Source organism: Gigantopelta aegis, chromosome 5 (assembly GCF_016097555.1).
Source record: "Gigantopelta aegis isolate Gae_Host chromosome 5, Gae_host_genome, whole genome shotgun sequence".
Taxonomy (NCBI): Eukaryota; Metazoa; Mollusca; class Gastropoda; order Neomphalida; family Peltospiridae; genus Gigantopelta; species Gigantopelta aegis.
This window is the reverse complement of record NC_054703.1, coordinates 18,554,435-18,626,523: the sequence shown is the minus strand read 5'-3', so window position 1 is coordinate 18,626,523 and position 72,089 is coordinate 18,554,435.

Sequence of the window (72,089 nt, the reverse complement as noted above, 5' to 3'; positions counted from 1 at the left end):
TAAGCAACCAACCAGGATAGGACACCACTAAATATCACCTATTTTTTACAGCACACCTCAGTGATCCAATCCAGCCAATCACGGATCAAGAACCACACCTAACTGTAAATAACTGCACGAATTGTCTTTGCATTCGCACCATGTTGTTTATTACTGATGAATGAAATCTTAGCTGACTAAGGTAAGTCAACTAGGGCCAGAGGAAAACAAGCAGGAAAACCAGATAGCCGAAGACAATAGTATGTATGAATAGTAGTATGCATTTACATGGGTGTCAGCGGGGGGTTGGTTCGTGTCGCTGGAATATGTGAACTGTGACACTGTACTTGACAGAATTATTCATTTCATTTCATTCATTAGTAATAAAATTAAGTATGCCAAGCACTAGGTTTTTTAAACCAATACCTACACTATACGGGTAACACCCTTCAAATTAGATAGCTAGGCTAGTTTAACTTCCCCTCCGTCATTGTAGTCAATGCTATACAAAGACGGAGAGGGATGGGTGGTCATGATGACCGTTGAATTCACTAGAATAAGAACTTGAGACAATAGATACAACCTTAACACAAAACTAGGATTTACATACAGACCACACGCTCACTGCATCAGTACACAGGGTGCATTGACTAATGATAACAATGCACCCGTCCCCCATGTAATGGCCCTGCACGTGCTCTAATAAGGAACCGGACAAAAGAATACCGGTTCCGAGTACACAATTGCAATGCACCCAGGGGAACCGAACAAAAGAATATCGGCCTCCCCCACCCAATCCCCCAATACTTGCTGCTGGTGTAAACTTGTACTTGGTGACACGAAAGGAGGACACGGAGGACTACGGCAATATCATCACGTCGACCACCCCGAAACAAAACGCCTTGCCTACCAGTGCGAACTACACAATTGCACGAGTCTCCCCTGGGTTGTCATGCCACGACCAGAAGGGGTCAGGTCCTTATCAGGACTCTACGGGCAACCTAGGAGGACAACCAGCATCATAGAGGTCTATAACTAACGAGCTACTCTCGATTAAAAAACCTATACTAGCTCGGCCATTTACCTTTCGACCGACCGCTCAAAATTGCATCAAATTTCCTCAATCAAAACTGCGCACCCTTTGTCTTTGGCATTAACGGCTCCATTGAAAATTCCATAGCACCACCACCACCCAGACGACTGCTACCGATTCTATCGGACTGCTGGTGCTCCCTTGCACCTGCCAATGCAGGCGGTCCCTCCTCTCCCCTTCCCCCACCTTTTCTGCAAAGGCCGGCTCTTGTGCCCACCACAGGCGTGCGCTACAACAGCTTGTTCTGAATGTGCACGTAAAACCCTATGATCGACCTGGTACCAGTTATTATCAAATTTATGTTCCTCGTGAAATAATTTTCACTTGTCACTCGCTAAAGCTCGGGACATACATTTCGTAATAACTGGTAACTCGTTTGTCATGTCCTATTTGGTATATAAGGCTATTTTGGTTTGCTAATTTAAAAACATAATGGATCCAAGAAGTCTGACAGGCTGGTTAGCCACCATCGTGAATTTAAAGATGGCCGCTACGATGACAAAACATTAATTGCTCATATCGGCTTCTGAACCAAGTAGAAGGTGGATTCTGACAGCTGGCCATACATTTCCAGGGACAAGGAATCTAAATATATGTGGGGGCCATCTTGAACATCAAAATGGCCTTCATGTCTATAATATAACCGATGAGAAGAGGATTGTCGTTTCATTTTAATTTATTTTGGTGCTTATATCCAACTAAGGTTGAAGCCCGCTGTCCTGGGCATACACCTCAGCTATCTGGGCTGTTTGTCCAGGACACTGAGTTAATTGTTAGTTGGTTAGTGGTTAGTGAGAGAGAAGAGGGTGTAGTGGCCTTACCACCTACCCAAGAGGATTATCTAACAAAAACACAATATCAAGAAAATGAGTGTCAAGTTTAAATTGAAAATTACCACGTTAAGAATGCGTTTTCCTATTACCAATATATGATAGTATATTACAATGCTGAAATTGACAATGTGATTAAAAGATGCTCTCTGTGGTACACCCAACTCTGCATGTGGGATGGCCCACTTTACTTCTCAGCGACTCATCTTCTTATCACTGACCATGTTGATCAAGTTGATCACGAAAACATTGTCCTAGACAAAAACATAGTTGCGTTCATTGTAGACTTGCTGTAAAACATTTACACCTTCGTACACATCGCTTTTGCCACTTGTAATCGATCAACTCACGACACCCTTTAGATGCCTCTGGTATGACTGACAAAAATGGACACCAGTCACCTCCATAATCTTTAACCTATCCCCAGTCTGCAGGTGACGGAAGTTCAGGGTTAGCCATTTGGGTCTGACACCAGATGTGATCGGCTTGATAGATGACTCTCTTCACAGGTTGGGGCACTGCCTCCTTAGTTGGCCAACTGTTTTCCATCTTGTGGTTTCCACGCTGTTTGCGTGCTTCATTATTTACTTCTTACGGAAGAGATGTTCTATTATATAGGACAACAGCAAACATCTGCATGCCATCCATGTCATCATTAGCACATGCGAGAGACTGTTAAAAACTTGTCACACGTTTGGCAGGGATATCCATGCATCCCAGGCAGTCTTTTTTCCCATTCCACACAAGACAGCGGCGGTATCACATCCTGAGACAGCATGTAGAAACACAAGCCTCATGAACGGTTAGCACCAAGGCGACCAGCAATGGCGTGAGCAACAATGCATCTAAACTTCGTTGCATGCCCACAGGCTAACAATACTTACATACATCCATGACACTTGCCACTGCATCTACGTATAACTTCAACTTAAAAACAATAAAGAACTTGTTCAGGAACTTATTTTCATGATCAACGTGATTAAGGGCTTAGAAAACAAGCGAAACTGAGTAAGGTTTACCACAGTACATTGAGGGCCTATGCATTTTTAAATCATATTGTAATTTTCAGTATTGTACTATACTGCCATATATTGGTAATAGAAAAAAACAAAAATAAAATTTTGAACATATTGCTGGAACTGTGGTTTTGTGGGATAGTCCATTTCTCAGAGGCTATATTACAGGCATGTTGAACTTGAAGATGGTCCCCAAATTTATTTTGAGTATCCGAATTAGATTCTTTGTCTCCTGAAATGTATGATTAGCTGCCAATATGTACCTCCTATGTATGAGCAACTGATATTTTGTCGTAACAGTGACCATCTTTACATTCAAGGTGGCGGTTAAAGCGGCATTATCCGGACTATTTTTTAATTATTTAAGCATATAGAACAGAAAATCCAATTACGTTTGGTGCATATATGACGCCGCACTCTGCATTGGTTTCACTACGCTGGCTTATCCAGGTCAAAAACAAAGCCAGTATTTCGAAAGTGGGACACTTTTGACGAGCTCCTACCGATCTCAGTTTTCATTGGCTTATCACAAGTGTGGAAATCCCCAACAAGAGATCACGTGAGATTTCGCAATTTTTAAACAAATTTAACTGTCTTGATTGAGGGCTCGTCTCATATCTCCAAAACATATTTATATCCATAGAGGTATAGTACAACGCCTTTCCAGGGGTCGGTGGGTAGGGGATGTACCTTGAAATTTTGACAGTGGTCAGGTGTTGGCATACGCGTTACATGTAAGGGGGTGTTACTAATTACGTAACGTTCTAGGGGTAGAGGAAGAGGGTACTGTGTTCGATTTACGTAACATTTTTCAAGACTATATGTTATTTGTATTCATTACTTAGACCTAAAAAGGTGTTTTAAAAAAAAAAAAATGCCAGGTCAATCTAGGATCGATCCCCTTTTAAAAACCAAAAATGCCAGGTCAATCTAGGATCGAGGCGCGTGTGCCATCGGCGGGGTATATAAATAGACCATGGTATGTGATATCCTATATGTGGCCTGGTACATATAAACGATCCTTTGCTTAAAAAAAATGTAGGGGGTTTGACCTCCAATAGGCGCGTGTGCAGGGATTTCCCCGGGTTGGGGTTATATGTCAAAATTTACCAAATGTTAGAGTGAAGTTTATATGGGGCTCATGCTCCCCCAGAAAATACATTTCAAAAGAATTTAAGCTTGGGCATGTAAAATTTGGGGACCTCCAATACCCAACCCCTGCACATGCACCCGATTCCCCGCTAAGATTATATGTCAAAATTACCAAATGTTAGACATCCAACAGCAGATGGAAGGAAGGATAGGATATGTTTTATTTAACGACGCTCTCAACACATTTTATTTACGGTTGTATGGTGTCGGATGATTATTAAATTAATATGCTCTAACTTTGATGTCGTTAACCCCCCCCCCCCCCCCCCCCCCCCGTAACTTTAACCTTTCCAAACGAAAGAATATTTATTTGAATTTATCGATTTTAACACGTAAAATTAAGAAATGAAAACGTTTATTGCCTGCTTTAGTATATTTTTTTAACAAAAACATATACATGATTAATGTGTTACTAGTATACAAACTAAACTTTGAAAGTTCTACTAACACTTTATAAAATATTAATTCTGAAATAGGAAGGTACGATTGTCGATAATAAATTGTCAAGATCAAACCGGTTTTAACGAAAGACTAGTACCGTATCCTCAACCGAACGTTCTTCGTACAGCGCAAGATTTCTCTTTTAATTTTTTTTAGACGAACCCTACAATTTGAAATCGGCAAACGCAAGTGTTAACTGAAACTGACAACAGGCTGTCGTTTGTGCTTTGCCGAACTATGGCGGCACAGGCTACGAATCAAGCGTATACTTTTGACGATCTCCGTTCATAGCGAACACACACGCGTTTTTAAAAACTGCATATGAGCTTGTATTTCATATTTGTACATGATGTTATAATATGGTAACCAGAGAATGTAACTTTAATGAGCCAGTCAGACTTTTTGTATTCATTATGTTTTGAAATAAGGAATACAAAATGCACCTATATACCAAATTCCAATTCCCTATGTCGTTCACAAGCCGAATTGTGAACAATTTATATTTTGTCGTGGTGACCATATTTAAATTCAAGATGGCGGCTAATCGGCCTGTCAGACTTCTTGGATCTTTCAATTTGTTAAATTACACTACAAAAATATCCCTATATATCAAATTCCAATCTCGTATGTTGGTCAGAAGTCAAATTATGAGCAATTGTGTCATAACGGTGGTCATCTTTAAATTCAAGATTGCGGCTAATGAGCCAGCCAGACGTTTTGTATCCATCAAGTTTTGAAATAAGCAAACCACAATACCTCTATATACCAAATTCCAATCCCCTTTGTAGTACAGAAGTCGAATTATAACAATTGATATTTTGTCATGGTGGCCATCTTTGAATTTAAGATGGCGGCTAATGAACCTGTCAGACTTCTTGGATCTATCAATGTTTTTAAATTGACGAACCAAAATACCCCTATATACCAAATTTCAATCTCCTATGAGCAATTAATATTTTGTCATGGTGGCCATCTTTAAATTCAATATGGCGTATGTCAAGACTTCTTGGATCCATCAATTATGGAAATTAGCAAACCAAAGAACCCCTATGTACCAAATTTCAATCTTCTATGTTGTCCAAAACCCAAAATATGAGGAATTGATATTTTGTCATCGTGACGTCTTTAAAATCAAGATGGCGGCTAACCAGCTTGTCAGACTTCTCGGATGTATAAAGTGTTTAAATTAGCAATAACAATTACTCCTATGCGATTCAGAAGCCGAAATATGAGCAATTGATATTTTGTCATGGTGGCCATCTTTAAATTCGAGATGGCGGCTTACCAGTCTGTCAGACTTTATGGATCCATCAATTTTTTGAAAGTAGTAGACCAAAATACCCCTTTATCCGAAATTTCACACTTTTTGCCAGATGTGATCATCTAGGTAATTTTTTGTTACTATACATATCTACCCCACTATTATGTGACATAGAAATTTGAACCCACGATAATCAACAGAAAATCCATCACACAACGAGGAAAAGCTGCCAAAAACATACCTTTTTCTCGTGTCTTGCTGGCAGCTCGTGCATATTGCAGAGTATAACAAACGGACATATATATTAATTTGCCGGAATAGTATTTCTGTCACTGCTGTAAAAATAATTTAAGTCCGGTTGGGAAAACACCCCAAAAAACACACCCAAAACAACAACAACAACAACAACAACAACAAAACAAAACAAAAACCGCCTTAAAAATAAAATAGGTATGAAAGTCCGGGTGGGACTATGGTTCCTAAGAAATGAAGGTTCGATAGGACATCTCTTCCTAGGATCCAAGGTCCTACGCGCCGTTTATACCGGCAAATATGTTTGCTCAGGTATTTAAAAAATTATCAAGTAACGCAATGTTTTAAACTAAATTATTTCAGAAAAAATAAGTCAAAAGGGAAAATGATATTAAAATTTCATTGGTCTCTGAATGTAGAACTTGACTACAACAACCCATTTAAGTTCCAGGAACTAACCAATGCCTTTTATAATCGTAAAAAGTTTGTTTTGTTTAACGACACCACTAGAGCACATTGATTTATTGATCATCGGCTACTGGATGTCAAACATTTGGTAATTTTGACACAATGTCATCAGATGAAACCCGTTAAATGTTTCACAATGCAGCAAGGGATCGTTTATTAGCACTTTCCCAAAGGCAGTAAATCACATAGCATCTATCTATGTATGTATATATATATATATATATATATATATATATATATATATATATATATATATATATATATATATATATATATATATATATATATATATCTATGTATATATATATATATATATATCTATCTATGTATATGTATATATATATATATATATATATATATATATATATATATGTTACAGTCAATGTGTAAAACCAGGCAATCTATAGAATGCATGAAAATTTCAGGCAATCTGTAAAGTAACTGATTCACTCAGGCAATCTGTATATTGCCTAAATAGTTCAGGCAATATACACATTGCCTGACTTTTGAAGGTAATTTCTAAACGCAATGCCTGAAATTTTCAGGCATTCTACAGATTGTGACCGGCCTCGGTGGCGTCGTGGTCTACAGGCTGGTAGTACTGGGTTCGGATCCCAGTCGAGGCATGGAATTTTTAATCCAGATACCGACTCTAAACCCTGAGTGAGTGCTACGCAAGGCTCAGTGGGTAGGTGTAAACCACTCACACCGACCAGTGATCCATAACTGGTTCAACAAAGGCCATGGTTGGGTGCTATCCTGCCTGTGGGAAGCGCAAATAAAAGATCCCTTGCTGCTAATCGGAAGAGTAGCCCATGTAGTGCCGACAGCTGGTTTCCTCTCAAAATCTGTGTGGTCCTTAACCATATTTCTGACGCCATATATTCGTAAATAAAATGTGTTGAGTGCGTCGTTAAATAAAACATTTCTTTCTTTTTTTCTTTCTACAGATTGCCTGGTTTTACACATTGACTGTAATATATATATATATATATATATATATATATATATATATATATATATATATATATATATATTATATATAATATATGCCAATAGTTTTGGAAAATATGCCAATAGTTCATGAAGTTTTTAAATTTAATTTGGAAATAAGGGTATATTACATTAGACTGAAAACATCCCAGGGTTTTAGCCTTACTAAAACAAGAATATACCTTGCTAATCCAGCTAATTACCGTCATATTTCTCTAACCTATAATGTGGGCAAGACCACGGAGAATATGGTTAATTCTAGATTCAAACAAACTGGTCACTGATCGGAAACATCGTTCCAGTGGCGACCATCTTTCTCGGCTCCAGACTAAAATGAATATGGCCTTCAGGGAGGGACAGGAAGTGTTCACGATATTTGTGGACATAGAAAGAAGCCTACATCTTGGTCCGGAGACACGGACTATTACTTGGAGGTTTATATCTAATCGAACTTTTGATGTGACTGTAAATGGTTTCTTTTCTATTAAAATGGAGTTCGATAATGGTATTCCCTCAGGGATTTGGTATATATCCCACTTTATTTAGCATGCTTATAAACGATTATGGCCAAAACACATAAACCAGAAAAGTCTAAATTGAGCATAGTATATTTGCCGACGACACAGAGCCTTTTGGAGAATCATTAAAATACTAGAGGATGTTAAAACGATATTCAAAAAGACATAAAACTTTGGGGGCTTACCATCTCTCAAAATAAAATAATTGGTATTACGTTTTGAAATATTCCAGGTCCCAATAAAGGTATGTAAGCTGTCTCTGTCTCTCTCGCTCCATCGAAAGTGTTGAAATACCCATACACTAAACATTAAATGCACGCTTTTAAAAATGTGCCGAGGTGTTCTTAAACGAAAATTCATTTCCTTCGGTGACTCATCTAAATACTAATAAAAACACTCCACCGCGCTCTATAGATTTTAGAGTACCCGGCGTATGCCACTGAACGCATCCGGTAACCGCCTTGATCTCAGATGTGTTCTAAATTGAATATTCTTGAAAGCAATGGAATTACCGGTTGGGTTATGAGCTGTCATCAGAAAGTGTCACCGCGATTTGTTTTCCGTTCACTCTAATCGTGTGAGGAGGGTCGTTCCGACGTGCGATCAACACCGTCACGTCTGTTTTCACTTTCTGCGGAGGAATACAAGCGCGCCTCGTGTGCTGGGGAATATGTTTTTTCTTCTTAAAGCAGAGGAAATAATTAAACCTCATATTTCCATTGGTTTTTCATTGATTTCCAGACGTCTTGTGCATGCTTAGAATACATTATTCATGTTTTTCTATTACGAACAGGAAGCTTTACGATATGTATAAAAACGAATGGCAATCTGTTCAAGGTTGTGTATGAATTAAATCCGTATTTTGTAGCTCAGCAACTTAAAACATGTTAAAAAAAAAGAACCCAAGAGCAATACGTCGGCTACTACTACCACCACCACTACCACCGCTACCAACGCCACCACCATCACCACTACCACCACTACCAACGCCACCACCATCACCACTACCAACGCTACCAACGCCACCACCATCACCATCACCACAACCACAACTACCAGTACCACCACCACTACCACCACCACTACCACCACCACAACACACCACCACCACTACCACCACGACTACTACTACTACTACTACGACCATTTTTCGGGAACCAAAGTTTGATGATGTATTTCAAGTCTTTGGGACCTTTAGAATTTTTTTTTTTGCCCCAGGTACCTCGCAAAAGTTCCGGCTAACTCCACCAGAGGGCCAAATCAATAATGGCCGCCGGCGGCCATACTGGTAATAACAAATCGCCATATCTCACTTAATATATATGTTAAATTCATGTCTATTCCCATTACAAATATGATGCCTAATCTTCTGGTGGGGTTAATTTTGTAATTTGAAGGCATCCCGACATTGAAATACAAGATGGATCTTGTTCACCACATTGATAATTAGAAAACGTCAGATCTCTTGGAATATTTGGGTTAGATTATAAGTGAATAGTGTTTTCATACTGAACAGTGGACGCACGATCTATTGGCGATATTAATTTTGATAATGTGAGATCAGCTTGATCTACAAATACAAAATAACAGCTGGGGTAATTATTTCGTTACAAAGTGACCTCCATATGTTTGGACCTTTCCTCTAGAAAGAGGGCATACCGAAATGAGCTGTCTGATCATGCATTGATGAGGCATTGATTGCATTGATTGCAGTGACGAGGCATCCTCTACTGCCAGACAATTTGTACGCCAGGAGCCAATAGTGAATACGATGTGTAGTCCATTATCCAGGACAAGTTTAATGAGTGATACCTTCAACAGCTGCTAAAATATCAGTTTGCTAGTAAACAATCATACAATAGTTTGAACGCCTTGGCCAAGTTAGTTTTCTTTAATGACATCAGTAGAGTACATCGAATTGTTAATCAGCGGCTATTGGATGCCCCACTTTGGATCATCACATTCTATCTCGACTAAATTAATTAATGCCCTTAAAACATTTCTGTATGGTGACATGATGGACTCAAATCTTACAGAAGCCCTGTCTAAAATGTGGTATCAACAGAAGAGCAAAAGAACAACGAAGTTCCCATGAGATAGCGTCTTTCTCGGATAACACTGCCAGTTACTTCACCTTCTTTCAGCTCTGATATTCCTTTGTTACACAACCGTTTTTGTTGATTTTGACTGGAACTTGGTTAGTAGAAAATGCCCATTATTCTCATAAACCCAAACTTTGGAGTATTCAGTACATAAATGTTTACAACACAGAATCGGATATGTCCGATTTTAGTTATAACGAATTACGTTGGAATATATGAAACAGACTTGGTCTCAGTTATGACCAATCATGCATTATGGACTTTTGTTCACTTAATGTACACTTCTAGCGTACATAAAACTATTTTGAAATACATAGAGCGGTTTAATGTTTCAATACAGTTGCCAAGCCGTCCATGTCAGATTTTGCAGGTCAAAATTACCTTAAATTAGAAAAGTACAACACAAAGACGATTATGACTTTCGTGTTTGGTGTAAATAGATAATTCGTTTTTTATTATAACCCACGTTCAAGTTCAACTTCTTTATCGAGTTGACCTTTACAGCGCAATGACATAAAAACTGTATTGAACATATAAATTAATATATACATGTATGTATGTGCAGTGCAATCGGGGATAGTGACTTAAACATGTACACAGAAATTGTTAAGCTATAATTAAAATCGCATATAGTATAGTATAGCAACATGGTAATGTAATATAATGTAATATAAAGGTACAGTATTGTTAACTACTATTGATAATAAATGGGCATATGGGTATTTATAATAATATATAAATAACTATGCATAAGTAGTTACAGTGTTTATAAGAACTGGTCTCTATTTCGATTCGCCTGTAATAAATATTTTCGAAGATTATTTATCTCCTTATTATTTTCAGTAGTTAAAAGCTGTATTAATTTGAAGACACTATGGGGTTTAAAATGGTATTGTTTAATTAACTCATGCCTTATAGTTTCATATTGTGGGCACTGTACAACGAAGTGAAATTCATCTTCTATTTCATCAGAATTGCATACCTTACATATTCTTTGAGATCTCTCTATGTTAATATACCTGCCAGTTTATTCAACCGATGACTTATCACAATTTTCATCACTCCCATATATCACCTCCCGTGAATTGCCTAGCACTGCATATACGCTCTCATTTGTCGCCATTGTTTATTACATGACCTTAACTTGCAAACATAACCCCACCAGAAGAATAGACACTCTCTATTTAATGGAAATAGACACCTTATTCGTGATTCTAACTTTCATATTAAGAGAGTTATGGCGATTTTTTATTTCCAGTATGGCTGCCGGCAGATTTGGACCCCTGGTGGAGTTAGCCCGAATTTTCGCGAGGTAAATGGGCTATTTGTTTTTTCTAAAATTCCTACTGACTTGAAATCAACCTTCAAACTTTGGTTCCCCCAAAATGGTCACGGGACAGTAATATTTGGCCCCACTATATTATTATTATTATTATTATTTTTACAGGTTTTTTTAGTTTTACATTCTACAAAATACCCTCTCTTTATAAATGCGAATAAAACGACACAATTTAATATTCGTTTGAGAGAATAATGTGTCAGATTATTTTATTACACCGCATTATCCAACAAATGTAGGTGACCGATTCGAAGACACCATGCGAACAGTTCCGTACAGCCGAAAGTTAAACAAATAAATATACCAAACGATGACAGTTTTGCTTAAACTAACACTTAAATTAGATGTTTTGTTTTTTCTTTTTAATGCAGAGAAATGCAATACAATATAATACAATACGATATTGTTCTACGTGCAACATCTACTTATTTGTTAATACCAAATGTAAATCTACTATTCAAACAGTTTGTTTTATATATATAAAATGTTAAAAAACACAATAACGTTTTATCCTATATCACTATATATAGTGGCAACAATGTTGAGTAGATAAATGTATATATGTTCGGTCACTGACCATCCCCAAACAAAACAATTAGCTTTTCGGAGACGGAATTATGGTATATTGTTAAATGTTACTTATTTTATTTCCAGTTGATGATTTTGATTTTACAAATAAGAAATACATTGTTGTTATTTAAGAACTATTTTGTTTGGGTGTATAGATACCCTAAGACAGTAACCAGTTTTTCTATATTTATAAGATTCACGTTCAAGATAAGAGTATAAGACGTTCAGTACTCACTTCAAAATCATATTCCCAAATTACTTTCCCAGAATACGTGTATAAAAGCTTCTGTGCTACAACAAAAAACTATATGCCACGCTTGTCACTGTTCAACTTGTAAACGGGCGTTCTCATTACGCGATTAGTCGTACCAATTTGTTGCACGCGATGGAATCGTACCGTGAGAACAGTTAAATCTTTAGTCTTATACGAAAAGGCGTGTCGGAATCCTACCGATTAGAATTTGTTCCATTTCTCATGACAAATCGTAAGCTTCGTAGGATTTTTAAGGTATTCTCAAGGGATTTGGGAGATACATCTAGAATAAAAGTTGGGTCGTCTGCATGGTTTATTCCCGATTCTGGCATTCTCGAATCTGGCAGTGAGATTATAACACCTCTTAATTGGACACGCCAGTTGTTCCATTTCTGGCAGTTTATTGCTCAACCTTACTAATTGGTGTTCCGTCACCTTAATTGATGGCCCATCACCTTAACTGATGGCCCATCACCTTAGCTGATGTTCCCGGTACCATTGACGATTAATCGTACCATTGACGGTTGACTATTGATCGGTGATCAAAGCAATAACAAAGGCAATATTTATTATGTACTTTTGTTAAACAGTATTTTGTCCACAATTTGAAAGCACATCCAGTCACACTTTACACACGAAATGTCCCAGAAAGCACTCCACCGCAAGCTGACAAGTAGGAAGCCGTGTCCCGGGTACACGTGACGTACTCCAATCCCAGCTGGAAGAGCTTGTGCTTGTCTTCTTCGGTGCGGTGGGACTTCCTTGGTTTCTGTCCACCTTCCAGCTGATCTCGTGAACCCCACACGTCTAAATTGGTAGTATTTCCTGTCTCCAAATTTTACTGAGATAAAACAAACATTAATTTTCTTGCAATCTCTATTCCGGCTCACCTCTGCTCTTCACTGCTCATTAAAGTTAATCTCGTTAATCGCCCCCTCTGTTTTTCACACATCTCGTTATCCCCATGCGTCTAAATTGGCCTTAATTGCTCACGCCAGTTTTCCCATTTCTGGAAGCGGATTAGAACACCTCACCGCTTACCTAATCTGGAGACTGCCAATTTTGGGAACATACCGTCTGGGATAAGAGGAATCCCTCTCCACTAATTTTTAAATCATTTATATTTCCAAAATTTCTTATTAATATTGCGAGGATTTCTGCACAAACAATAAAAATATATGGTGAGAGAGGATCACCTTGTCTACATCGACGTTCTAAGCTGAAGCTTTCTGATAAAAATCCGTTTTGAAGTACTCTTGAAGTTGATTGTTATGTAGGGTTTGTATCCAATTTTAAATAGATATTTTAAAATTAAACAATTCCAACGCTTTTTCGATAAATTTCCAGGAAAGAGAGTCAAATGCCTTTTCGAAATTAATGAAAATAACATACTAGGTATATTTTGTTCTTCTGTGTACTGCAATATATCGTATATTAATCTTATGTTTTCCCCAATACATCTACCTTTTATGAAACCAGTTTTATCACTTGCAATAAGTTTGTCTAATATATTTTTATTCAATTTCCAGGTTTAATGAATTAGAGGCTAGACGATCGGTATTGTCCGTTTCTTCAATCGAGATTTGATGTTTTGGTCTAGAAGAAGGTTAATTAGTGTATATTGGCTTTTCACCACTTATTATCCACATGGTTCAACATAACCGAGTTAATAATAATCACACGAAGCACAGTGTAATGGCAAGTGTGATGACGTAATTTTGGGAAACGACGTCATAACATGAGGTTGCTTTCTCCAGTCCCAGTTCAGACTTTGCATGTGAAATATGACATCATTTTGTCATCTCCTATTTGTGGAGGGCGGGCCGTAGCCCAGTGGTAAAGCGTTCGCTTGATGCGCGGTCGGTCTGGGATCGATCCCGTCGGTGGATCCATTGGGCAATTTCTCGCTCTAGCCAGTGTCCCACGACTGGTATATTGAAGGCCGTGGTATGTACTACCCTGTCTGTGGGATGGTGCATATAAAAGATTCCTTGCTGTTAAGCGAAAAGAGTAGCTCATGAAGTGGCGACAGCGGGTTTCCTCTCTCAATATCTGTGTGATCCGTAACCATATGTCCGACGCCATATAACCGTAAATAAAAAATGTGTTGAGTGCGTCGTTAAATAAAACATTTCCCATCTTTCCTTTCCTAGTTGTGGTTGAAACATTTTAAGATTGTCTTGTTATTCATATAAAAATATCAATAAAAATATGGATAATAAAGAAACTATTACACTCGCTCGGGCAATACAAAAATCCCGAAACTAAAACCAATACAACACACAAGCTGGTATTATAATATCTATTTATATCACCACCTGCCTGCTCGGAGAGTAAAGTTGATGTAAATTGTTTGTCTGTTGTTAGTTAGTATAGCATTATTCAGACAGATGCAGGAAGGAGGCTAATGTATGCAACCATACACCAAATGACAGCGTTCTTCGAAAATTGAGTATTTAACGTCTGCATGTAATACATATATTATACTTTTAACGTCCTTTATTAATGTAAACATAACAGTTTAATAAACACAAAACCTCACCTCACCATATTATTAATATAACGTCATTTATTAATGTAACCCAACAGCAGTTTTTAATAAACAGATAATCTCGCCTCGCCATTTTATAAATATGACGTCATTTACTAATGTAACACAACAGTTTTATAAACACACAATCTCCCCTCACTATTTAATAAATATAACGTCGTTTATAAATGTAACAGTTTAATAAATAAACAATTTCACCACATCATAATATAACGTCGTTATTTAATATAAACAAAAATATTTTTAATACACTCACAATATCGTCTCATCATATTATAACGCGATTCATCAATGCACATGAAAAGACAGCTACAATTTCTGTAACCTCAAAATTTCACCTCACCATAATATAACGGCAGTTATTAATGTAAATACAAACACAACTATAGTTTTAATAATCACAGTCTCTCATCAAAATATTATAACGTACTATTTTGTCGCATTTTTTTTTACATAACCATACTCTATAGATAGTTTTTTGTTTTTGTTTTTTTTAACACCCATTCTGAATACATCAGGACAGGATGTTTACATTTTCAAAAATAAGATACACATGATGTGTAATGGCTTAATGAGAAGAGACAAAACACCAACAAAAACAAACACAAAAACCCACCAACAAAAACAATTCTTAATACACTCACAATCTCGCCTGTGCATATTATAACATCAGTTATTAATACAAAATAAAAAGACAAGTACAGTTTTAACACAATTCTAAATTTCAACTCGCGATATTATAACGTCAATTATTAATACAAAATAACAGGACGAGTACAGTTTTAACACAATTCGACTCGCCATATTACACGTATGTTGGTCTGCTAGTCTACAGGAAAGGTTGACATTCTTATTGGACTCCGACTACCAGTATCCGCGGAGTCACCCATTTCCGAAGACTTATTAAGACTTGACAAGCCTTGAGGAGATTCTAATCTAATCGTAGATTAGCTAAACATTCGTGGATGCAGCCCCTACTGTCGCCGAGTGATATTGTAATTTTAATGTAAAATATGATGGCACTGGTCTGACCATACTCCAGTAATACTAAAGCGTTGCAAATACCAATTACATTGCTGAACTCTAGTTCTTCCAATCCCCAGGCGCTGTGTCGTTTGATGGAATATGTGTGGAAACCGACCAAACGGAAACATGACACAGACAATCATTGAAATACGCGTAAGTCAAAGGTTTGCTTTGCTGACAAAAAAGGTGTTTTTTTCATATTCCATAATGTTTTAAAGCAGCATATTTATGTTTGTAATATATCGTTTAGTATTAATAAGCTAGACAGACAGACAGACAGCTGTTACACTTGACTACTTTTTGACTACAGTTCTTTTGTGTCAAAAAGGAACCGATGAATTGGCATGGAACTCCATAACGGATACAGTTAAAATTCATATAAAAACATATTATTTTAGTTTTAAACCCATATCCACTCCAATAGCCTTTTTGAAAAACAAATCAGTGAACATTAAAAAGAAGAAGATTTCTTTACAAATTACCATCAGTTGTTCAGGTTAAATCGTGTTTGTTTTGTTTTTGATAAAGGTATGAAGAAAACTGATGGAAATATTATCTTAGCGAAACAATTAATCGGAAAATTCTAAAAATAGACATGTATCTCTGTTGTGAGGAAAACATAACATGGGACCACAGCACTTGTGATATTCTGCAAATCTGTCTATCTATCTATCTATATATAGAGAGGTTATTACCAGAGTGTTTTTCGGTATCGTCAATATCATATACCCGGTATTAGGAATAAAAACTGTATTATGCGAGCCTCGGGCGAGCATAATACATTATTTTTATTCCTAATATATCATATTGACGATGCCGAAATACACGAGGGTAATAATCTTTTATCATATAAGCTCAAGCTTTTTACGTGTTTTTTGTAAACTGTACACACAACTTTAATTCCAGTTCGCCATTACTAGATATTCAAATGACGTAAGAATATGTGGCGCGGTGTATTTTTGAATGGAAATGACGTCAAACTCGAATGACGTCATTTTGGATGTCCTTACATCAAAATAAAGTTATGCCTAACGTTTTTTCTTTTCTGAACGCTGGACAGCTTTCAGTGTCAAATTGCCATTGGAATGTTTTTATTTGATGACTATGAATGCATACGTCAATCATGGAATGTCACCCAAGTACGTTTGCTTAAATGTCAATAAACCTAGTGCCGAGACCTCCACTAATTTACATCTAATTTGCAAAGTTATCAAATTCTTAAAGTATGTGATCTGAAAAATATCACATACTTTGATTGCACTGAAAATGTAATATATATATATATATATATATATATATATATATATATATATATATATATATATATATATATATATATATATATATATATATATATATATATATGTATATATGTATATGTATCTGTATCTGTATCTCTCTCTCTCTCTGTGTGTGTGTGTGTGTGTGTGTGTGTGTGTGTGTATGTATATGTATGTATATATACATGTGTATGTATACATGTATATATATATATATATATATATATATATATATATATATATATATATATATATATATATATATATATATATATATATATATATATTTATATAAATGTATATAAATATATATAAAAATAAATATATGTATGTATATGTATGTATATGTATGTATGTATGTATATTTATTTTTTCATTCTGCTCAACTCGGTCCAAACAGCTCGCCGATGATTTTTTTTTAAAGTAATTATATGTACCTGTAGTCGTAGCTGTTGGGTTGCAGATCACTGGTAATATGTCCATTTCAGGCGTGTCGTTCAGTCCAACTCCCTTCGACGGACCAGTAGGTTTTGGCGTCCTAGCAGATGCCCCACGACTGTTAAAGTTTTTGTTTTTGTTTAACGACACCACTAGATCATATTTATTTATTAACCATCGGCTATTAGATGCCAAACATTTGGTCATTTTGACATATAGTCTTAGAGAGAAAACCCGCTACATTTTTCCATTAGTAGCTTGGGATTTTTTATATGCACCATCCCACAGATAGGTTAACACATACCACGGCCTTTGATATATTAGTCTTGGTGCACTGGCAAATATATATCTTAATATTTTGAGTTGATGTTTTTTTGTTCTGGTGGTTTCTGATACATTTTAGTTTTAGGTCATTCTGTTTTTGGTGTCTTTCTTAATGTGTTATTTCTAATTCAGTAATACTAGATGAGAAGTCAAAATGTATAGTTAGATAAGCTACCATGCAGTCACTCCTACATTATGATTTAACTTTTTGGAGCAGTGGGGAGGGGAGGGTATTCAAAGTTCATTACCAATTCAAAATTATTGTTAAGAAAATTGTTTATTTGAGTCGGTTGTTATTTAGCTAGTATTTGAATATTCAAATATTCGCTGGTCATTTCCATCGAATATTCGAATACCATTTTCAGACCGAATAAAGAACACTATTAAATAGACAAAAAAGACCAACCCCCAAAAACCACCACCAACTTACAACTCCAAAAAACAACAAAAACCCTGATGTATATACATTTTGACCGTAATAGTAATTGCAACTGTCCATTGGACAAAAACAGTCGCTTTTTTTTCCGGTGTCGAACTATTAAACTACCTCTAAGGAGCCCCATGCATGGATCCTGTAAATGGGGTTATGCATGATCTATGAGTTGTTCAGACTAAGACGTATGATATCCATGAAAGATCGACTGTGTATGTAACAGCTGCTGTAACTCTAGGGTATGCGACTTTAATTAAACAAAGTGCTGTATTCTGATGGAAGCATAGTCAAGCTGCCACAGTTGTCAAGTAGTTCATTCATAGGGTCAAAGTTCCAGTTCAAACCTATTTATCGAAACCAACAGTCTGTATGTGTGTGTGTGCGTGTATGAGTACGTGTGTGTGTGTGTGTGTCTGTGTGTGTGAGCGCGTGTATAAGTACGTGTGTGTTTGTGTATGTGTTGGGTGCTAAAAAAAAGTTCCACTTTTTAAAGCTGAATATCGGGGAGAGTCTGCAAGGCAGAATAGTGAGACTTTGCACAAAAACCGTTTAATTGTGCATTGATTGTATAATTTTCATTTTGATATATGTCTTGCGTTTAGAAGGCTCATGAAACAGAAAATGCGATCGCAATGAAAACCCATTCAACATCTAATGTATGTACTAATGTTCGATGGCGTAACCGTTTACTTTTCTTACAGCGGATTGTCCTTCGTTTCAGGATAAAATGCACTTCTTTATGTATTAGAGCGTATTTTGGCTCCCCAACATGTCGAGATTTTCTTGTAAAGCACTTCTACAATGAAGTTGCCTGCAGGCCCGGTGTCAACATTCAAAGAGAGAGAGACAATCCCATAGGGAGTAGTCCACTGGATTGCAGTCTGGCGACATAAAAAGAAATTTGAAAACGTTGGGAACACAAATGACACTCGAAGGAATAAACTGTATTTGTTTTGTTTTTATCCACGATGAGTGGTGATCTACCATCGTTGGCAGTACGTACGGTAGACGATGAGTGGTGATCTGCCATCGTTGGCAGTACGTGCGGTAGACGATGAGTGGTGATCTGCCATCGTTGGCAGTACGTGCGGTAGACGATGAGTGGTGATCTGCCATCGTTGGCAGTACGTGCGGTAGACGATGAGTGGTGATCTGCCACCATAGTTGGTAGACGATGAGTGGCGATCTGCCATCGTTGGCAGTACGTGCGGTAGACGATGAGTGGCGATCTGCCATCGTTGGCAGTACGTGCGGTAGACGATGAGTGGCGATCTGCCATCGTTGGCAGTACGTGCGGTAGACGATGAGTGGTGATCTACCATAGTTGGTAGTACGTGCGGTAGACGGTAAGTGACGATCTACCATCGTTGGTAGTACGTACGGTAGACGGTGAGTGGCGATCTATCATCGTTGGTAGTACGTACAGTAGACAGTGAGTGGCGATCGACCATCGTTGATAATACGTACGGTAGACGGTGAGTGGTGAAAAGAAAGACATGTTTTATTTAACGACGCACTCGTCACATTTTATTTACGGTTATATGGCGTCAGACATATGGTTAAAGACCACACAACGGGTTTCCTCTCTCAATATATGTGTGGTCTTTAACCATATGTCTGATGCCATATAACCGTAAATAAAATGTGTTGAGTGCGTCGTTAAATAAAACATTTCTTTTTGCAAGAATAATCAAGTGTCAAGACTGGTTCAGTTATTTGTGAGGTAAGATCCGTTCGTTTTCTTAATTATTACACCACAGAGATTTGCACCCGTGTTGCCAGCCTTCCGAAGGTTTGGGACGTCCACTTCCCCAAAGGTAATACACACGCGTGACGTAAATTGTGTCTCACCTGACTGACTTCAGCTAGAATCCTTGCATGTGCTGTCAATTTCTGTGAAAAATAAAGTACTAGGATGGTATGGCATTTGCTTTCATAACAACCCTTTTCTCTATGTAACTGCTACTTTTCAACATATATACATATACATATATGAACAAAGTTTAACATTAGAAATTACATTAAATTGTTCATACAGATAAAACTTATCATTGTCATATAAAAGGTAATTATGTATCTAATGCCAGCTTTATACCAATTTATATAATATAATGAATTATTATTTATTTATTACCACCATTATACCAAATAAATTTCATCTTATTTTCACCATCCACTTTGGTGGCCATGAAAAAACAACAACAAACAAACTAAAAAACAACAAATAATACATCAACCATAAAAAAACCAAAAAAAAAAAAAACCCCCAAACAAACCAAGAAGAACAACAGACAGATAACCAACACACCCACCTACCCCTAAAACCCCCCAATAAAAAAATAAAAAAACCCCAAACCAACAACAAAAAGCAAAACAAACAAAACAACAACAACAACAAAAAGAAAGCAACCCCCTAAAAAATAAATGAATAATAAAACAAGACCTAAAAACAAACAAACAAACAAACAAAAAACAACAAACGCTATAGCCATCTTAGTATAGATCAAGCTTATTTCTATGAATACATAATTATAATGATCAGTAAAATCCCGAGCAAACGCTGAACGAACTGTACTGCGTGAACTGTACTTGATTTTGTGTGGAGATTTCTCCAAAATAATTCCTAATTCAAAAATATAATTGAGCTTTAACCAAAAGAAACTTCACATTTCTTCTGCTGTTCGGTATAGATACAGCACAATGACATTTACCAAGCACAACATAAAAAGTGTATACTTGTCAGATATATTTCCATTAACTGTCAACAGACCGGATATTCCTGATTTCGAAGAAAAAAAAGAGCGACATAGATTTTAATTTTCTTTAATGGCATTAGCTTAGTATAGGTAACCATGCCTGGCTCCAGCGTTTAAGAAGATGTTCATACGTGGGCGAGGTGTTTTCTCTCAGATGATGATCATAACAGTCATATATAATTATACACAATTGCTGGTTAAATTCATGTCACAAATTGAAATCGATATCTGATTACAGAATCTCTGGTTTACAGAAGGAACCGGAGATAGCCGCAACATCTTATTATATCATTAAAAGTCCGTACCCCATTTTCCTGTTCCAATATCAATATAACATGGCGCCCTATTGAAAATTCAACCACATATACTGTTTGTTTTGTTTAAAGCCACTTAACACACCATCAGAACACACTGATTAATTGATCAAACATTTGGTAATCCTGACACGTAGTCTTCAGATCAAACTCCCATTAGCAGCAATATATCTGTTATATGTACTTTCTCATAGACAAGACAACACATACCATGCCCTTTGACATACGAGGAGGTTTAAAACCCAGGCAACCCAGGCGAGTCTTGTACCCACTGAGCTACTGTCCCCATACACACACGCGCGCACACACTCACGCATACGCATAATTGGGACTTCTTGGGATGTTGGGACATTTTGGACTGCTACTGAGGATGGTGTAAAATGTTAAAGTATTTAACTCGTTGTTAAACTCTCATTTGGTATTTTATTACAATGCTCTGTCGGAACCAGACGACAACTGGGCACCGAGAAAGAGACGTGACATTGACTGTATAGAATATAAAACAAGAATAAAATAGATTTAAATTCAGTGTTTAAAGTGTAATGTGTCACGAAGATGAAAGCAAATCGTATATATACTCTTCAAAAGAAGAAACGCAAAACCACATTGTCGTAACATTTGGAGAATTGATTTAATTATTGAATGGTGAGTCCGATAATTACCAAATGTTGCAGGATTGTTCACAATTCACTCTAGTCCATTGTGAGTAAGTGATAGGACACACCACCAAGGTCAAGGTCATCTGGAGTCAATACCGGGTGTGGCCTCCGCGTGTGTTGACAATTGCCTGGCACCGCCTGCCTATTGAAGCAATCAGAGTACGGATGACGTCCCGGGGGATGGTGGCCCACTCGGCCTGCAAGGCTGCTGCCAGCTCGGGCAGGGTCTGGGGCTGTGGTTGTCGCTGTCGGAGACGTCGGTCCAACTCGTCCCATAGATGCTCAATTGGGTTCAAATCCGGTGATATCGATGGCCAAGGAAGGACATTAATGTTGTTGTTCTGTAGGAAAGCCGTTGGGAGACGTGCTGTGTGAGGCCTGGCGTTGTCATGTTGGAACACTGCGTTAGCGTTGGCCATAACTGGAAACGATGTGTGGCCGGAGGATCTGGTCAATGTAGCCCTGTGCATTCATGTTGCCCTGCACGTGGACAGGTCAGTTCTGCCAGTGTGTGAGATGGCTGCCCACACGGAAGGTCACACTACCCCCGCCGAATCTGTCCACTTCCTGCACGCAGTTTGCCGCATAACGTTCACCACGACGCCTATACACGCGACATCTTCCATCATGACGTCGGAGCAGAAATCGGGACTCGTCACTGAACCACACCTGTCTCCATCGCAGTTGAGGCCATTGTCGATGAATCTGGCACCACTGCAGTCGGAGTCGACGGTGTTGTGGTGTTAAGATGACACCTCGAACTGGACGTCTGGCACGAATTCCTACCTCACGTAGGCGGTTCCGTACGGTCTGGTCGGATATCCTGCGCAAACCTGGTATTGCTGCGGCTGTGGAGGTGGCAGTAGTCAATCGTCCCCGAAGGTGGCGTATCCGGATGTAGCGGTCCTGCCCGGGGGTAGTGACCCGTGGTCGACCGGATCTAGGGAGGTCACGTGTTGATCCATGTTGCTGGTATATATATATATATATATATATGATATCAGAGCCTCAGTGAGCAAGTGGTCGTTGGTGACTTGTTTTCACTGCAACTCAATTCTTTATGAAAATGGTACTGCAGATTGGTTAGCATATATCTGATAGATCTATGATCTATGTATCTCTCTAAATGTCATCATTTAATTATATATGACTTTTAAAGGTGGCCTACTCTATATAGTATGCAGTTCAGGAGAATAACTTCTCATACGCATGTAATCCTGTCTGCTGCATACATAATTGAGTCTTTCTGTGAACAGATTGAACAAATCTGCAAACTGTATCCCAAGACAGATCAAGAAAAGACGACGACAAACATAAAATATGAGAAAACTGTAGAACTGAAAAATTGTCAAAAACAAAGGAAATGTCAACAAAGAAATATGTATTTTTTTTAAATCCCAGCTTGAAATGAATCAAAAAGTGAAAATCAATGGACCCAATAAGAAAAAACCCATAAAAACAATTTAAAGAAAGATAGAAGGAAAAAGAAAAATAAAGAAAGAAAGAAAACCTTCTGAATTAACGACTGTAGTCGCTCTTACAGCTTCACACAATTGAACCGCGCTACATGAACTTGATAATGTGACATCGAGGAGAAACCGGAAGTAAGAAGGCGGTCCTAATTAATATCGGACGGAGAAGAGCCAACTAATTGGCTAAACGTTGAGGTTTTTTTTTTAACACGGTGATGTTTATTGACGAGTATCAGTTTTAAGTATTATACCGATAACGTCCAGATGAACGGCATAGTTTGATAATTATACGCTAGTAAGTTTACCGTGGGAAACAATTAGATGCTTTAAGACTGCACTGTATGTTAACGTAATGCTCGAATGTATGCCCAATAATTATATGGTTCAAGAAAACAGCAGAAAAAGAAAAACAAAGAAACAAAACCCCTCAAAAACCAACAACAACAACAACAACAAAAAACACACAAAAAAACAACAAAAACATCCCCCCCACCCACACCTGGTATCGTATACAATGTAAAAACCAAACCTATGGTATTTATAGGTGTGATGTCGGCCTTTCACTAACCACATGCCATGTAAATAAGGATTTATTTAGTCTTTTGCCATGAAAGGTCGTAAAGAGCAATTTCAGTCGAACATTACACAATTTGCACGAGCTAAACGACTTTTATTTTTATCTGGGTCACTGTTTATGATGGTGCACTCAAGACGAGGAGGAAAGCGAATGTCGATCTATCTACACCGTTGCTCCAGTAACAGCTGGATCTAGAAATGAGCCAGTGTTTGGGTTGGACAAGAGTTAGGCGAACATTTTAAAAACACACCACATATAATCACGGATCACTTGTACAATCTACTAATATTAAAATAGTGAAGTAAAAGAACCGATCCATAATATTTTCTGCTGGGTTCTTTAGGTTGCTATTAACTGTTTCCCAATGTGCTGACAGATAAACAGACTTGTCGATCGGTCGTCGGCGAGTATAAATAGCTAGATTTGAACGTCAAATAAAATATCCATTGACACTGTAGGAGAGCATCGGATGCTTTCAGATTGCATTTCATGTTTAACTATTATTCGCGTGTGTGGGCAGTGTAGGTTCTGTAGAAAAATATCTGCTTGAGATATTTGATAGAGGTAACCTGTTGAGTGGCTGCCCGTGAGATATTTGATAGAAGTGACCTGCTGAGTGGCTGCCCGTGAGATATTGGATAGAGGTGACCTGTTGAGTGGCTGCCCGTGAGATATTGGATAGAGGTGACCTGTTGAGTGGCTGCCCGTGAGATATTTGATAGAGGTGACCTGTTGAGTGGCTGCCCGTGAGATATTGGATAGAGGTGACCTGTTGAGTGGCTGCCCGTGAGATATTGGATACAGGTGACCTGTTGAGTGGCTGCCCGTGAGATATTGGATAAAGGTGACCTGTTGAGTGGCTGTGTGACGGTACATGCTCTTAAATTTTGTTTCGCCTGTGGCGATTTTAATTGTGTTAGAGGGCCGTGTGCAGTTTCATTGCACTTAAGCCCAGATGGGCAACTTGTTACGTAATACTTCTGCGCGACGGTCCTCGATCGGTACGCCTAATACACACCCAGCCAGGTGCGGAGGCCATGTGGCTAGTAGTTACGTAATATCTCCGGTAGTGCTGTTTATGGCCAGGAGATTGCTCGCGGTTGGCGACAGCCAGACTGACGATCAGAGAGAAATATACCGACTCTAGTAGAGGTATAATATGAGATGATACGTGAGGTACCGCCTTGTACCCCCAGGCAAAATCCTGATTTATAATAAATAGCTAGTGTTTTAGAGATATCGAGGAGAAACATTTGGAAAGCGTCCTGGTAAATATATTATTTCTGCTCTGTGTATAACCTTGATGTGATTGATGTGACTTTTAAATATTTTAATATTGTATTATACCAATATTCTTTAGACAGTGTCTTCGGTCATCTGACGAAGTAAATCGTAGACTTCTTGTTCTAACATTATACGAGTATTTGGTAATATAAAGCTTAGCCAGTCATCCTAGAAGACCTAGGTACACTGTAGGTTATTGTCTTTATTGTGATCGGTACCAGTATTAATTCTGTGTTACTAGGTTACTGAATGAGTAGTTAGGGGTAATTAAAAATTAACCCGTTAGGAATAGAGCTGTAATTCCTTTATTAATTAAGTTCCCCTGGAAGCGTTCCTAAATTATCACACGTTACTGAACGAGTAGTAAGGGTTAATTAAAAATTAACCAGTTAGGAATGGTGTTGTAATTCCTTTATTAATTAACTTCTCCTGTAAGCGTTTCTCAATTATCACACGTGTGGTTGTGGTGTAACGGTGAAGTGATTCGCATATTGTGTAACTTAGACACCTAGAGATTAACTAATTAAGTGATCAGTTCTGGGTTGTTATTATTGCTGTTATTAATTTACTACTACGGCTGTACATTTGTCAGCGTAGGATAATACAGATTCCAAAGTGTATTGTGTTTTGTTGTGTTTCTAGTGAGCTAAACGTGCTATAATAATATATACTTTATATAAGATCGTATCTCTGATCATACCTAGAGACGAGCCATATTAGGGTTTAACCGCCTGTTACAGAGAGATCTAATAGATATACAGTTAGGAGAGATATTTTGATAATCGTGTTTTATTCAGTTACGGGAATTATAGAATCCCCGTGACAGGCTGCCCGTGAGATATTGGATAGAGGTGACCTGTTGAGTGGCTGCCCGTGAGATATTGGATAGAGATGACCTGTTGAGTGGCTGCCCGTGAGATATTGGATAGAGGTGACCTGTTGAGTGGCTGCCCGTGAGATATTGGATAGAGGTGACCTGTTGAGTGGCTGGCCGTGATATATTTTTGATAGAGGTGACCTGTTGAGTGGCTGCCCGTGAGATATTGGATAGAGGTGACCTGTTGAGTGGCTGCCCGTGAGATATTGGATAGAGATGACCTGTTGAGTGGCTGCCCGTGAGATATTGGATAGAGGTGACCTGTTGAGTGGCTGCCCGTGAGATATTTTTGATAGAGGTGACCTGTTGAGTGGCTGCCCGTGAGATATTGGATAGAGGTGACCTGTTGAGTGGCTGCCCGTGAGATATTGGATATAGGTGACCTGTTGAGTGGCTGCCCGTGAGATATTGGATAGAGGTGACCTGTAATTTTAAGATGATGATTTATAAACTCATTCAAGGGCAGGACGTAGCCCAGTGGTAAATCGCCCGCCTGGTGCGTGGTTGGTCTTGGATCGATCCCAGTCGGTGGACCCATTGGGCTATATCTCGCTACAGGCAGTGAAAAAGAATGTAGCGGGTTTCCTTTCTAAGATTATGTCAAAATTACCATATGATTGACATCCAACAGCCGATGATTTAAAATGTATATTCTTAAACAAAATTTATAAACGCATTCATGATCGTAGGAGACAGAATTATCACATGAACTATGTTTTTGATTCTGTAAATATCGCGGGAATGACGCAAAAAGACGTGTGACGCAGAATCAAATCTTTTGATAAATGTAGAAATAGCAGTAGTAGTAGTAAGATAAATAGTCGTAGAAATATTTATAGTTCTAGTAGTAGTAGTAGTAGTAGTAGTAGTAGTAGTAGTAGTAGTAGTAGTAGTAGTAGTAGTAGAATTACCATTATTATTACTATTATAGCCCTGTTCAATTGTTTAGACCCTAAGTTTTTTGCAAATGTTACGTTTAAGTCCTATTCAGTAATTGTTTTCTTTACATTTGCATGAAAACAAACCAAACCCCGACAGGTTTTATATACAATTCGTCATCTAAAATGCACGAAGTTGACTTTTTTCTATTTTACAAAAATCTATGTGTGTTTCAAATACAGGTTCGTTCTGCTATAAATAACTACGGCTATTTGCAGAACAACAGATTCGGATATGAGGCTACGTGAAGGCCATTATAGCTTGTTTCAATGAATCAATGAATGTCCAAAATACGATAACATTACTTAACAGTACATATTAAGTCGATGGTCAATAAAATATTATTTTCGAAATATAATCTATGATTGCACGTGCTGTTGTAGCATTGTGTAAACCACATGAAATACAAGTATAGAAGGGTATATAAGTTCACAGAAAATGCATTATTGGACATTCAATACATTATTGTTATTTTAGTAAAATATGCGTAAATCGAAAATTGCTTCTCCTTACCCATCAAGCATATAACATTCAATGCATTTATTAAATCTTTAAAACTGAAAACAATTTATTCCCATGACATTCAATATCAGTCACTATCAAACAACCTATGTTCTGGCCACGTGTGTGTGCAATGTGTCACAATGAACATCACGAGCTTAATACCTCCCTCCAACCTCCCCCGTCACTAAAAGGGAACATGGCCTTCAGAAGAACGCTTGCCCATGCATTAGTAAATAATAAATATTATATATTATTCATGGATATACAACCTGACAGTCTGGGTTTGGGTTTGTTTTCATGCAAATGTAAAGAAAACAAGGACTGAATAGGAATTAAACGTAGTGGTAATGGTGGTGGTAGTAGCAATAGTAGCTAGAAGTAGTAGTGGTAGTAGTAGTGGTGGTGGTAGTAGTAGTCGTAGTGGTGGTGGTGGTGGTGGTGGTAGTAGTAGCAGTAGTTAGACGTAGTAGTAGTAGCAGTAGCCACAGAAGATGGTAAATCAGTCAGTCAATCAATGAAGAAGTTCGGTCGCCAGCTTTTTTAATCCTAAAATGTGTTTTCCATGATTGTATATAAAACTGCGTTAGGCTGTTCCTGGTGAAGTCATCCTGGGGACTACACTTCGCTACACCCATCCCCCATCAATTAGAATATTTATTTGAGCTATGCAAATTGCAGATCACTGAGGAAACGTAAAACACAACTAGCTGGCCTCACGCCTCTCCCTTACGACCAGTTCACGAACAGCATCATCGAGATTGATCTCACAACCCTCTGTACCTCGGGCAAAATGTTAACCAATGAGCTGCTTAGGTGTACTGATATTCCAGTACAAAGCGTTTTGCCGGTGGAGAGCACATCACACCAGTGTCTGGCTACCTGGCGGCTCGCGGACAGTCACACACAATAAGCTTTATTAACTAGTTCCACGAAGAACACAATATCTGACAAATTTACCAAAACTGGCCAGAGGATATATTTTGCCTGGGAAATTATATGGTGTAGTATATCAGTCATGCTAAGGGAATTGGTGCTATAAAGATAGCATACGGAAATGTCTTCACAATTTTATTAGTCTGGGGAGGTGATGTTCCATTGACTACCACTTGACTTCTTGTCAAGTATTATTGTGGCTTCTTTAAACTAGGCTAGGTGAGGCCAGATTAAGCTTGACTTCACTTGGCTAGGGCTGGCGCCACGAGTTGCTGTGCCCATCTTTCACCTTATTAACATACATGTTTAGCGCTTGTATCCATTCCAGGACCAGTGGCTTGTTTAGAATGCAGAGCGTACACATTGATTGGTTTCAGCGCGCGCGCGCGCGCGCGTGTGTGTGTATATATATATTGTCACGGGGATCCTACAATACCCGTAACTGAATGAAACACGATTATCCAAATATCTCTCCTAACTGTATATCTATTAGATCTCTCTGTAACGGGCAGTTCAAAAACCCGCGTGGCTCGTCTAGGTATGATCAGAGATAAGATCTTATATAAAGTATATGTAATATAGCACGTTTAGTTCACTAGAAAACACAACAAAAACACAATACACTTTGGAATCTGTATTATCCTACGCTGACAAATGTACAGCCGTAGTAGTAAATTAATAACAGCAATAATAACAACCCAGAACTGATCACTTAATTAGTTAATCTCTAGGTGTCTAGTTTACACAATATGCTAATCACTTCACCGTGACACAACACCCACACGTGTGATCATTGAGAAACGCGTCCAGGGGAACTTAATTAATAAAGGAATTACAACTCTATTCCTAACTGGTTAATTTTTAATTAACCCTTAACTACTCATTCAGTTCTCTAGGATGACTGGTTAAACTTTATATATATTAGACAGTGAGCCTACAGTTTACTGCGTCAGATTACCGGCAGCACCGTCTAAATAATATTGGTATAATACAGTAATAAAATATTTAAAGTCACATCAATCACATCAAGGTTATACACAGAGCAGAAATAAAATATTACCAGTCCGGACGGACAACGATCCCCTGGAGCCTTCCTTTTGTTTCTCCCCGATATCTCTAAAACCCTAGCTATTTATCATAAAAACCGAATATCGTCTGGGGGCACAACGCGTTACCTCACGTATCATGAGATATTTTCCCAACTCCCAGAGACGCATTTTTCTTTTAGAAGCCCAGACTGGAAGTCGCCATTCCGCGAGCAATCCCCTGGTCATAAACAGCACTACCGGAGTTATTACGTAACTACTGGCCACATGGCATCCACACCTGGGCTGGGTGTGTATTGGAATAGCTCGACCACCGTCGCGCAGTGGAGGTATTACGTAACAAAGTGCCCACCTGGGCTTAAGTGCATATTGGAACTGCACACGGCCCTCTAAAACAATTAATATCGCCACAGGCGAAAACAAAATTAAGAGCATGTTCCGTCACACACCCCCACCTCAAAAGGGATAGGAATAGGGAAATATACTACATAAAAACAAAAAGTGCGTTAACCAACGCATCCGGGCATTTATAACACATAGTAATAAGGTGACTACCAGTAATCACACTGAGTCTCTGAGTCCCTGGTAAACAAATAAAATATATAAAAACAAAACAGAAATCAAGAATGTCAACACATTATCAAAACGTTCAACTTCGGGACAGGGCATCAGCGATTACATTAGAAATGCCCTTGTTATGTTCAATGGTAATTGGGAATTCCTGCAGAAGAAGACTCCATCTCAAACTCTCTGGTTGGAGGCTTTCATTAGGATGGTCCAGTCCGTCTTCGTCTTCTTGGAACAGCACAGCTCCAGCTCCCACGTCACTGGCATCCACCGCTAGCTTGAAAGGCATTCGGTAGTCTGGTGCTGCCATCACGGGAGACGAGTAGCGCATCTGCTTGAGACGGTTGAATGACTTCTCGCATTCATCTGACCACTGGAACTTCGTTTCCTTCTTTTTCAGTGTCGCACGTTTTCCAGATTTTCTCCGATAGGCATGCTGTCGAATCGGTGTAGCGTTGGGTTCCAAGCGCACATCCTGGCTTAAGGTATTGGTAACCGTTGGAAGGTCCTGACAAATGGAAACATTGTCTTGTATCAGCGTAGTCAACTTTTCTCGCTGGGGGTTCAATTCTGCTAGAATCTGGCTGTTGGTTAATTTGATCTCTGCAGTCTTGACGTCATCACAGGAAAGTGAGTGACTCTCAATTTGGACCGGTAACTCTGGAACTATCGGCAGTCTGTCAAAATAACCTTTTAGCAAACTGATGTGACAATACCTACTTTTCCTAAACCTGTCAGGAGTGTTTATCACATACCCTGTCTCATTAACCCGTTTGTGCACACCATAGGGCCCGAAATACCTGTTCTGCATAGAACCCCGTTTAATGGGAAGGTACAGCAGCACTTTATCCCCTGGTTTAAATTCCCGACTCTTAGCCTTCCTATCAAACACTGATTTTATTTTGCTCTGAGCATAGCTCAGATGCTTCCTAGCCAGTTCGGTCGCCTGCAACCTCCTATCTCTAACTCTCTTATTCATTAATACTCTCTCATTTAACAATGTAGTGCGAACTGCCAACAAATTTGGATCAGCACCCTGCTCTAGAACTAACTCTTGTCTATTACAAGGTAAGTCCCCTCTATCAAACACAACTGGTTCATTTACCCTTTGCGGGAGGTCAACAGGTTCCACCACATTTAGTTCGTCAGTTGACTTATCTACCAGTTTACTGATAACCTCATCCACTCCAATTTCATGGCTCACACACGTATCAGACAAATCACAAATATCCTCTGCGTCTTGTGTTACCCTTCTGGCCATAGCCCTAGTCATTACACATACAGGATAACTAATCTCATCAACCTCACACTCTTTTATTGGTAAAGTGCTGTCTTTAAGTAACAATTGGTCACATTTCGGCTGACAACACTGACTAGTCAAATCATTACCCAACAAAACTCCTATGTTTTCAACAGGCAAGTCCTTCACAACACCCATAATGACTGGTCCCGTCACAAACTTCGAACACAAGAAAACGTTCTGTAACCGGACAACCATTTTTTCTCCATTAACTGAGGTTAAAGCAAAAGTACGTCCTGTATCTGAATTCTCAATACCAGCTAAACACTCCAACGTGATCAGTGACTGACTACACGCGGTATCTCGATAGATGATATTGCCTCAGGACTCAATTCTTATTTCACATCACAAACCATACCAGTGGACACATACGGGTTTACTTTCTCTGCCTCATATATATAGCAACCCTTTTGATAACCCTACCCCCTTTCCTAAAAAGCAGTATTTCAAAGGAATTGTTAACAGCATAACTAAATAAAAACATCATGCAATATTTATTAAGATATACATGGCAAACCTAAAGGTAGACAAAGTTGATGGGATATAAATCTGAAAAATAGAAGCAATAGTGACATCATTTGAAGGTTAGGGTCTCACATAACACTTTTTGTTTGATTATTAGGTAATGCAGTGTTCGTCATTTTATAACTGTAATTCCAGTTGAAGTTTAGATTTACACTTTTTCAACTCCGACGAATTATTTAGATCTTCCATATATAAAGAATTTGTTAAGCTATTTGATGATAATGCTATTAACATGAACATGGCTTTAAAAAAAATATTAATACAAATTTTATTATTTTCTAATAAAAACACATTAAAGGTGTACTTTGATCACATATTTATTGTTACATGCAGTTGATAATAAATATTATTGTTTAAAATCATATTGCTGTACAAGACTAAGTCGAAACAATAACTCAGTTGGAAATGCATACATTGTCTTGATAGATTAAAAATACCATGATAAAAATGGATGCATATTTTGTAGATATCAAATTTCTGTGCTACATTTCCATCACTGACTTCAACCTGGTTGTCAAAATCTTCAATTATGAATATTATACCAGTCTATATAGATGCTGTATACTATAGTACTCTTCTTCTGTTTCTAGTTTCCAGCCTGTATCAACGGCACTTGGTGTCACTGGGACATACTCTACGTTACAAGCTGGTTGATTGGTTGTTTAAATGCTATGTTTTATCAAACAATCCCTACATAGTTACGCTTGGTATCTTTCGAGATTGATTGCATGCTGTGTATGTTTTGTCAAACAATACCTGCATAGTTACACTTTCGATTCTGCCCTTCTTTGCACTGAACAGAAACATATCAATCTAGAATTGAAAAAGTAGGAGAAGTGAATTTCTCCCGTTTAAGAAGAAAGGGAAGAAGTGTGATACAAATAGACGAAATGAACATTTATTGGTACATTTGTAATGTTTTGGAAAAGCTTCAAATAAGACACACAGTTCTGATTCCTAGGTACACTGGCAGTGTAACCCCCAGTGTATACAACTCTACAAACATTTGATAGCCAACACACATTCAACGATACTTGCACCAGTTTCAGGACCACATTTGCGAGAGCAATGGAACTCCATGGATGTCTTGAAATTCCAAGCACAAAATATGGTTTCTATCTTCTGGGCTAAAGGCAACTTACTTGTATCCCTCAATTACACCATGCGTTGCATGCAATATCAAACATCAGTTAACTTGAAAACACTGGATGGCATAAAACCTTGGATATTGTTTTAATATTTGTTATCAAAAGACTTTCCCTTGGTGTATGTTTGTGTATACTGCCTTCCTTTATCCTTTGACTAGGAAAGTATTTAAATTGGTGATATTGGTAATCTGATTCCGAAAGGTTCTCAATTGTTTTACAAAATATGATGTTCTTAATAAAAGTCCCATGATATATACCAACCACAATATTAACATGTATTTTGTAACGTTACAGAAAACGTGTTATATGATACCCTAATCCTCAAATGATTTCAATATTGGTAATATATCTGAATTCTCCAATCCATTATCTCCCAAGTTTTGTTTTCCTAAATGTCCTGAAAAATATTTTACAATGCTTTTAATATGGTCACCCTTGAGCAATTTTGTAAAAATATAACTGTTGAAGAAATAGGGGTAGGGTCACAAAACGGGTAGATATACACAGAAAGCTGTGAGTCCTGCAATGCTATCATAAATTTTCCATTCCTAGGGATGTAGGCCTGGACAAAAATCAAACATGAGCATTCGTCCCCCCCCCCCCCCAGATGGTACCGACCGACCACTCTGACTCATGGACCAATACACATTTAATAATAATCATAATTAAAATAAGAGGGGGGGGGGGGGGCGGACAATCTTTCGATAATTTATCCACAATACTTCAGCATGGCATAACACGTTGCTAATCTCTAGACCAGCTTATGCAATGACATTATGACGTATAATGAAGGTATATGAATAACACGTTACTGTTGTTACTGTACCGCAATGTGTGTGCATACGACAGTACATCTGTTTGCAAACGATGGTAAAACAAATAACTAAAAATGTAGTATTGTTACAGATATTTTGGGGGTTTTTTTGTAGGAAATAATAAACATGTTTTAGTTGACAGTATTTAGTTTGTAAATAGAAATAGAAATCATATTGTGGTGTTGATTGTAGTCCACAGAACAGGTCGGCCTAATCGAGTGGTAGATCCATGCAACCCGATACGATCCTAATTTGATGTTTGGTCTAACTTATGGATATTGTATAACTTCTAGGAAAGTTGCTGAACTTTATATTGTGTACAATCATGTACGTTATAACAATATATGATACTTGCATATTATATCGATATATAGGACTTCTCTCTATTTTTGTTAATTTGTATTAGAGTACAGTTTTTATTTCTACAAAATAGTAACCCAAAATTATTGTACATAAAGATATATGTTTACTTCAACCTGATCTGCATGTGAAGAAGATGTCATCTTAAATTCTTCAAAGCAAACAGCATGTCAAGTTTTACTTCCGCGTTTACATGCGACGTCAAACTTTGAGCCACGTTCATATAATATATATATATATATATATATATATATATATATATATATATATATATAAAGATGGTAATCATAAGCGACAGTCTAACAGTGGTATGCACGGGAAAAAAATAATATAGTCTTTCACACGAGGTGCGCCGTGTTCCTACTATAGTATTTGTAACCGACTAATTTCTAAATTGCACACAGAGTATAGTATAATTTAGTTATTTTCAAAACACTTTTACGTTTCTTCCTACGTCAAACTAAACTGAAATTATTTACCAAAAAAACCTTGTTCATGGAGGCTGGTAGTAAACGTCATAAAAATCAATTTCTAAGACCGGCTTATTCTCTCGAGAAACGATTTCATATAATAATTATATCCTAATAAAACATCTCATCCCAGAAACCATTCCGCACATTAAATATGTTTTTACCTAGTTACAAATAAAATTTTAGTCTGTCAGACTTAAAGAATATAAGATAACTCGGTGATAAAAGCCTTTAATTATTTCAGTTTGCTGAAGGTTTGATTCACTTCACTGAAACCACCCATAGTATCACAGATACATCTGGTATGTACCACCCTTTCCCTGGCAAAGTGCAAGTAGAGGCACGACGGCAGGAACATGCTATAAACGTTGTTTTGTTCAAAACCACTAAACAAACAGCAGCAACAGCGTAATAATGGACTCATCTCATTTTGGACAAATGTGTACACAGTCAGCCCTCGTTGTAACGTCTACGTATATTTAATGGACACAGACAATTCTGATTGTAACATATCAGTATATATAACATGGGCATAGCTATTTCTGGTTGTAATATCTATATCATATCATATCATATATATATATATATATACTCTTCAAAAGAAGAAACGCAAAACCACATTGTCGTAACATTTGGAGAATTGATTTAATTATTGAATGGTGAGTCCCATAATTACCAAATGTTGCAGGATTGTTCACAATTCACTCTAGTCCATTGTGAGTAAGTGATAGGACACACCACCAAGGTCAAGGTCATCTGGAGTCAATACCGGGTGTGGCCTCCGCGTGTGTTGACAACTGCCTGGCACCGCCTGCCCATTGAAGCAACCAGAGTACGGATGACGTCCCGGGGGATGGTGGCCCACTCGGCCTGCAAGGCTGCTGCCAGCTCGGGCAGGGTCTGGGGCTGTGGTTGTCGCTGTCGGAGGCGTCGGTCCAACTCGTCCCATAGATGCTCAATTGGGTTCAAATCCGGTGATGTCGATGGTCAAGGAAGGACATTAATGTTGTTGTTCTGTAGGAAAGCCGTTGTGAGACGTGCTGTGTGAGGCCTGGCGTTGTCATGTTGGAACACTGCGTTGGCGTTGGCCATAACTGGAACGATGTGTGGCCGGAGGATCTGGTCAATGTAGCCCTGTGCATTCAGGTTGCCCTGCACGTGGACCAGGTCAGTTCTGCCAGTGTGTGAGATGGCTGCCCACACCATGACACTACCCCCACCGAATCTGTCCACTTCCTGCAAGCAGTTTGCCGCATAACGTTCACCACGACGCCTATACACGCGACATCTTCCATCATGACGTCGGAGCAGAAATCGGGACTCGTCACTGAACCACACCTGTCTCCATCGCAGTTGAGGCCATTGTCGATGAATCTGGCACCACTGCAGTCGGAGTCGACGGTGTTGTGGTGTTAAGATGACACCTCGAACTGGACGTCTGGCACGAATTTCTACCTCACGTAGGCGGTTCCGTACGGTCTGGTCGGATATCCTGCGCAAACCTGGTATTGCTGTGGCTGTGGAGGTGGCAGTAGTCAATCGTTCCCGAAGGTGGCGTACCCGGATGTAGCGGTCCTGCCCGGGGGTAGTGACCCGTGGTCGACCGGATCTAGGGAGGTCACGTGTTGATCCATGTTGCTGGTAACGGTCCCACAGTCTGGAGATGGTGCTTGGGAACACATGGAATGCCCTGGCAACGGCCGTTCTGGATTCGCCTGCGTCTAGTCGGCCGATGGCATTGTTTCTCTGCGGTTCACTGAGACGTGGCATGTCCTGGATTGTCAACTGTCGGCCAGATACAGAGGCCAGGCAAGCGAACACCCTGCACTTTTATACTGTCGGTGTTCATGTTGCACGTGCAGACAACGCACGTGCAGTGGTGACATGGTTTGCACGTGGCTGCGTTTTTTGCGAATATTCACATTTTGGAACTTTATTGTACAGTAGCTGCGTTTTATCGAATGTAACCGTGGGAATGTGTTTGGGACATGCAATGACCTTATATTCACAAAGCATGAACCGGTAGGAAACATAAAATCGGAGTTATAACCCATTTGTACCCTTTTGCGTTTCTTTTTTTGAAGAGTATATATATATATGTATAGATAGATAGATAGATAGATAGATAGATAGATATTATTTGTATGTGTGCGTGTGTGTGTGTGTATATGTGTGTGTATATATATATATATATATATATATATATATATATATATATATATATGTGTGTGTGTGTGTGTGTGTGTGTGTAGGTATGTATGTATGTGTGTGTGTGTATGTATGTATGTATGTGTGTGTGTGTGTGTGTGATGTATGTATGTATGCATGTATGTATGTACATATCTTATGCGTTGAAAGATGGTAAACCTTCCTCTCCTCTAAGAAAGGTGGATGTATCTACCATGATGATAATCGCAGTGATCATCACAAGTCCATCTGTGGTGGCACCTGGGGGAAACACCTTAGGGAAATAAGAAATGTGACAATTATATTTATCATCCCACAGTCCGATTATACAATGTTCTCTGTTGAGCGAGAACACTACTGGAGTGTCAATTAAAACGCGTGGTTAATATGCCTATAGCCATGTCCATGACCCGTCATTCAGTGACGAGCACTTTTACCAGTCCACTTCAAATTATATTCGCTTTTATCAGGATCCAAGACCGAGCCGCCCAAGGCATTGCTAGGTTAGTTATTTCAATTTGTAGAATTCTCGAGATAACAACAGTATTCACTATGCACACACGCAAACGCAAGCACACATTACATTACATTACATATGACAATACACATGCCCACCTACCTGCCTACCTACCTACATATATACATACCTACCTACATACATACATACATACAATATATAAATAGTCATACATCAATATATGTTAGCAAGTGCCAGGTCTGCCCACTGTTTCATGCACGTAAGCGGCATCGACCGCGTAGATTGTAGGCCCTATGCATGTGGTTGAGTTAAAAAGCATCCTCTTTATGGTTGCCTCAATAGCTCAGAGCGCATCGTGGTTTGTCTGCAATTTGTGGGCGATTCAGGGTCACAGGTTCGAGTCCCAGCAAAGACATGTGGCAGTTTTTGAGGTCAGAAAGGATTTAATTATCCCCAGCACCAGTGCGTTAATATCTATGTATGTAACAGTCAACCTCGACGTACATACAATATATAGATATCCATACACCAATACATACTAGCCAGTGCCAGGTCTGCCCACTGTGTCATGCACGTAAGCGGGATCGACCGCGTAGATCGTAGGTCCCATGCATGTGGTTGAGTTAAACAGCATCCTTTTTATGGATGTCTGGATAGCTCAGAAATCATTGGGTTAGTCTGCAATTTGTGGGCGATTCGGTGCCATAGGTTTGAGTCCCAGCAACGACATGGGACAATTTGTGAGGCCAGAAAAGATTTAATTATCCCATGCGCCAGTGCGTTAATATCTGTGTATGTAACAGTTAACCTCGACATACACACACTATATAGATATTCATACATCAATACATATTAGCCAGTGCCAGGTCTGCCCACTGTGCCATGCAAGTAAGCGGGGTCGACCGCGTAGACTGTAGGCCCTATGCATATGGTTGAGGTAAACAGCATCCCTTTTATGGATGTCTGGATAGGTCAGAACGCATCATGGTTAGTCTGCAACTTGCGGGCGATTCGGTGCCATAGGTTCGAGTCACAGCAACGACATGGGACAATATGTGAGGTCAGAAAGGTTTTAGTTATCCCCTGCGCCAGTGCGTTAATATCTATGTATGTAACAGTTAACCTCGACATACATACTCTATGTAGATATTCATACATCTATAGATACATATATCAATACATACGTATAAAACCCAGTACTTGGTGTCTAACAAATGGTTACTTCAGATTACTCTATACCTCAGGTGAACACCACCACTGAGATGTACAGTGCTGCCCTTGAAAGGCGTAAGAGATTCAAAGAACGAAGCCGATGAACTTAATATTGCAAGGTTCAAGAGGAAACGTCGCTTTAATCATGTCTGTGTGGCTGTGGGCGTGTTTACGATGCTGTCCGAGTAGCAGTAAACGTGACACACAGCAGTAATGACTTTGCTGCATTGTAAGATGTTTCCGACTAATAAAATAGTTCTACCATTAAACTGGCATATTAAATATATTTTCTTCTTTAGAATATCAGTGTCTCTATATTCAATCTGTTTCTTGTCGGCTTAATATTTGTAAGATGCCCAAACTGGATTTTAGGAAATAAAATGAAATGTAACCTAGTACAAATGTTAGAACGATTAGAAACACATTTAATATACAACTACGAATATTTTATGCAGAAAATATATCTGATATGTAATTACAATCGTTAAAAAGTCTCTGTTAGTCGATAACAGCTTAAAAATTGCAGCAAACCCAGGAATGTTCACCTTTAACTGGTTAAAACACGATGGTTTGTTTGTTGAAAATAATAAAGAGTTTGTCATATAAAACGTTGTAGTTCATATTTCCCCATATGCCGTTGCCTAGCGGCCTGGATGTAATAAAGTTATCTACTATTCTGTTCTGTGTCCGGAGTGCAATGCCACTAGCTAACGGACGGGAAATCAATGAATATCAGCTCCCTAAATTTGTGTGTCATTTTTAACTTTTGCGTAGGTATATAATTTATGTTTAATCCTACGTAACAGCCTCCGGCGAGTAAACACAGATTACAAAGCAATTATCACAAGTATAGTTTACTAAGATAAACTAAACAAAATACAGTTTCAAATTCCACACAGAGACAACATCATCAAGTTACTATGGGTGAGTATTATTTATATACTGACCAGTTTTTACAAATTCCACAGTACAAAACAAAAACAAACTTATTTCTTTTCTCTTTACGTAAAGTCATTCTATCACACTTAAAGGGACATTCCTGAGTTTGCTGCAACTTTTAAAGGTGCTATCGACTAACAGAGACTTTTTAACGATTGTAATTACATATCAAATATATGTTTCTGCATAAAATATTAGTGGTTGTATATTAAACGTGTTTCTGATAGTTCTAATATATTTGCTTGGAGTAGTAGGGGGGCCTGTTGAGTGCCATGATTGACCTACTTTCCCGTGATCACGTGACCTTGGTAGGAGACAATGGCCTTTGTGTAGGAAACAATGGCCTTTGTATAGGGGGGTGCAGGTGTCTGACCTTGGTAGGAAACAATGGCCTTTGTGTAGGAAACAATGGCCTTTGTATAGGGAGGGGGGGGTACAGGTGTATGGCCTCGGTAGGAAACAATGGCTTTTGTGTAGGAGACAATGACACAATGGTCTTTGTGTAGGAAACAATGACACAATGGCTTTTGTGTAGGAAACAATGGCCTTTGTATAGGGAGGTGCAGGTGTCTGATTTGGGTAGGAAAACAATGGCCTTTGTGTAGGAAACAATGGTCTGGGTGCAGGTGTGCGATCATGGTGTATTCAATTCAATGTATTGCATATTACCAAACAAACTGGTGTCGGCAAACAAATAAAAGCAAAGAAACAACAACAATTAATAATAACAATATGTACAGGCCAAGTGTAAGTCTGACGTTGGTTTTGGCTTCATTGTATAACGTCTATTGTGTTGTTTTTTGTATTCACAGTGGACATATACGTGAATGTTTTTTCACAGTGTTTCATTCTAGACACCCAAAATAATAGCCGTTAAAATATGTCTCGTGGGGAAGGACTGTAACTGTTTGCTGACTGTTTGGTCTAAAGTGAGGCTTTCATGTCGCCAGACAAAATGCGTGTGTGATGATTTTCATTCATTTGTATTTCTTTAGCACATTGTCGACGTTTTCTTTGTTGTCGTCATTCAGCCATTCATTCATTCGCTTTATAATAGAGGAGTACTTTATCAGACCTCTTCATCGGCCCTCATACAAAGACATTTTATTACGCCTCTCCGAGTGTTATATGAAACCAGGTGAACTGCAAAAGACATACCGATGGGTGCCCGTCTCAAGTAGCAGAATACATTTGTTATGGTATGCACACTGACCGTGAAAGTTTGTTTGTGTTTAGCGACATCACTAGAGTACATTGATTTATGAATCATCGGTTATTGGATGAAAAACATAATTTTGACAGTTTAGACAGGAAACCCGCTACATTTTTTCCATGAGTAGCAAGGGATATTTTATATACACAATCTCATACCCCTTATGGGGCCAGTATTTCATAATTAAACACAAACTTTTTGTGCGTGCGTGCGTGCGTGTGTGTGTGTGTGTGTGTGTGTGTGTGTGTGTGTGTGAAACACTTACAGCCCATTCCTATGAAGAAAGAACGCGTGACTGCAACTCAACGCTCCAACCTAACCTATGCTCTTTTAACTACATTTTAAACACGAGTATTTCCCAAGACTACAAGCCTTTATAGACAACCAGTGTATTATGTCTGGTATATCAAAGGCCGTGGTATGTGCTGTCCTGTACACACAACTCTTGCTACTATAAAGTAGCGGCAGAAATATTCAATCACAAATCTAGTTATAGAGTAGAATACACAAAAAAACAAACGCAAAGGTTGAGAGAGAGAGAGAGAGAGAGAGAGAGAGAGAGAGAGAGAGAGAGAGAGAGAGAGAGAGAGAGAGAGAGAGAGAGAGAGAGAGAGAGAGAGAGAGAGAGAGAGAGAGAGAGAGACGCGCGCCGCCATGGGTTTAACAAGTAGTACGTGTTAACCAAAGGGAAATAGCTGCATTTTTAAACAGAATATTTCTCTAGAGTACTAGCCTTCGTACAGGACTTTTTAATTACCAAATGGGTAAATACAGTGATCAATCTAGGATCGATCCCCATCGATGGCCAAATAGGCTATAGCCAACCAGTGCATTATGTCTGGTATATCAAAGGCCGTGGTATGTGATGTCCTGTGCACACAACTCTTGCTACTATAAAGTAGCAGTAGAAATATCCAATCACAAATCTAGTCATGGAGTAAAAAAAAAAAAACGCAATGGTTTGGTTTTTAAATTTTTTTATTTCTAAAGTACAATCGCTGGTCTCTCTAGAGACAACTACACATGCAATGGACACATCGAGAGGCCTTAAGGGCGACATGTGAATAATATGAGTGTTCATTTCTCTTCATCTTCGTGCTCATCATCAGTATCATCATCATCGTCTAGTTCGTCCAAATATTCGCCAATCCATGAACGATACTGATTTAATTTAGAACGAATCTGTGGTCTGAGATCTCTGTCTGGATTCACAAACTGTAGAATTTTTCTCGTGTTGGGGCCTTTGTCAAAGTAATACATATACGTCAGAAAGCAAGAGTACGTGTCTTTAAATAACTTCCATTGCAATGTCTTCATGTTTCTTTAGATGGCATCTTGGGACATGTTTTTTTCTTCGTAGCGTTTCCTCTTGCTTTCGAAATAGTCACGATTGATGTCGAATTCACGCTCGATCATCAGACGTACGCCTTCGTTTTCAAGATCGGACGACGGCTCTTCATTTCCCCCCTCGCACGTTTTCACGTGTCGCTGCAAGTCACTCACGTCTTTAAAGACCAGACCACACGTATCGCAAGACTGCATCCTCTTGACCTTTTTCAGATAGGGCTCTACCTCATCTTCTTCTTCGTCGTCGTCACTTTCGTAGGCGGGTATGCCTGATAGTTTTCTCTTGAATGCGTTTCTTTGCATGATTTGCACGTAGAGCTCTTTCTCCGACGGTGGTTGAAACTCTTCTGAGACATTCGCCGTTACGTTCTTGCTTTTATACCATTCGGACGGCCCCGTCTCTAAACCATTAGATCGAAGGCGCCAATGTTCGGGCGTGGTCGGTTTCAAGTCCACCAAGAGATGTCCGTAGGGCCTGTGGGTAGCTTCCTCAAACCGCAGCATGAAATGACGAGTATTTCCAGGATACATCTGCTGTGCCAAGGTTAGGACTTGCTGCTTGTCGATGGGGTTGTTCAACAGTGCCAGGTAATGACAGTTTCTTCTCTGTGTCGGGTCTTTGCTGTTATAGAGGTTCTGGTTGATGGCAATCACCGAGAGGTTTCTGTGATGACTTCCTTCCGTGAACAGATCGGTGATACGAGAGTCTTTTCCAGCTGTAGACATCAAGTCGTCCAACACGATGAGATTTCTGACTCTGGGATCCAAATAATGATCCTTTTCCAAATTCTCGGGTATGCCTTGAACAAATTTTCCTCGAGCAACCATTTTGATCGTATCATAGAGAGGTTGCCATCGTTTGTAGAGCCAGATGATGCGCTGGGGAGGTGGGTGGATTTTACCATCCCTTAGCAGTTTGTACAACAAAAAATGTTTTTCCACACGACGTTGGTCCCGACACGATCATGGTGAACGGATGTAATAATCTTAAGGGATGCTGCTGCTGCTGCTGCTGCTGCTGTTGTTGTTTATTTCCATGTTTATTTCGTACGTGCCGAGTTAGGTCGTGGGTCCAAACATATTTGTTTTTCGCAAATGTGACACTGATTCATGATGTTGACTGTTGAAGTGTTCGACGTGAACTGGCGATGTTGAAACTGCCATGCCTCCTTTTATAGTCTTCTCAGAAAATGCTTGTGCCGTGTTTGCCCAGTCTTCTCTCGTCATTTCTGTTCCACGCCACTCTCTTCACGTTTCCGTTTCTGCTCGGCCTTGGCTTGCTCTACCACCTGTTGTGTTGGGGACACCATGACGACATTGGGTGCCGGGGGCTTGTTCTGTTCCTCTTCTTTTTTTTCTATGTAGGGTCATACAGTTCTAGACATCGATCTACACTGTACATCATCTGACTTTTCCCACCACGTTGCACTGGAAAATGAGGTTGAAGTTTACCTTCTGCTTGCAACTTGTAGAAACGGGTCCACTTATCCACGTCGGGTACATATAACTTGTACTGGTCTGACATGTTGCTTCTCTGAAGGTTCTACCTCAATTGACGATGTTACCCATTACCCTTTTATTTATACTCTCTACAATTTCACGAATTTTTAATCTTTGTGTGGTACGTATGACCCATCCCCCATCCCAAAGCATAGCTCGTGCACGGCTCAGGGCCACTCCCGGGACCACACTCAGGGCCTCACACAGGGCCACACTCAGGGGCCACTCAGGGCCATACTCAGGGTCACAGGTCCACACACACACACACACACACACAGACACACACACACACACACACACACAGGGTCACTCTTAAATTAATAACAAACAAAACGTGTTATTCACGAGTTTATTTTACAAAACGAAAAGTATCACACTCATGCAATACGTGTTTAATGTCTGAACATAGGGACATCTCGGGGACAGTCTGTAATGTTCCATCACTGGATCGTCCATTCTCTGCCATCGGTAGACGCGTAGTCCACAGCAGTAACAGACAACGGCATCATGGTCTCCCGTGTAGAAGAAACCGAACTTGGCGAGCTCCCTCGGTTTCTGGCGTAACTGTAAGGGCCATCACCCAAATATCTACATTCGTGTATAGAATCCTCTCATTTCGGGTCGATGACAGAACAAGTAATGTCTCGAAAGGCCATCCCATTCGTCATCGGCGTCGTAGGCATCATCATCGTAGGGAGCAGCATCCGTTTTATATTCTCGAGCAGCATCCGTTTGATCCATGGGTTCTTCGTCCACGATTTCGACGGGTTCACGGATATCCATGGGGTCTTCATCCACAATTTCACCGGGTTCACGTGCAGCGTCCGTTTGATCTGTCTGATCTTCTTGTTTGGTAGTCACTCTTTTGATCGTGTGTCTTTCTGAACATTTACAGATCAAGACGTCGCCTTCGTCGCTGCTGCAGCTGCTAACACTGCTCGAATATCCCGATGCCATCGTCTTCGTTCCAGATAGAGTGCAACAAGATACAAAAATGTCAAAATCATCAGCAAACACGTCTGCTCTCTTCGAGTTCTCAAGCACGAATGAGCCCTTGGGAGAGAAAACACAGCCTTATATACAAGTCAGTTTAGTTGGAATCATTCTATTGATGGTACCCGTTGGGGGTGCAGAAGGACCACTGATGGTCTGTCTGTGTCTCTCTCTCTCTCTCTCTCTCTCTCTCTCTCTCTCTCTCTCTCTCTCTCTCTCTCTCTCTCTCTCTCTCTCTCTCTCTCTCTCTCTCTCTCTCTCTCTCTCTCTCTCTCTCTCAACCATTGCGTTTTTTTTTGTATATTCTACTCTATAACTAGATTTGTGATTGAATATATTTCTGCCGCTACTTTATAGTAGCAAGAGTTGTGTGTACAGGACAGCACATACCACGGCCTTTGATATACCAGACATAATACACTGGTTGTCTATAAAGGCTTGTAGTCTTGGGAAATACTCGTGTTTAAAATGTAGTTAAAAGAGCATAGCTTAGGTTGGAGCGTTGAGTTGCAGTCACGCGTTCTTTCTTCATAGGAATGGGCTCTAGTGTTTCACACACACACACACACGCACGCACGCACAAAAAGTTTGTGTTTAATTATGAAATACTGGCCCCATAAGGGGTATGAGATTGTGTATATAAAAGATCCCTTGCTACTCATGGAAAAAATGTAGCGGGTTTCCTGTCTAAACTGTCAAAATTATGTTTTTCATCCAATAACCGATGATTCATAAATCAATGTACTCTAGTGATGTCGCTAAACACAAACAAACTTTCACGGTCAGTGTGCATACCATAACAAATGTATTCTGCTACTTGAGACGGGCACTCGTCGGTATGTCTTTTGCAGTTCACCTGGTTTCATATAACACTCGGAGAGGCGTAATAAAATGTCTTTGTATGAGAACCGATGAAGAGGTCTGATAAAGTACTCCTCTATTATAAAGCGAATGAATGAATGGCTGAATGACGACAACAAAGAAAACGTCGACAATGTGCTAAAGAAATACAAATGAATGAAAATCATCACACACGCATTTTGTCTGGCGACATGAAAGCCTCACTTTAGACCAAACAGTCAGCAAACAGCTACAGTCCTTCCCCACAAGACATATTTTAACGGCTATTATTTTGGGTGTCTAGAATAAAACACTGAAAAAACATTCACGTGTATGTCCACTGTGAATACAAAAAACAACACAATAGACGTTATACAATGAAGCCAAAACCAACCAAAAACTACACTTGGCCTGTACATATTGTTATTATTAATTATTGTTGTTTCTTTGCTTTTATTTGTTTGCCGACACCAGTTTGTTTGGTAATATGCAATACATTGAATTGATCGCACACCTGCACCCAGACCATTGTTTCCTACACAAAGGCCATTGTTTTCCTACCGAGGCCATACACCTGCACCCCCCTATACAAAGGCCATTGTTTCCTACACAAAGGCCATTGTCTCCTACCAAGGTCACGTGATCACGGGAAAGTAGATCAATCATGGCACTCAACAGGCCCCCTGCTTGGTTAAATTTCATTTTATTTCCTAAAATACGAAATTATTTTAAAACAAAATCCAGAATATTAAGACGACCAGAAAAAACACTGAATGTACAGACACTGATATTGTAAAAAAAAAATATATATTAACATGTAAGTTTAATCGTAGAAATATTTTATTAGTCGGAAACATCTTACAATGCAGCAAACTCAGGAATGTCCCTTTAACGAAGTGCCCAAGGTTTCAAATAGTAAAACAGTGTAGTTTGAAATGAGCTGAACTATTGTCAAACACATATTATTTACCTTTCCAGTCCTCTGGCACCTAACCCCATACTGACACGCAAATAGATATCATGCTTCACCATGTATCTCATTACCATTAACCTCGGTGAAAAATACATCTCATAGATCCCGTGGATTCCAAATTACTGAGTTCTGTTGTATTTGATATTTGTTAATTGACGACATGCGTGTCACCAGCTGAATGCAAATGGGAAGAGGAAATATAGCAGCTACGAAATCCACACTAATCTGCATTAAATGGATTGACTGAAGGAATTAAGTTCACGTCCTGTGGGTCAAAATAACTCGAGGATTTTGTCACTCGAATACAGTTCAGATTTTCTACCCAGAACATATCCAAAGGCTGTCTACTAGAATTGTGAATAAAATGTTTCTTAAACTCCATCAAGACTTCGATTTTTACAATTAGCATTTGACTTCATTAAATACCTTCAAATTACATTCTCATTTCGATTAGTATCGTGTGTTCATGATCCGCAGCAGCATAACATTATCAGGTTAAAGTTACAGTGTCTGGTTACCATATAATAATATAATGCACAAATATGAAATACATGTTCAACTGCACTTTTAAAAAATTCGTGTGTGTTCGCTATGAACGGAGAACGTCAAAAGTATACGTTTGATTCGTCGCCTGTGCGGCCATTGCTCGGCAAACCACACAGGCCAGCCTGTTGTCAATTTCAGTTAACAGGTGGGTTTGCGGATTTGAAATTGTAGGGTTCGTCTCAAAAAATGAAATGAGAATTCTTGCGCTGTACAAACAACGTTCGGTTGAGGATACGTACTATTCTTTCGTTAAAACCGGTTTTGATCTTGACAACGTACTATCAACAATCGTATCTTCCTATTTAAGAATTAATATTTTATAAAATGTTAGTAGAACTTTCAAAATTTAGTTTGTATAACACATTGATCATGTATATATTTTAAATAAAATATACTAAAGTAGAAAACGACCGTTTTCACTTTTTAATTTTCCGTGTGGTAAAATCGACAAATTCAAATAAATATTATTTCGTTTGGAACGGGTAAAGCTAGTTTGTTTTGTTTAACGACATCAGTGTTAGATGTCAAACGTTTGGTAATTTTGACATATAATCTAAGAGAGGAAACGGGCGCATGAGCAGGGGGAGGGTATTGGGGGTCGAAACCCTACCCTGGCTAAGATAAAACATTAAAAAAAAAAATTGAAATATATTTTCTGGGGGAACATGGCCCCATATAAACTTCGCTCAACGCATTCTATAACCCCCAACCCCGCTGAAATCCCTGCACACGCGCCTTGGAAACCCGCAACATTTAAAAAATATATATATATATATATTTTTTTTTTTTTTTTTTTTTTTTTTTTTATAGCATGGGATCATTTATATGTACCATCCCACAGACAGGATATCACATACCATGACCTTTTATATACCAGTCATGGCGCACTGGCTGGAACAATCCCGCCTATGGGGATCGATCCTAGACCGACCGCGCATTAAAAAAAACTCACACATTTGTAGGTCTATGTAATGAATAGAAATAACATATAGTCTTCATAAATGTTACGTATATCGAACATACCGCCATCTTCCTCTATCCCTAGAGCGTACGTAATTATTAACACCCCCTTACATGTAACGCGTATGCCAATCGGTGGTCACTGTCAAAATTTCAAGGTAAATCCCCCACCGACCCCTGGAAAGGTATTGTACCATACCTCTATGGATATAAATGTATTTTGGAGGTATGAGACGACCCCTCAATCAAGACAGTTAAATTTGTTCAAAATTACGTGAGAAGCTCAGCGCCTGCGCAAATCACGTAAATTCCCAGTTCTAATGGCGTCCCGCTAATTGAAGAAAAACAAGCTGGCCATTGGGTTTACAGCTGACCTAGATAATGTAGATAAGCGAGCATTGCGAAAGTATAGCGATGGGGTGGGCTTTTTATGTACCAAACAGAACTGGATCATCTATTCTAAATGCTTAAATAATAAAAATATTCCAAACACTGCAGCTTTAAGACATAAACAATCGCTGTAAGAACAAACATTGTTATGCCCTGTTCCTGAAATGCATGCCGATAACCCCACAATTTAAGACAAGACAACATCAAGTTTGAATTCTTTAGGATTTATTGATAAAAGCGTTCCTATATTAAGAGAGTAACGGCTATAGAAAACAAACAAACACACAGAAACGGAATTACTACCTAAAGCAAACAAAACGTGCTACTGTTAACACAATTAAAATCAAGTTTTAACAATAGTAATCAAACGTGGTGCCATGTTACACATACAACAGTTTGTTTTCTTTAACGACACCACTTGAACACATTGATTTATTAATCGTCGGCTATTGGATGTCAAATATGGTGATTTTTCACAGTCATAGAGGAAACCCTTTACATTTGTTTCATTAGAAGGATAGCACATATCGCGGCCTTTGATATACCAGTCGTAGTGCACTGGCTGTGGCGAGAAATAGCCCAATGGGCCCACCGACGGAACGATCCCAGACCTATCGCATCACTGGGATACGTGCCGCCACATACAAAGCTATCAAAACGAAAGTGAGAGAATTGCACACATGTACACCTTCCGATACATTTTAGTATCAGAGTTAAAACTGAAATCATGAAGTTACTAACATTGAAACACAATGGCTACTACACCGGGTTGGCCAATTGTTTCGAAAAAATGGACACGACGTGCTGTAAAACCTTTGCCACTAAGTATCATATCTACATATTTCAAGGATAACAACCTAGGTGGACAACCTTGCCAACAAGCTACTGGAAATTATGTGGTAAGTCTCTGATTTGGTCTGATTTGGGAAAGTGTTCATTATATGTTTGAAGTTGATTCAAAATGTATTTATATTCCCCGGGAATCCGATGGTGCAAACCGAAATTAAATAAAATGTGCCTCCGATGCCGCAATTATTTGCTAGGGAGTCTAACGAAAAACTCACTTATGTATGTAAATTTTAGAAATATATTGTCGGTTTTTTCAGTGGGGAAAATATATGAAGAAAAGGTATTCTAGCAGAAAATATGAAACTTTGTCTAAAAGGGTTTTAAGACATGCTGATTTTCAAAAAAAAAAAAGAACAAAAAAGAAGAGTGCCAAGCCGAAAAATACATTATCCTTGTCTGATTTGCATAATTTCAAAATGGTAGCCGCTCAATGATATTTGTTCATATTTTGACCTCTAAATGACATATTATTGTGATCTAAAATGCTGGAATATAGGTTTTGGAGTTAAGGAATAGATCGATATTATATATATCATATACATTACAGTATGATTTGATAACTTTCTAATTTGAATACATTCAAAATGGTGCCCACTAATTCCCAAATCACTAAAGATATCGAGCACTCTTTCACATATTATTATGGTAACGTTAATTGTATAAATAGGTCATGAGGTAACTGAATCAAATATGAACATTTGACTTGTATTGTAACCAACTCGTTATATATACCGTTTCATAGTTGCTGCGCCATTAATACTATTTGTCTTGCTATAATTATCCAAAACTAAACACTCGTACACAAAATTCATCTAAGTACCCTGTTCAACACAGAAAAGTGAACCTTCCTCAGAAATATGGTTTGCCGTTATATTCCATTAGTTCCCGACAGTCCGCTGAAGCGTGGCTGCACACGTGATCTTCACCAAATTGCTTTATGCATTGTCCTATATCGTGATACATTCGGTACGTGGCTGCACACGTGATCTTCACCAAATTGCTTTATGCATTGTCCTATATCGTAAGACATTCGGTACGTGGCTGCACACGTGATCTTCACCAAATTGCTTTATGCATTGTCCTATATCGTGACACATTCGGTACGTGGCTGCACACGTGATCTTCACCAAATTGCTTTATGCATTGTCCTATATCGTGACACATTCGGTACGTGGCTGCACACGTGATCTTCACCAAATTGCTTTATGCATTGTCCTATATCGTGATACATTCGGTACGTGGCTGCACACGTGATCTTCACCAAATTGGTAGGACAACGGAAATGAGGATTAATTCCCATGTCACACCTGTGGCCACTATTTGACCAACTGACAAATGCACAAAGCCATTTTGTACAAAATGACATCGACGAAATTAAATTCTTTGTCGTTTTATCATACAGCAAAATCTCACAGCAATCTAGATCAAAGGGAACATTTGTTTGTAAATGGGAATCGCCAAATACTAGTATAAAACATTCCGCCAGCTCAAGATGTCCTATTTTAACATGAGGACATAACCTCATTGCAAAACCAATGTTATGGTCACCAGCAGACTGAGGTTGGGAAGACAAAGAGGACCAGGGGTGCCCTGTCATTTTGTGTTGAACCATTGTCCCATATGGACTTTGATACCTGGTTTATTTTTAAGTTGTTTTCTTACTGGGACCTACCGGACTTGAATCACTTCTACAACAGTGACAGAAATACTAGTCCGACAAATTAGATGTCCGTTTGTTATACTCTGCAATTTGCACGAGCTGGCAGAAAGACACGAGAAAAAAGGTGAGGTTTTGACAGTCTTCCCTCGTAGCGTGATGTATAAGTGTCTCTTAAGATCATCCACGTTTCAAATATCTGTCACCAAAACATTTTTTTATAATTTTGTGTATCAACTTAATAATTTGTTTACGTCATAGACTTGTGGATCAGACACATGAGTGAATTTTTGTAATCGTCTTACAGTTTTGTTTGCATATTGAAGCAGGACGAGTATTTTGCGCTTTTTTTTCAAAAGTATATAATGGAACTACAGCTATAAAGTAGGCTATGTGTTCATGTGTTAAACATGAAGAAACTTAAAAAAACCCTCCATATTGGGTTTTTTAAAAGTTTCTTCTTGTATAACACATGAACACACACACACACACACACACACACACACACACACACACACATATATATATATATATATATATATATATATATATATATATATATATATATATGATAATTGGTAATTCAAAACATTTGAATAAAGTCAGTGAGGAATAAATATTGTAATGGCAATGTCGACACTCCATTTTGAAGCCCATCACATCCCACGTGACCCGATCCATAGAACGTGCACAGCACCATTGAGGCAAAGTTGGTTTTGAACGTGCCACTGGCCACTACAATAACGTGTTGTCATCGTTACTTGCTCACGGTAGTCTGACACAAGGACAAAACCTACATTAAAATGATATTTCGTACGACCTCTTTCGATGCCACGCCTCACAAATGTGCAGCGTGAATGTGCACGCGGGAACGTAAGTAGCTGACGTTGCAATGGCGTTGGGTTGCAGTCGACGGGCAATTTATGATCTGCGGACACGAGTACAACAAACGGGCACCACAGCTGATTGCCCCCGACAGGGTAGACCACTTGTGACGTCAGAGGCAGATGACCGTCATATTGTTTTACGTTACCTCCGCAACCGTTTCATGACAGCTACAGCAATCAGTAATAAACTTTTCAGACGTCTGGTGTCCGCGCAATCGATACGAAATCGGCCGCGAACCGCTCACCTCCACGCACGGCGCCCATATGTTGGACCGATTTTGACCCAATTTCTTCGACGTCGACGTCAACGCCAGAACCCACACGGCCATCTTGACAAGGGAACGCGGGCATCAATGTCATGGATTGGCCTTCAAGGTCGCTCGACCTAAATTCCATCGAGCACGTCTGGGATGTGCTGGGAAGACGCCTGCGCACTCTCAGGAACCCTCCACAGAATTAGTGGGACAATGGCGCAGTATCCCTAATGCAGTCTTTACACCATCAGGCAGTCAATGAGGAGGCGTTGCCTTACAGTTGTGGGTACACACGGAGGGCATGCGCACTACTGAACCTGTGATTTCATCAATTAACCCTGCTTCTGAATTACCATTTTGACTGTTTGTGGTTTTGACGAATGCTGTGGGCGCATCGAACAGATTTTTGACTCGACATTTATTCCAATTCTTTCTTTGGACGTCATACAATAAAAAAATACCTTATTTAACACGTTCTCTTATCATATTTGCTAATTAGCCAAGTTAAAACGGTTGTGAATTTTTTAATTTGACTAAGTATATATTGACTGTAAGTCACAATCCGACTAATTGTGATTTTCTTAATATTTGTCCGATCTGATTTCCATTCCTCGGAATCCTAGTCTGTGGGACTTGTATTCCTAGGACTTTAAGTCTATGGTACTTTCATTCCTGGTACTCCTAGTCTACAGGACTTTCAATCCTAGTTTTCCTAGTCCGCTGAAATTTTATTTCTGATATTTTGTTTATTTCATATACAGTCAAACCTGTCTTAAGCAGTCACACAAGCGAGTAGATAAAAGTGGTCGCTTAAGACAGGTGACCGCTGATTACAAGTTGCCACATATATAGTCTTTAAAACATTCTTGTTTTCTTGTTTTACCGTCTGTACTGCTAATCAACGGATGTGTGCTTCACAGTTGCCTTTATATTAACTTATGACATGTCTCCTTCAGAAGAAAAAAAAATGCAAATGGAATGTATTAAATTAACCGTTCTCAACAAGTAAGTTTTCTTTTTCTATTGAATTATTTAATTCCTACTGAATGCGGTGTATTGTCATAGTAAGTGAATCTAAAAATGTCAAGCGTAGCCTTCCCAGAGGCAATTAGATGCATTGCTGAGTCATACTTTCTTAATTGATACACAGTAGAGATGTCAGGACTGAACGAGTACTAGTATTCCTGAAGGTGTAAAGATCGGTTATTTGCTGCACCTCATCTCTGTTGTTAAAATATCTCTTTTGTATAATAGCAAACATTTAATGTGGCCGCTTAATACAGGTATTTCAGCGATTTGGGATCCGATTTAGGTGGCCGCTGATTACAGGGTGCATTTACATTATAAATCATTTGGGAGGGGAAAACGTGGCCGCTTAAGATAGGTGACCGCTGAATACAGGTGACCGCTAGGACAGGTTTGACTGTATATGATTCATAGAAATCCTTGAAATAAAACCTTTAAAATTATACTTAGTTCTAATAGTTAGTACTAATAACTAGTACTATAATGACCAGTTACTATAATATAAAAATAACAGGAATAATAAGCCTTTTTATGGATGAACAAAAGAAAGAAGTGTTTTGTTTAACGACGCACTCAACACATTTTATTTACGGTTATATGGCGTCAAACATATGGTTAAGGACCACACAGATAATGAGAGAGGAAACCCGCTGTCGCCACTTCATGGGCTACTCTTTTCGATTAGCAGCAAGGGATATTTTATATGCACCATCCCACAGGCAGGGTAGTACATACCACGGCTTTTGATATACCAGTCGTGGTGCACTGGTTGGAACGAGAAATAGCCCAATGGGCCCACTGACGGGGATCGATCTCACGCCGACCGCGCATCAAGCGAGCGTCTTACCACTGGGCTACGTTTTAGTCGGTGTAGTGACCTTAGACATTGATATTCCTATTAATTGATAAACCTTCATGAAAACCATTTAACATAATTTGGTATCGATGATATGGTGGGTTCGGACTAAGATATCACACAGCCCAGAGTCTAACATGTCATATGTTAGACCAAATTAATTTTTGAAAATGAACAAAATTGACAAAGCAGGCACATGTTCAGTAAGTTATGAAGGGGTAAATCTAGACTGTTGCAAGTAGAAATCCGATTTGAAAAGGGGTGTTTAGACCACCAGATATTGAGAGAGCAAACCCGCTGTCGCCACTTCATGGGCTACTCTTTTTGATTAGCTGCAAGGGATCTCTTATATGCACCATCGCCACATCATGGATGCACTCATTACAGAAACGTGGATCTCCTAAACAGTGTCCACTTAAAACGTACAGGGAATGGGGAAGGATGCCTTAAAACAGTTTACCAGTTCATATTATGATGTTTAAATCGCCAAAAGGTTAACCAACACAACTTACTTTTATACAGAAATGAGAATGTTTCAAAAGAGAGACCCTTCTGTGTAGTAGTACCTCTTGAATGAAATGTTCCAAAGGCTACCAGTGGATCAGATCGTTGTACGAGTTTTCTCAAGTCTGTGCTAGCCAGCGATGGGTGCACATAGATCATAATATGACTGTACTCAACAACATGTCGGTAAATGCACAAAGGCAATGAGTTGAAACAAAAGTTAACAAAGAAAAATAATAATCCAAGGCTGTGTACTAGCTAACCTAGCTAGTTATCTTGACTTCCTGTTCAGGATACTGAATTATCTGTATCAAATTATTAACTAACACTGAAACAGCACCGAGGAAGTCATATAGCAAACCACCAGGTGTTCAAATGTTTTTTGTTATGTATTTCTTTTTTTGGTGTATGATGCTTTTAAAGAGATGTAACATTTTGACCGTGCTCAGCTTTAAACAACTTCGAGACGCGCTCGGAACCACCGACTGTAAGAATATATAGATATGTAGCAATACAATTCCTTGTTAACACACCGTGTGATGTTTAAGCACCCACAATTAGATAGTTCGTTGTCTAGGAATATAGGTAACTGAAGTCACAATAATAACTTGCACACCAAGCTATTTTTAATCAAACAATCAACAAACAATAGGTTACAATATAATATATTTTAATCCCCTAAATTTACATATATAGAAATTACATATAGCAATGAACGAGTTAACAGTCACCAGTGCTATCACATCTAACGATGAAAACTTTCTTCCGGTGTCGATCCCAATCCTGAATCATACAGTAGCCATTTCCAGTCAGCAGATACGGTCACCGTTCCCGGTCGATAATTATAATAAACAAAGTATTTACAGTTGCATTATGGCGACGGCTATAAAAAGTCAATATTATGGAATATATGTGAACACTCCGTCAGATTCAGTTATATGTTCAAAGTTGTCAGCCACTTAATCTTAAATTTGACATGCGCAATTTAGTTATCCAGTAATCGTATCTATTTTGGTACGGTAAACTCGTATATATTGGCCCCTAGAAGAGTTTGTAAAATCCAAAGACCACGGCTGTATAAATTGATCGTAATGTTTTTGTTTTCATTCTTGATTATAGGATCTGAAATCGATATATTTATTACTGTAGATATGCCCCATTCCCATGTTATGGAAAATACTCTTTTTTAATGAATTTTAGCCATCCACATGACGTCAGTGTTACTACTATTGTCTGTACTCTAGACATGTTTTATGTGCCTAGCTGAATGCAAGTGGCAAGCAGCATACATGATCGATCTGAGAAATCAAAGACACCGTAATTATATATAACATGTAGAGTCATTGTCCCCTTTCCGGTTTTCCACCCTCATTCCCAGATATTCGAATACCTGAAAATAGTATTCGAATATTTCGAATAGCAAATTAGCGAGCGAATATTCTGATATTCGGACCGAACACTAGTGACAACCAATTGAAATCGATATAGCTGAATAACGAAACACTACGTGCACTCTCCTCATATCTCTGTGTAACAGGTGCAGCCAGCTTTCTACCCTCCAGCCACTTACACAGTTTCCGCATTAAAATACAGCTGTTTTGTTTGAACCACAATACAAGTTGACACATCAACTGTACATTTCACACAAGTGCCACGAGTGAGTCACACATCATTAAAGACACAATCTATATTATTTGGCAGTGCATATTTCCATTGCCATAATACTAAATCACATCACAACAAGAACACGTGTCAACACAGATTATCTTTAGTTAACAATTAACATCCGGCACGCTTTCAAAATAAAATAAAATAAAAATGTATCTCATTACCATTAACCTCGGTGAAAAATACATCTCATAGATCCCGTGGATTCCAAATTACTGAGTTCTGTTGTATTTGATATTTGTTAATTGACGACATGCGTGTCACCAGCTGAATGCAAATGGGAAGAGGAAATATAGCAGCTACGAAATCCACACTAATCTGCATTAAATGGATTGACTGAAGGAATTAAGTTCACGTCCTGTGGGTCAAAATAACTCGAGGATTTTGTCACTCGAATACAGTTCAGATTTTCTACCCAGAACATATCCAAAGGCTGTCTACTAGAATTGTGAATAAAATGTTTCTTAAACTCCATCAAGACTTCGATTTTTACAATTAGCATTTGACTTCATTAAATACCTTCAAATTACATTCTCATTTCGATTAGTATCGTGTGTTCATGATCCGCAGCAGCATAACATTATCAGGTTAAAGTTACAGTGTCTGGTTACCATATAATAATATAATGCACAAATATGAAATACATGTTCAACTGCACTTTTAAAAAATTCGTGTGTGTTCGCTATGAACGGAGAACGTCAAAAGTATACGTTTGATTCGTCGCCTGTGCGGCCATTGCTCGGCAAACCACACAGGCCAGCCTGTTGTCAATTTCAGTTAACAGGTGGGTTTGCGGATTTGAAATTGTAGGGTTCGTCTCAAAAAATGAAATGAGAATTCTTGCGCTGTACAAACAACGTTCGGTTGAGGATACGTACTATTCTTTCGTTAAAACCGGTTTTGATCTTGACAACGTACTATCAACAATCGTATCTTCCTATTTAAGAATTAATATTTTATAAAATGTTAGTAGAACTTTCAAAATTTAGTTTGTATAACACATTGATCATGTATATATTTTAAATAAAATATACTAAAGTAGAAAACGACCGTTTTCACTTTTTAATTTTCCGTGTGGTAAAATCGACAAATTCAAATAAATATTATTTCGTTTGGAACGGGTAAAGCTAGTTTGTTTTGTTTAACGACATCAGTGTTAGATGTCAAACGTTTGGTAATTTTGACATATAATCTAAGAGAGGAAACGGGCGCATGAGCAGGGGGAGGGTATTGGGGGTCGAAACCCTACCCTGGCTAAGATAAAACATTAAAAAAAAAAATTGAAATATATTTTCTGGGGGAACATGGCCCCATATAAACTTCGCTCAACGCATTCTATAACCCCCAACCCCGCTGAAATCCCTGCACACGCGCCTTGGAAACCCGCAACATTTAAAAAATATATATATATATATTTTTTTTTTTTTTTTTTTTTTTTTTTTTATAGCATGGGATCATTTATATGTACCATCCCACAGACAGGATATCACATACCATGACCTTTTATATACCAGTCATGGCGCACTGGCTGGAACAATCCCGCCTATGGGGATCGATCCTAGACCGACCGCGCATTAAAAAAAACTCACACATTTGTAGGTCTATGTAATGAATAGAAATAACATATAGTCTTCATAAATGTTACGTATATCGAACATACCGCCATCTTCCTCTATCCCTAGAGCGTACGTAATTATTAACACCCCCTTACATGTAACGCGTATGCCAATCGGTGGTCACTGTCAAAATTTCAAGGTAAATCCCCCACCGACCCCTGGAAAGGTATTGTACCATACCTCTATGGATATAAATGTATTTTGGAGGTATGAGACGACCCCTCAATCAAGACAGTTAAATTTGTTCAAAATTACGTGAGAAGCTCAGCGCCTGCGCAAATCACGTAAATTCCCAGTTCTAATGGCGTCCCGCTAATTGAAGAAAAACAAGCTGGCCATTGGGTTTACAGCTGACCTAGATAATGTAGATAAGCGAGCATTGCGAAAGTATAGCGATGGGGTGGGCTTTTTATGTACCAAACAGAACTGGATCATCTATTCTAAATGCTTAAATAATAAAAATATTCCAAACACTGCAGCTTTAAGACATAAACAATCGCTGTAAGAACAAACATTGTTATGCCCTGTTCCTGAAATGCATGCCGATAACCCCACAATTTAAGACAAGACAACATCAAGTTTGAATTCTTTAGGATTTATTGATAAAAGCGTTCCTATATTAAGAGAGTAACGGCTATAGAAAACAAACAAACACACAGAAACGGAATTACTACCTAAAGCAAACAAAACGTGCTACTGTTAACACAATTAAAATCAAGTTTTAACAATAGTAATCAAACGTGGTGCCATGTTACACATACAACAGTTTGTTTTCTTTAACGACACCACTTGAACACATTGATTTATTAATCGTCGGCTATTGGATGTCAAATATGGTGATTTTTCACAGTCATAGAGGAAACCCTTTACATTTGTTTCATTAGAAGGATAGCACATATCGCGGCCTTTGATATACCAGTCGTAGTGCACTGGCTGTGGCGAGAAATAGCCCAATGGGCCCACCGACGGAACGATCCCAGACCTATCGCATCACTGGGATACGTGCCGCCACATACAAAGCTATCAAAACGAAAGTGAGAGAATTGCACACATGTACACCTTCCGATACATTTTAGTATCAGAGTTAAAACTGAAATCATGAAGTTACTAACATTGAAACACAATGGCTACTACACCGGGTTGGCCAATTGTTTCGAAAAAATGGACACGACGTGCTGTAAAACCTTTGCCACTAAGTATCATATCTACATATTTCAAGGATAACAACCTAGGTGGACAACCTTGCCAACAAGCTACTGGAAATTATGTGGTAAGTCTCTGATTTGGTCTGATTTGGGAAAGTGTTCATTATATGTTTGAAGTTGATTCAAAATGTATTTATATTCCCCGGGAATCCGATGGTGCAAACCGAAATTAAATAAAATGTGCCTCCGATGCCGCAATTATTTGCTAGGGAGTCTAAACGAAAAACTCACTTATGTATGTAAATTTTAGAAATATATTGTCGGTTTTTTCAGTGGGGAAAATATATGAAGAAAAGGTATTCTAGCAGAAAATATGAAACTTTGTCTAAAAGGGTTTTAAGACATGCTGATTTTCAAAAAAAAAAGAACAAAAAAGAAGAGTGCCAAGCCGAAAAATACATTATCCTTGTCTGATTTGCATAATTTCAAAATGGTAGCCGCTCAATGATATTTGTTCATATTTTGACCTCTAAATGACATATTATTGTGATCTAAAATGCTGGAATATAGGTTTTGGAGTTAAGGAATAGATCGATATTATATATATCATATACATTACAGTATGATTTGATAACTTTCTAATTTGAATACATTCAAAATGGTGCCCACTAATTCCCAAATCACTAAAGATATCGAGCACTCTTTCACATATTATTATGGTAACGTTAATTGTATAAATAGGTCATGAGGTAACTGAATCAAATATGAACATTTGACTTGTATTGTAACCAACTCGTTATATATACCGTTTCATAGTTGCTGCGCCATTAATACTATTTGTCTTGCTATAATTATCCAAAACTAAACACTCGTACACAAAATTCATCTAAGTACCCTGTTCAACACAGAAAAGTGAACCTTCCTCAGAAATATGGTTTGCCGTTATATTCCATTAGTTCCCGACAGTCCGCTGAAGCGTGGCTGCACACGTGATCTTCACCAAATTGCTTTATGCATTGTCCTATCTCGTGATACATTCGGTACGTGGCTGCACACGTGATCTTCACCAAATTGCTTTATGCATTGTCCTATATCGTGATACATTCGGTACGTGGCTGCACACGTGATCTTCACCAAATTGCTTTATGCATTGTCCTATATCGTAAGACATTCGGTACGTGGCTGCACACGTGATCTTCACCAAATTGCTTTATGCATTGTCCTATATCGTGACACATTCGGTACGTGGCTGCACACGTGATCTTCACCAAATTGCTTTATGCATTGTCCTATATCGTGACACATTCGGTACGTGGCTGCACACGTGATCTTCACCAAATTGCTTTATGCATTGTCCTATATCGTGATACATTCGGTACGTGGCTGCACACGTGATCTTCACCAAATTGGTAGGACAACGGAAATGAGGATTAATTCCCATGTCACACCTGTGGCCACTATTTGACCAACTGACAAATGCACAAAGCCATTTTGTACAAAATGACATCGACGAAATTAAATTCTTTGTCGTTTTATCATACAGCAAAATCTCACAGCAATCTAGATCAAAGGGAACATTTGTTTGTAAATGGGAATCGCCAAATACTAGTATAAAACATTCCGCCAGCTCAAGATGTCCTATTTTAACATGAGGACATAACCTCATTGCAAAACCAATGTTATGGTCACCAGCAGACTGAGGTTGGGAAGACAAAGAGGACCAGGGGTGCCCTGTCATTTTGTGTTGAACCATTGTCCCATATGGACTTTGATACCTGGTTTATTTTTAAGTTGTTTTCTTACTGGGACCTACCGGACTTGAATCACTTCTACAACAGTGACAGAAATACTAGTCCGACAAATTAGATGTCCGTTTGTTATACTCTGCAATTTGCACGAGCTGGCAGAAAGACACGAGAAAAAAGGTGAGGTTTTGACAGTCTTCCCTCGTAGCGTGATGTATAAGTGTCTCTTAAGATCATCCACGTTTCAAATATCTGTCACCAAAACATTTTTTTATAATTTTGTGTATCAACTTAATAATTTGTTTACGTCATAGACTTGTGGATCAGACACATGAGTGAATTTTTGTAATCGTCTTACAGTTTTGTTTGCATATTGAAGCAGGACGAGTATTTTGCGCTTTTTTTTCAAAAGTATATAATGGAACTACAGCTATAAAGTAGGCTATGTGTTCATGTGTTAAACATGAAGAAACTTAAAAAAACCCTCCATATTGGGTTTTTTAAAAGTTTCTTCTTGTATAACACATGAACACACACACACACACACACACACACACACACACACACATATATATATATATATATATATATATATATATATATATATATATATATATATATATGATAATTGGTAATTCAAAACATTTGAATAAAGTCAGTGAGGAATAAATATTGTAATGGCAATGTCGACACTCCATTTTGAAGCCCATCACATCCCACGTGACCCGATCCATAGAACGTGCACAGCACCATTGAGGCAAAGTTGGTTTTGAACGTGCCACTGGCCACTACAATAACGTGTTGTCATCGTTACTTGCTCACGGTAGTCTGACACAAGGACAAAACCTACATTAAAATGATATTTCGTACGACCTCTTTCGATGCCACGCCTCACAAATGTGCAGCGTGAATGTGCACGCGGGAACGTAAGTAGCTGACGTTGCAATGGCGTTGGGTTGCAGTCGACGGGCAATTTATGATCTGCGGACACGAGTACAACAAACGGGCACCACAGCTGATTGCCCCCGACAGGGTAGACCACTTGTGACGTCAGAGGCAGATGACCGTCATATTGTTTTACGTTACCTCCGCAACCGTTTCATGACAGCTACAGCAATCAGTAATAAACTTTTCAGACGTCTGGTGTCCGCGCAATCGATACGAAATCGGCCGCGAACCGCTCACCTCCACGCACGGCGCCCATATGTTGGACCGATTTTGACCCAATTTCTTCGACGTCGACGTCAACGCCAGAACCCACACGGCCATCTTGACAAGGGAACGCGGGCATCAATGTCATGGATTGGCCTTCAAGGTCGCTCGACCTAAATTCCATCGAGCACGTCTGGGATGTGCTGGGAAGACGCCTGCGCACTCTCAGGAACCCTCCACAGAATTAGTGGGACAATGGCGCAGTATCCCTAATGCAGTCTTTACACCATCAGGCAGTCAATGAGGAGGCGTTGCCTTACAGTTGTGGGTACACACGGAGGGCATGCGCACTACTGAACCTGTGATTTCATCAATTAACCCTGCTTCTGAATTACCATTTTGACTGTTTGTGGTTTTGACGAATGCTGTGGGCGCATCGAACAGATTTTTGACTCGACATTTATTCCAATTCTTTCTTTGGACGTCATACAATAAAAAAATACCTTATTTAACACGTTCTCTTATCATATTTGCTAATTAGCCAAGTTAAAACGGTTGTGAATTTTTTAATTTGACTAAGTATATATTGACTGTAAGTCACAATCCGACTAATTGTGATTTTCTTAATATTTGTCCGATCTGATTTCCATTCCTCGGAATCCTAGTCTGTGGGACTTGTATTCCTAGGACTTTAAGTCTATGGTACTTTCATTCCTGGTACTCCTAGTCTACAGGACTTTCAATCCTAGTTTTCCTAGTCCGCTGAAATTTTATTTCTGATATTTTGTTTATTTCATATACAGTCAAACCTGTCTTAAGCAGTCACACAAGCGAGTAGATAAAAGTGGTCGCTTAAGACAGGTGACCGCTGATTACAAGTTGCCACATATATAGTCTTTAAAACATTCTTGTTTTCTTGTTTTACCGTCTGTACTGCTAATCAACGGATGTGTGCTTCACAGTTGCCTTTATATTAACTTATGACATGTCTCCTTCAGAAGAAAAAAAAATGCAAATGGAATGTATTAAATTAACCGTTCTCAACAAGTAAGTTTTCTTTTTCTATTGAATTATTTAATTCCTACTGAATGCGGTGTATTGTCATAGTAAGTGAATCTAAAAATGTCAAGCGTAGCCTTCCCAGAGGCAATTAGATGCATTGCTGAGTCATACTTTCTTAATTGATACACAGTAGAGATGTCAGGACTGAACGAGTACTAGTATTCCTGAAGGTGTAAAGATCGGTTATTTGCTGCACCTCATCTCTGTTGTTAAAATATCTCTTTTGTATAATAGCAAACATTTAATGTGGCCGCTTAATACAGGTATTTCAGCGATTTGGGATCCGATTTAGGTGGCCGCTGATTACAGGGTGCATTTACATTATAAATCATTTGGGAGGGGAAAACGTGGCCGCTTAAGATAGGTGACCGCTGAATACAGGTGACCGCTAGGACAGGTTTGACTGTATATGATTCATAGAAATCCTTGAAATAAAACCTTTAAAATTATACTTAGTTCTAATAGTTAGTACTAATAACTAGTACTATAATGACCAGTTACTATAATATAAAAATAACAGGAATAATAAGCCTTTTTATGGATGAACAAAAGAAAGAAGTGTTTTGTTTAACGACGCACTCAACACATTTTATTTACGGTTATATGGCGTCAAACATATGGTTAAGGACCACACAGATAATGAGAGAGGAAACCCGCTGTCGCCACTTCATGGGCTACTCTTTTCGATTAGCAGCAAGGGATATTTTATATGCACCATCCCACAGGCAGGGTAGTACATACCACGGCTTTTGATATACCAGTCGTGGTGCACTGGTTGGAACGAGAAATAGCCCAATGGGCCCACTGACGGGGATCGATCTCACGCCGACCGCGCATCAAGCGAGCGTCTTACCACTGGGCTACGTTTTAGTCGGTGTAGTGACCTTAGACATTGATATTCCTATTAATTGATAAACCTTCATGAAAACCATTTAACATAATTTGGTATCGATGATATGGTGGGTTCGGACTAAGATATCACACAGCCCAGAGTCTAACATGTCATATGTTAGACCAAATTAATTTTTGAAAATGAACAAAATTGACAAAGCAGGCACATGTTCAGTAAGTTATGAAGGGGTAAATCTAGACTGTTGCAAGTAGAAATCCGATTTGAAAAGGGGTGTTTAGACCACCAGATATTGAGAGAGCAAACCCGCTGTCGCCACTTCATGGGCTACTCTTTTTGATTAGCTGCAAGGGATCTCTTATATGCACCATCGCCACATCATGGATGCACTCATTACAGAAACGTGGATCTCCTAAACAGTGTCCACTTAAAACGTACAGGGAATGGGGAAGGATGCCTTAAAACAGTTTACCAGTTCATATTATGATGTTTAAATCGCCAAAAGGTTAACCAACACAACTTACTTTTATACAGAAATGAGAATGTTTCAAAAGAGAGACCCTTCTGTGTAGTAGTACCTCTTGAATGAAATGTTCCAAAGGCTACCAGTGGATCAGATCGTTGTACGAGTTTTCTCAAGTCTGTGCTAGCCAGCGATGGGTGCACATAGATCATAATATGACTGTACTCAACAACATGTCGGTAAATGCACAAAGGCAATGAGTTGAAACAAAAGTTAACAAAGAAAAATAATAATCCAAGGCTGTGTACTAGCTAACCTAGCTAGTTATCTTGACTTCCTGTTCAGGATACTGAATTATCTGTATCAAATTATTAACTAACACTGAAACAGCACCGAGGAAGTCATATAGCAAACCACCAGGTGTTCAAATGTTTTTTGTTATGTATTTCTTTTTTTGGTGTATGATGCTTTTAAAGAGATGTAACATTTTGACCGTGCTCAGCTTTAAACAACTTCGAGACGCGCTCGGAACCACCGACTGTAAGAATATATAGATATGTAGCAATACAATTCCTTGTTAACACACCGTGTGATGTTTAAGCACCCACAATTAGATAGTTCGTTGTCTAGGAATATAGGTAACTGAAGTCACAATAATAACTTGCACACCAAGCTATTTTTAATCAAACAATCAACAAACAATAGGTTACAATATAATATATTTTAATCCCCTAAATTTACATATATAGAAATTACATATAGCAATGAACGAGTTAACAGTCACCAGTGCTATCACATCTAACGATGAAAACTTTCTTCCGGTGTCGATCCCAATCCTGAATCATACAGTAGCCATTTCCAGTCAGCAGATACGGTCACCGTTCCCGGTCGATAATTATAATAAACAAAGTATTTACAGTTGCATTATGGCGACGGCTATAAAAAGTCAATATTATGGAATATATGTGAACACTCCGTCAGATTCAGTTATATGTTCAAAGTTGTCAGCCACTTAATCTTAAATTTGACATGCGCAATTTAGTTATCCAGTAATCGTATCTATTTTGGTACGGTAAACTCGTATATATTGGCCCCTAGAAGAGTTTGTAAAATCCAAAGACCACGGCTGTATAAATTGATCGTAATGTTTTTGTTTTCATTCTTGATTATAGGATCTGAAATCGATATATTTATTACTGTAGATATGCCCCATTCCCATGTTATGGAAAATACTCTTTTTTAATGAATTTTAGCCATCCACATGACGTCAGTGTTACTACTATTGTCTGTACTCTAGACATGTTTTATGTGCCTAGCTGAATGCAAGTGGCAAGCAGCATACATGATCGATCTGAGAAATCAAAGACACCGTAATTATATATAACATGTAGAGTCATTGTCCCCTTTCCGGTTTTCCACCCTCATTCCCAGATATTCGAATACCTGAAAATAGTATTCGAATATTTCGAATAGCAAATTAGCGAGCGAATATTCTGATATTCGGACCGAACACTAGTGACAACCAATTGAAATCGATATAGCTGAATAACGAAACACTACGTGCACTCTCCTCATATCTCTGTGTAACAGGTGCAGCCAGCTTTCTACCCTCCAGCCACTTACACAGTTTCCGCATTAAAATACAGCTGTTTTGTTTGAACCACAATACAAGTTGACACATCAACTGTACATTTCACACAAGTGCCACGAGTGAGTCACACATCATTAAAGACACAATCTATATTATTTGGCAGTGCATATTTCCATTGCCATAATACTAAATCACATCACAACAAGAACACGTGTCAACACAGATTATCTTTAGTTAACAATTAACATCCGGCACGCTTTCAAAATAAAATAAAATTACGAAGGAGAAACATCATTTCACAAGTTCAAAAGACTGGATACCTTTTCAATAAGTACAGCAATGTTTTTTAATAATGATGCGTTATACAAAGACCACATACCTTTCATTATAAAAACACTGGTATTAACTATATAATATATTTTTTCTTCTAACGTTTTCAGTATTTTGAGATTTATAATTCAATGAAAATTGTATTCTTATCAAATATCAATATTACAGAAAAAAGTTCGTTACGAATGTTAAACCATCTGACAGTTTTGAGCGGTTATCTTACAGTTCACCTATGTAATTTAGTTATCGAGTATTCATTTTGGTACGATAATCTCGTCAAATTTGTGTAAAATTCCGCTTTCAGTGATGTATAATAGTGGTCACGTTTGTAATATTAAAAAAAAACCAGGGTTATATCAGTTGATGGCAGTGTTTTTATTTTAATTCGTATTTATAGAAATTGAAATCGACATATTATCTACTGTAAAACTCGAGCCATGTGTTGTGTTTCATTATATATATATATATATATATATATATATATATATATATATATATATATATATATATATATATATATATATAACTATTTAACTCTTAGAAGCTGTTGTTCTTATAAAATCTGTTTTTATATTGTGTACGTTAATTATATTTTCAAATCCTGTGAATGTTTGACCTTGTGTAGGTTATTATACGCCCATCACATCATCGTGTTACTATTACCTCGTCCATTGATGTGCCCTTTTCAAATGGCTTTTTAAAATTCATCATCCACTAAACAAAGTTCATTTGCGGATCCGAGTGGGGTGTGTGTGTATGTGTGTGTTACATATTTTCGTACCCCCTCCACCCTCCGGCGTCCTTTGGTGTGCCCTTTTTAAATGGCTTTTCTTAAATTCATAATTCAGTAAACAAATAAAGGGTCAGATTTACGACGATGTATAATTTTTCATATCAGAACACCTTGCTTTATGTCGTACGCCGTATTTTTACGTTCGCCAATTTTCGGTAATTGCTGACAACAGTTACTCAACCGGTGTCGACGAGTGTCAGGACATGAACCATGTCAACATTCTTCTTAACTGACCCTCCGTACGGCGTGACTGACAACATCACTCGTGTTGTTGATTGGCTGTTGCTTGTTCTCAGCTCCCCATTAAACCATATTATATTATATAATACAATACAAAATGCTTTATTATTGTGCTTACTTATGATGTATACATAGAGAATACTACATCAGTGGCCGTTAGATTCCATGTATCTTACAAAATGCAATTTTAAAATATATGTAACGAGCGAAAGCTAGTTGGATAACTTTTTAAACAACGAGTTGTAAGATAAATAGTATTTAACGGGCACGAATGTAGTATTATATTTCTTACATGTCATGTTTTAACACGTTTTGTTACAACCCTTGTGCTTGTAGCTAACTTACGCATCACAGACAGTGTTATCTATTTGTTCATTGGATGTATTGCATTGGTGACCTGGTCATTACCTAGAAGCAGCCAGTCGTATGTCTTGAAATTGTTAACACGCGTAGATGTGTTAACAAGTATGTGTTATCAAAAATAACGATTGATGGTCTCACCAACGGGTGTGTAAGAAATATAATTATACATATAAAGAGTCTGGTGACTCAGCAATAATAAAGCTAATGATACGAATAATGAACGACTAAATATATACATTAAAGAAAATAAAACAATTTATAGTTATAAGTGCTATAGCGACTTGCCACACATCATTTAATAAGTGTTTTAGTTAATAAACTATTTCTGTTTCAATTTTGTTTTCACTGTTCTCTACATGAACTATGCTGGATACGCCCCTGTTTTAAAAAGCGAACTGAAGGAGACGGAGGTTTCAATAAGCACGCGTAACGATCGGGGCACTGACTATCATGTCCGTGGGGTGGTGAATACCTAAAATATATTTCAAAACAATTCTAAGGAGCATGCTCCTAAATTCCCCTACAGATCGGGAGCTCGGGTCGTTCATTTTTGGCCCTTTTTTAATTTTTGGGAAACCTCCCCCCCCCCCCCCCCCCCCCCCCACCCCCGTTACGAAATCCTGGATCCGCCCCTGAATTGAGGCGAAGGAGAAGTTGAGTTATCTCCCGGCGTTCTCTTCTTCGTAGTACAACAAATCCGCGCTGACGCTACCCCGTGAACTAGGGGTGGCAATAGCCCTAGTAGCAGCACAGATAACAAGGTACTGCACCAGCACACCACAGCTATTGGTGATAGCCACCAACACCACCATTACCACCCATCACCCCCGGAGAGTCGAACCATATGAATATCACATAGAAACGGAACTCTTCAAACAAGGGTTTCAAATATAAAATAAGCTGGGGGAAATATGTGCAACACCTTCGAACATGACTGGGCAATGCAACTTGCGTTTAGAAGATAAACTGATTATTCTGCGTATTATTTCTGAAAGCAAACATCTGCGCTTGTATTCAGATGTCGTCATAGGAATCACTCTATGACGTCATAAAGAACGCAGGACAAACCGTAAATTTCAGCAATCCGACAATCGCCAGAAGGCACGAAATTATGAGCAATGGAAAATTAAAGTTAAAGTTCGTTTTATTTAACGACACCACTAGAGCACATTGATTTATTAATCATCGGCTATATTATGTCAAACATTTGGTAATTTTGACCTATAGTGTTAGAAAGTAAAACCCGCTACATTTTCCCATTAGTTGCAAGGGATGCACCATCCCATAGACAGGAAAACACATACCAGGGCCTTTGATATACCAGTCGTGGTGCATTGGCTGGAACGAGAAACAGTCCAATGGTCCCACCGACAGACATCGATCCTAGATCGACCGCGCATCATGCGATCGCTTTAGTACTGAGCTTCGTCCTGTCCCCTTCGAGTAATGACTATAACCATGGCCTAATCCAAAACACACACACACACGAGCACGCGCGCGCGCACTCATGCCCACACATACACACCCACGCACATATATATATATATATATATACACACACACCACACACACACACACACACACAGGCCATGGTTATAGGGGGCAGGACGTATATAATATATATATATATATATATATATATTATAATATATATATATATATATATATATATATATATATATATATATTATATCTATATATACACACACACACACACACACACACACACACACACACACACAAGTCATGCCGGAATTGGTAATGTTTGACGAAAAGTGCACTGCAATCTTATTTTTCATAAAGTTTAACGTTTGAACAAAGATTGAGCTGTTTCCTTGCTTTCGGTAATCCAGCGGATATAAAGAATTCTTTAGTGTAATTTGATGTATTCTTGAATGGGTTGCTGAAAAGAATCAGTAGAAAATGCAAATGGGATTATTGGATTGCCCCTGCGACGCCAAATAAAATCTGCGAAATGGGAAACATGACTAAGACGAAGTGGGCGGAGCGAGATGTAGGCCATTTGATTGAAACTCACCCGAGTCGCGAACAATTCCTGGAAGCAATCACGACCTTGTTAAATCAAGGCTTTGATTTCGTGTACCGGTGCCCCACAACTGGTACATTAAATACCATTGTACGTACTGTCCTGCTTACTGAGTAGTGCATATACAAGATCCCCTGTCGCTTTATCGGTAAGAGTAGCCTATGTAGATTCACCCAGTGTAGCAGCCCAAAATGTCCCAACGGTCCATGATGTACCAGTTCTAAAAATGGTGTATCAAAATTTCCCAACTGCTGAATAGTGCGTTGTAGCACAAACGTATATGAATAACAACACACACACACACACACACACACACACACACACAGAGAGAGAGAGAGAGAGAGAGAGAGAGAGAGAGAGAGAGAGAGAGAGAGAGAGAGAGAGAGAGAGAGAGAGAGAGAGAGGCGCGCACACACACACACCACACTTTTTTTCCACCTGAAGAAGTTAATTAAAACTGAAAAGTTCGTGGAATTATATAAGACATGTTTGTAACTTTTTGTGAATTTATCGATGTCACACAGTCACACGTGGTATAAAATCGCGTACAGCAGCGACACTCCATAATTGACGTATACATTAATAGTCTCCAAACAATAACTTGTTTTAACAGCAGCTTTACATTCAAAGGATATCCACATTGACGTCATTTACGTTTGGTGTCATTTTTTATTAAAACAATATCACCGTGTCACGTATCAATACGTCATTTGAATATCCAGCAATGGTTGACTGAAATTATAGTTGGGAATAAAGTTTACCCCAAAGACGTTGTATTAAGCTTGAGATTATATTATGGTAAAGTCGTTATTACCCTCGTGAGTTTCGGTATAGTTAAAAGTCATATAAAAGGAATAAAACTAATGTATTATAATAAATGTTTATTCCTAATATATGATTTTGACGATACCGAAACACACTCTAATAATACCCCCCCCCTCTCACTCTCTCTCTCATCTCTCCCTCTCTCTCTCTCTCTCTCTCTCTCTCTCTCTCTCTCTCATCTCATCTCTCTCCTACTTCTCGCTCAGTCTCTCTCTCTCTCTCTCTCTCCCTCTCTCCGCTCTCTCTCTCTCTCTCTCTCTCTCTCTCTCTCTCTCTCTCTCTCTCTCTCTCCTCCTTCCTCTCTCTCTCTCTCTCTCTCTCTCTCTTTGTTTGTTTGTTTGTTTGAGTCCTGCTGGGTCGATTAATCGCCAGTGCGATCAGAAGCTGCGGAAAGCGGCAGTAATAGAGATCCTGACATAGCCACGGGAACTGCTCTTCATCTTGGCGATTGGTAACTAGAAACAATTGCAGACACGGCGCAACTGCCCCCAGTCGTATTGTCGTAGATGGTACGGAATGGAACATATACGATAACACACGGATAGACCCGATTTCTGGATGGGAGCGGATATCATAGGGATGATATTTTAAATATTTTCAGGACATAAAATAACAGAAAGTTTGCAATGGGGCCAAAATATACAATTGTGTATACTTAATTTCGAACGTGTATAAATTTCAAATTTAAAATGGACTGTTTTTGTTGGAACCTTACTGTCTGGAGCTGAGACAGCCTTCCATAACATATCAACAGAAAATATGTTTAAAGTTTATTGGAGTTGAAGCGACTTTCAAGTTTGCTATTTTACTTACCAGGATTTTATGTTGCATCTAACTTATTATGGATCAAATAGCAGAATATAGTTCACAACACGAACGGAAATAACATATGTGTTTAAAAATCATGTTATAAGTACGTGGAAAAGAAAAATAAATCACCAGAAAGAGATCATTAACTCAGCTAACATACCTGTTACATACTTGCTTTCTTGGGATCAATTTGTGATCTGCAGAGAATACATTCTTCAAATTATCCTGCACCATAGTATGAAATATATGAATTCATTTCTAACTGTGTCACAATATGTAGCCTTTTTTTATAATACACAATAAACAAGGTATAAACATAACTATACCACTCACCACCAAACTATATGCATTGCTACACGAATACATACAAAAGTGTGGCATTGTAAAGGAAGCCTGTTTATGTTGTTGGTAACAGTTATTACACTGTAACGGGAAGTTCACCCGCGTGATTGAAGTCGCTAGAACATATTCTCCGGAAGTCGGGCATCTCTTGGATGTATGCAGTCTGTTTGTGTTCCATTTGTATCATATTCAAGTGTGTTCTGCTTTCAAAGGTTCAAACATTCAACGATTGCTTCAGTGGATTGCTTCAGTTTTATATTTGAGGAAAAATCGTTAATATGCATTGTTTTCATCTTATAGTGATATCATAAGTAGGGGTAATAATTTTGTAATGTGACACCTTGTATTACAATTATCTTTGTAAGACTGCTTTTAAAACTCGGTTGCGGAGAGCATATTAATCAAGGTAGGCAACTACCACTGTGCTGGCTTCATACAGTGTTTTTGTGGAAACGTTGTGGAACATACGACAGGGTTACGTCCAAAAGGGGGTAAAGGGATTTATCAAAATCTCATATATTCATTTTAATTTACAAATAGTAACTGAATACCGCCTAAGTAACGATACGAT